Source organism: Diabrotica virgifera, chromosome 4, assembly GCF_917563875.1.
Source record: "Diabrotica virgifera virgifera chromosome 4, PGI_DIABVI_V3a".
Classification (NCBI taxonomy): domain Eukaryota; kingdom Metazoa; phylum Arthropoda; class Insecta; order Coleoptera; family Chrysomelidae; genus Diabrotica; species Diabrotica virgifera.
The window spans coordinates 185,094,687-185,166,775 of record NC_065446.1 but is presented as its reverse complement, the minus strand read 5'-3'; positions in this window follow the sequence as shown (position 1 = coordinate 185,166,775).

Here is a 72,089-nt window from a genome sequence, read left to right as displayed (position 1 = left end):
CCTGAGAAAATAGTTGCTATCAAAAATTTTCCTATACCAAAGACCACCACCCAAGTCCGTAGGATATTGGGAATGTGTGGCTATTATCGGCGATTTGTACCGTCCTACTCTACTTTGTTGTCACCTCTTACTGATCTTTTGAAGAACAGGAAAAAGGGACAGACCATTACTTGGACTCCTGAGGCTGACGAAGCTTTTAGGCGCGTTAAAGATGCTTTAACGAGCGCTCCGGTTATGATGTCACCTAATTTTGATGAGCATTTTTATCTAATGACAGATTGCTCTAATACAGCTTCTGGAGGCGTATTATTTCAGTTGAAAGATGGCTCCGAACACCCCATAGCGTACACTAGTAAGAAGTTGAACAAGGCCCAGAAAAACTATTCAACTACGGAGAAAGAACTCTTAGCTATCATCCATGGGTTAGAAGCTTTTCGTTATTATCTGGAAGGTCGTAATTTCACTATAATTACTGATCATAGTTCCTTAGTATGGCTTCATAGTATGAAAAACCCTTCACAGAGGCTTTCTCGATGGATATGCAAACTGGCTGCCTATTCATATAAGATTGTCCATAGAAAGGCAAACGGGGTAGTGGTCGCAGATGCTCTTTCACGTGTCCATGATATTAATGTCCTAGATCTGTCCTCTTTAAGTCCTGATATGTGGTATCAGAATATGATTGATAGGGTCACTCAAGACCCACAAAAATATCCTGATTTTAAGGTAGAGAATAATATTCTGTACAAACACATCTTAAGTCCGATAGAGTCCTTATCCAATATGTCGGAGTGGAAAATAGTTGTACCTACGCCAAATAGGGAAAATATTCTGCATATGTTTCATGATGAAGTTACGGCGGGTCATTTTGGTTTTTATAAGACTTATCACCGTATTGCCGAATTATATTATTGGCCTGGTATGCGGAAGTCTATAAAAAGGTACATTTCTAAATGCATGGTTTGTGCTACTTGTAAACCAAGTAACCTACCACAGGCTGGACTTATGGGTTCCTTCAGGAACATAAATTTTCCTTGGCAGATGATCTCAATGGATCTCATTGGACCTTATCCTCGGAGTTACAAGGGTAATACCTATTGCCTGGTAGTTGTGGATTATTTCACTAAATTTCCTTTAGTTTGTCCCCTTCGCCAGGCCACAACTCCAGCAATTTTAAAATATTTGGAGGAACAAGTCTTTTTGGTGTATGGTGTTCCTCAAATTGTGTCATGTGACAACGGTCCTCAGTTTGTATCGAAGGCCTTTAAAGATCTTCTAGCTAAATATAAGGTTCAAAAGACCTTTTATAATGCTGCCTACCATCCACAAGCAAATCATACTGAGAGAGTAAATCGCAGTATTGTCACAGCTCTAAGGTCCTATACTTACCCTGATCACAGAGCTTGGGATCAATATATTCATTCCATAGCTCAAGCCATAAGGACTTCTGTCCATGAAGTTACCCAGTGCTCTCCAGCATATTTGAATTTTGGTAGGAATGTGGCTTTATCAGGTGATTATTTTGGTGTAATTTCAGACAATTCCGAAAATCTTCCTCAAATATCTGAGAAACTTCATCGCTTAGATGATCTCCAGACGTTACCTCATATTTTCGCAGACATTAGGAAGAAGTTAAAAACTTCTTACCTAAGGAACCAGCAGCACTATAATTTGAGGAAACGAGATCTGCGATTCTTTGTTGGTGATCGAGTCTTAAAGCGCAATTTTGTCAAATCCAATAAGGGTGATGCCATTTCTGCAAAGTTTTGCCAGAAATATGTCCCATGTACTGTCTCAAGGGTAATATCTCCTTTGATTTATGAATTAAAGGACAATTCGACTAATAAGCGAATTGGTCAATTTCATGTAAAGGATTTACTGCCTGACAACACCATGGACGATGTGGATTCTTCAACTTCATCGGAAGAAGATTAGCTTAACAGGGTTGTTTAAGCTAATATCTTCCTGTGTTTGCCTTTAATTAGTTTTATTATGGTATAGTATTTTAGTTTAAATTGTTAATCACCAGATAATGCCTGACCATAGCAATTTTTATCCTTCGGCATGGCTTGATGATTTCTCACGTATTAGTTATTAGGTACCGAATTCTTGTGTAATACCGCTTGTATGAGTTTATTATTATTTTTTTTGTATTATAGATTGCATTTGAGTCATTATCGACAAATATTCTCAAATACTAATCCAGCCAGTAGTATTACCAAGTTAATAACCTCCACTTGTACTCTTAGTTTTGTACTCAACCTCTCAGAATAAAAGGGCTGTTGATTATTATATATTAAGATATTTGGATGTGTGGGCTCATACAAGTATTCTTGCTTAATATAGATGGAGCTATGTTACACTACCATATCTTAGATTATGTGTTATATCTTGGATATTTGATTACATACCTATTATTTTTTTTTATTGTTTTTATATCATGTCATTGGATTTGCCATATTGGAAAGAAGTTGTGGTTGTTAATTTGTTATTGGGTTACTTTATTGATATTTGTCACAGGTACCTTAAATACTTTATATTAATTCGGATTCTTACTTCCTCCACAGGATGATTCTGGAATGAATTTGGAATTTTGATTTATAAATGAATTCTTGAGTCCTTCATATTTCTTCTTATGAACTAGTCTGTTAATGCTCAAAGTTGGTGAATACGTGGGTTCGAAGTTCAGCAACTGATCACTGCTATCCGATTTCGTAATCCATGTCTTTCTTGTCAGAGTAGGCAGATGTTTATCCATGATAATATTTCTGGTTGGGAAATGGTGTACAACACTTCCTAACCATTCTTGTGCAATTGTTCCAAATATTCCAGGCACATTTTCACACGATAATAGGGAAGTCTAGTTTGCTTATTTTATGTCTCTTAGTTCATAGTATATTGATGCTTGACTTTCCATAGGCATAGAGTCGTAATGTTAGTGATTAACCCACTGGGACAAATTATTGATTTTCTTTTTAGTAGATTCCCTCTTCTTTCCTTAGGCATTAATTGTTGCTTAGATTCAGGAATATCTCCTGGATAATCCTATGTATGTTCACATGAATATACAGTCTTATGAAAGATTGGGAGCTCGTTCCCGTCATATTTTGTATTTACCATGGAGTCATAGAACTTATAAGTTCATCCTTTATTTTTACTATTTAGTTTCGATAGGCTCATATTACCGGATGAGGGTAGATCTAGAGCTAATTTAGTTAGTTATTTAGTATTAGTGAGAATTGGTCCATAAATCTTCCTGATCGTTCTTCTTTGGATATGCTCCTATAAATCTGGTGTCCATTGCTAGTCCGATTTTGGATTAAGTGTCCGATTCTTCACTTATTTTGTTTATTTGGTTGTATAGGTTCGTATTACCGGATGTGGGTGTACGTAGACCTAATTTATTTATATGATTTAGTATGGATGTGAATTGGTCCATAAATCTTCCTGGTCGTTCTTCATTGGATATGCTTTTGTGAATCTGTTGTCCATTGATAGTCTGACTTTGGATTGAGTGTCTGATTCCACATTTATTTTGGTTAATGTGTTTGCATTCCTTTGGTATGTTCACTATTTATATTAGTTGGTATTGGTGAAAATTATTCTATAAATATTCCTAGTTGTTCTTCTCTGGATATGCTATTACGAATCTGGTGTCCATTGCTAGTCCAATTTAGGATTGAGTGTTTGATTCTTCACTTATTATAGTTATTGATTTCATTGGTGACTTTAGTATATGTACTTGCGTTATGGTATGAATTGGCTCTCACCTTTGCCTGGTTGTTCGTCCTTGGATATACTCCTTATAAATCTGATGTCCATGGATAGTTCAACTTTGGATTTACTGCCAATTCGACACTTATTTGTCATTATAAATTATGTCTCATCTTTAGCACTTTTACTAGGACTTCGGGTCATATTTTGCAATTTCCGTTATTTGCTGCAGTGACCATCCTACTTTCCCTTGATTATTAGTGGTGATTATTTGTAATCTTGCGAATCAACGGGGAATGATACACTAAGCACTACTACTCTAGTTTAATATTTTGAAAAAAAAAAAAAAAAAAAAAAAATTTTTTTAAATAAAATTTTTTTTCTGGTGGTTGAAAGGGAATGTGACGTTCCGCCCCTTATAGAATCGATTATTGATGGGAAGATATTATTTAACTATCCAAAATATTATTTAATTATTTTCAGAATTATTTTCTTTCAATGTTTATTCAAATAGAACTTAAACCCATCTCAGAATTTTTAAATGCTTGATGACGTCACATTTAAAACGTGGCAACATTGGTTTCCCCACTTTGACAGCCAATGCTTAGTAGAGGGGTACGAAGGATTCAGCTGTGAACGTGAGCCTTGGATTGCCATTGTTTCTCGAGTGTTCGGTCTGAATCGTAGTGTGCGGGGTCATTAGACTCAATTATTCACCTCTAATTCTCAGTTCCAAATTGATTAAATATTACAATAAAAGTATAGTGAAGTTATCCAGCAGCAGTGGATTTGAAGAATTTTAGAGCATACTATATCCAATGAGTTCTACCCCGGTAAATACACATTTTATTAAGTATTTTATTCAGCCATTTTGGAAGTCCTTGACATTTGCTAACTAAGTTTCACATAGTCTATTTTCATGGTTTTTATGTTTTATTTTCATGGATCAAACTCATCTAGAGATAATTCAATATTCGTTGTTAATTTGTGCTTCCAGTTGGAAAATAGAGCTAATTTAAACTCCATTTTTTATATTCCTTTCAAGTCTACAGAACTCCTATCTTTTGAACGATGATCAAATAAGTATCCATCGCTTAGTCTTACTATATTTCATCCTTGTATAATATATCTATATACCGGTGTATATATTATAATAAAATATTCTTTCACAGTAATTATATTTTGTATTTCAATTGGAAATTACTTGTGTTATTTGACCAAGGTCATCTGATAGCAACCTGATAAAAGGTCAAGCTGTCTAGTCATTCAAGTTTTTGGACTTAATGACCTATTTCTTCTTATTCCCATAGGAATAAAAACACCTCCTCGTATCTCTTGCTTCTTTTTTTTGACATTGGTAGATTGGTAGTAACACCACACTGTGTTTTTTTTTAGCACCTACCATGAAATCTTAAAGCCACCCTACAACAACACCAAGGCCAGACCACACAGAGAGAAACAATCAATAGGCGACCAGCCTGGATTATTTCCACATTTTCTTTTTTTGAGTACCTCCAGCTGCTTTCCAACAGTTTTGAGTACCTTCAGCTGCTTTCTACCAGTCTTCCTCTCCTGTACCTCCAGCAGGACAGCTGCTAGCGAGAGTTAGCACCCTTGGGTGCTCATTACATCAACTTCAAGATTAGGAAAGAGTGGTTTGTTTGGGAACATTTACTGTGCTCTTATTAAAGACAGACTGGTTTTGTGATATTTAGTACATTTTTTTTTATAGTTCAATTGCACACACATTTTTCCTGCTTTATATTTTTTATAGGTTTTTTTTTCTTTACAACATAATATTTAATTGATAGCGTTCCCCAACACTCTGCAATCTATAAAGGTATAAATTTCTGAGCTCAGATATTTTCCCTGATAATAGTAGTCGGTACTCTTATCTTGATTATTTTTAGGCTGTGTTCCACTTTTGTATAATTATTTAAACTCATTCCATTATTTTAGTATATGTTTAATTAAATTTTTAAAAATTAACTTCACATATTAGTCAAAATTGTAATTATTAACTTTATTTAACTCGAACTTATTAACTTTACTTAACTTTAACTTATTAACTTTATTTAACTTTAACTTTAATTTATTAAATTCATATGAACTTCTGGATTCTAATCCCTCAGATTAGTTTTTGGTTTCACTTGTTATTATTACTATTATAAACCACGAGTTAGGAAAAGGATCTGTGTATCCACTCGTAGGTTTATTTATTCAATAAGGCTTGTGCCTGTCCCACTCACAGTGAGGTATTTATATGTTATATATAGTATCAGGTAGTATTTAATTAAGGTGTACGTATTATAAACGTACAATTATCATTTGGTGAGGGTTCTACTAACCTAGTTGTAAGTTGTACTTCCTGTATTAGAGGTACCCGTAGTCAGTTTTTCTAACCTTATAAAGAGTATTCTTAGATCATAGTTGTATGATGATTTTGTAATTGACTTTCACTAGTATCACTTTTTCCTGTCATGTTAGAGTTACACACTAGTTACTTGTCCTAACTCAGAGATTGTTAAAAAGATCTAGTAGTTACATTCAATAAATATACATTTATTGTGATTTTTTTTTTCTTATTACTCCTTTATTTTTAGTAGTATATTTTATAATTTAATAATCTTTAATAACTTTTCACATACTTGTACTACAAATTTAACATACTCTATAGCAGCGTAGAATACCTGGAAGAGCGTTAACCTAGTTATCCTTCTTCTGGCGCCCAAAAATTCATTCTATTTTCAGTATATTATTATATTTACTCTATCTATTTTCTGAACATTATCTTCATATCTTCTTTTCGAGCCATCATTGTCACTTCCTTTAATCTATTGTCTGGCCAAAAATAGCCGTGCAAATTGGCCGAATCCTTCCTTGAGTGTCAAGTGGCCCTTCTCATACATATTTAGCTAGCCATTCAAGTTATATCTATCTATTAATGATTTCTCATCTCTAGTCCTGTATCAATTCGATATTCTTTGTCTTGGCATCCTTCCATACAAATACTACTACAAAGTTGTATTTTAGTTACTCCAGCTTCTTCAACGGAGAAGCCACACATTTTTGTCCTTTGGCTACATTAAGTAGATCTTCTTCTTTTTACTACTTCTGTTGGAGTTTACCACTCCCTTTTCATTCACTCCAACAGAAAATCATCAGCTAGTTGTTACAAACGGTCAGACCACGAAAACGGCACATTTATTTTGTCCGACAGAATAGACTTAAACTCTCCGAATAGAGATTACACTCTCATGCAAAAATCAGACTGCTATTTATCACCTGTCATAATTCCTGTCATTTGACATGTTCTATATGTTCCACTCATTAAAACGCCCATTTGGGGATAGATAGCAGTCTGATTTTTGCATGAGAGTTTAATCTCTGTTCGGAGAGTTAAAGTCTTTTCTGTCGGACAAAATACATGTGCCGTTTTCGTGGTCTGACCGTTCCAAATTTTTAACCTGTTCAACAATTAAAACTGCCCCTGTTCCAGTGTTCCCATGTATCAAAGTTTGTCCGATTAGACACCCTTAAGCTATTAACAAATTTTCAGCTTGCTATTAATCAACTTTTTTTCATACGCGGGATCCAGACCTACCCGTTTTATATGTAATTGGACTGAGATTGATGTTGGTGGCATATCTTTCAAACTGTGTTTGAAAGTCTATTAATTAAGCTTTAAAATGAGACCATGAAAAGCTCATTTTCATGCGTAGAAGACGAGTTACGATCGATAAAGCGATCGAAAAATACTTACTTGATTGTGGGCCGATCTTGCGCCTCAGAGCGCTCCATTAAAATATCGACATCTTGGCCAAAAATAAACCTACGAACATTTTCATTAGGTCAAATTGTTCCTTTTGAGTTCTTCTATCATTATTATTAATTAAATTATAAATGTTTATAGCTCAAATTTGCTTGAAACCCTTATAAACCAATTAATGTACAATTTTTTTAAGAAAATTATAAATTCAAACGGGTATAACTTTAAAACAAATAAATATCAAGTAATTTGGCAAACTTTGTTGGGAATCCTATTAATTATGCTTTAAAATGAGATCTTCTTCATCTCTTTAAAATGAGATGAGAAGCCGAGTTACGATCGATAAAGCTTCGAAAAATACTTATTTTGCAATTTTCATTTTGCATTGTGCACTAGTTTTACAATATCTTAAGTTCTAATTGTTGGATTTAAGTTCAGTAAACGTTTTTTTCTTCGTTTTATATTAAGGAACAAATTTTATTGGAAACTTTTTTATCTCTTTCAGTTTATAAGCCAGAGCCTTATAAACAATTGATAAACAATTAAATTGTTTATAACAATTTTTTGACCACTCGGATCGAAATCCACCCTCGCAATTCGTAATCAGCAGCCAAAAATCCATAAGAAACCGTTGAGTTTGTCCATCAGAATTGAAAAGGACACGGTGACCCCTCTGGCGCCTAGACTATTAGGTTTATAACTGTTTGACTTTTTCCATATTTAATGGTTAGGTACCTATATGTGTTCTACAAAAGTAAACTAACAGCAATTCAATTGAGTCTTCTTTATTGTAAAATTCTATTGTTTAAAATAATACTCTAGTATTGGTTCGTCCTTTATATTTAATCAGATGTAATCCTTACAAATAGGGTTGAATGCAAAATTGAACTCCACCTCTATCTAACTATCGGAAACCCCATTCAGACGTTTCTGACAAATAGCCATTGATATAGATCATCCTACAAACATTAATCTTCAGCTCATAGCGGTATTATATTATAATAAAGGTCATCCAATATATTCATTGACAAAATATGCGGTTCCAAATTTACATAATAATGAAAGTTGAGCGGTCAAGTTGGTATGAGTGTTTTTTATACTGTCAAGATAATTCACTAGTTTAGAAATTTTTACAGAATGCAATTTTTTACACGATTTTTACACGATATCATAATAAATGATAATAAATTTTTAGAATATACCAACAAAATCGTGTAAAAAATTGCATTCTGTGTAAATTTATATTTATAACAATATCCGACACCTGAAAGGGTATAAGGAAGGGGAGAAAGAATATTTATAACCATCTATCCATAATTCGAAAAAATGTTTCGAAAAAACTTATTTATTTTTAAGTAAGGAATCCAAATCTGCAATAAAAAATTGGGGCTGCTATTTAAGATTTTAAAGTAACTCCACCCCACCTCTGTGGGGGGTTGTGTTTGGTGCCACTCGATAGATTTTTCAAAAATATTGAATAAGTGTATTTTACAGTTGTTCGATCTGATGTTCATTTCGCGAAATATCGCGGGATTTGTATTTAAAATAATAAATTTGCCCCCACTCCTCTCCGTGGGAAGTGTTTGGTATCATTCGATAGATTTTTAAAAAATATTAAGCAAATATTTTTTAGTTTTTCGTTCTGTCATTCACTTTGCGAAATATTTGCTTTATTCTTGTGAAACTTTGGGACTCTCCCATTTCCTTACGTCCTGCTCAAATCGTCAAATTTTTTAAATATACACTCTTTTGCATGTACCTAAATTACCTTAGCTTAATCTGACAATTTTGAGTTTTTTTAAGGATAGATTTTTTGCGGGCCCCCCTTAACGAAGTCCCCTGTGTTAAGAGCCAATATATGGTAGAGATACATCTGCAGGGTACCAGGTTTCTCCCCATATGATAATCTGACGCGCTCGAGTAACTGCAAAAATCCCCTCTTGGGCTCCCCTACCATGATAAATGTTACGTCTAAAACGGTTCAAGTGCCGATTTTAACTATTACTAATCATTTTTATACCAGCTGTTATCTACAGTGTAAATACATCTGGCACGCTGAATAATACTTTTGCATAATTAGTTTTCAAAATTCGGTACAAATCTAATATTTATTTACTTGAAATTAATTCTGTGTTATAATGAGGTTTTTACAGAACACTAAAAATGGTTTTGTGGTAAAATGATTCAAGCGCACTTAACCCCGTTTACTACTACTTTTTTTACAAACTACTAAAAATATTTTTGTGGTAAAATTGTTCAAGCGCACTTAAACCCGTTTACTCATCACCATCGTCACTGGCTCGACAACCCTTTCTGGGTCTTGGCCTGTTCCAGGGTTCTTCTCCATTCTGATCTGTTTCGTGCTTTTTTTTCTCCAGTTTTTATTTTTAAGGTTAATATATCATTTTCAATTTGTTCTAAATATCTCAGCTTCGGTCTTTCTCTTGTTCTTTTTTCTACTGGCATCTCTTTAAATATTTTGATTTGTATTTCGCCTTCTTCCATTCTTTCTACATTTCCCATCCAACGCAGCCGTCCTATTTTAATGAATGTTATCCGGATCCTGGTATATTTTGTATAGTTCAAAGAAACCCGTTTATTACCAATGCAAAATGCAATTGTTTTCATTAAAATAAATGTAATGGCGATAGATGGCAACTGTAAGGCGAAATATGTTGGATCCTTTTACCACCAAGTTAAAATAACATTTAACTATGCCAATCTGTATTTCGGGCATATTTTTAGAAAAGTGTACTTAAACTCTTTTACTTCTAACCCCCTCAAATAAAATTTTACAAATGTTGAATGGGTTGCATATGTGAGTTCATAATTTACTTCGACGACCGGTTTCGATCTCTACAATATACAGATCATCTTCAGGTCGGCGTTACAAGTGACTAAATGCTACAATTAAAGAAAGCCAGAGTTAGAACATTGTCTGATTGTATCAAAATGCTAATAGAAAGCCAAAATTTTAAATGGTATGTAAATGTTGACATTTCAGAACAAAAAACAAATACATACGTATGCATACATATGAGCAAACAGGTACTCATAAGCACCCACACGCACACAGATGTATGCGGTTTATGACTATTTGTTAAATTAAATTCTAAAATTTTTTTAAAATTTGATCTACTTACATGCCGTTACAAGGGATGATTTTGTAAGTTCATCAGTAACATGTTTAAAAGTACTTTTAATGAGTAAGCGGGGTTTCGCGCTATATCTCGTAAACTACCAACCCTACGGAAAATCTAATAAAACATAAAATGTAGCAAATTAAATTTTCTACAATTTTGTTTTTGTTAATTTTTATCGTCAAGTGACCAACAAAAAAGATTTAAACAAAAATAAGTAAACAATTTTTAGCAAGTATAATTTTGGAGGTTATAACTTTTTGTCACTTCATTGTACAATAAAATTACATTATAGTAATTGCCACTATAAAGTTGTTTAATTCTATTTATTTATCTATGTTTTACAGCACTCCAAACTTCACCATATTCTCGAATGCTCATCGGGATACAATAAAAATAAAACGTTAGGGTTACTTTTTATCTATATACTTTTTATTCATACAATGTATTATGATTTTAGCAATGATATGCTATTATTGATCTATTTCTGACCTTTATGACTTTATTACCTCTAAATGACTTTATTCATGGAATAAACTACTATAATTTGTCGTTGGTGGTCTCACTATTTTTTATTTGAGCTGTCTACCTAACGATATGTATTATTTACATTATATTTATGTATACAGTGATGAGCTTGCTAATAACCGGCAAAATAGCGCAAAAGATGGAAAACGTATTAAGTGGTGAGATCAAAAGAAATGGAACTAGTCGAGCTGGGAGATTTAGAGATATTAACATATAAATTCACATTATATTGATCGTTTCCCACCTTTACACTTATCAGAGGAATATGTCAACTAAAACCGTCACTGTGACAGCGGCAGTTGCTAAACTCGTCCGATAGGTCTAAAGGTGGGAACAATCAGTATAACGTAAATTTGTTATTGTTCTTGTTATTGTTATTGTACCGGGTGTCCCAATAAGAATGGCTCTCGGCCATATCTCAGGAACCGTTTATACTACAGCTTTGGGAAAAAAAAATTTTATAACAAAAGTTGCCCCGAGAAAATCCTGGAAATTATTTTCATAATTGTAAGTCCACCGCTAGAGGGCGTAATTAAACATCAAAAATTAAAAAATGGAAATTTTACAAAATTTGCCTAATGAAAGGGCACTGGAAATCCAATCATCGTATTCTTCATACAATTCTGTGCATATTTTATTTCAAAAGTTTAAGTCTACCTGTACAAATAAGAGGTGGGGGTGAGTGGGAACCTTGTTATGAAAAAATCGCTGTAAGTCCGGTTCTGCTTAGTCGATTTTAAAAACTTGGTCTTGTTGTAAACAGCTCTTTTTCGTCAATGTAACGGTTATAATTTGGAAACGACCTATTACGTAATATGGCTGCTAGAAGGCGCTATTTATTTTTTTTTTGAAATCTAGTTTTCTTTGGAAAATATTAAATAGAAGCATGTATTTTTTTCCTGTATTACAAAATTAGACCAAATTAGCAACAGAATACCGAAAACCGCATGTCGATACCTTTTTTTACCTCGAGATATCTTAAGAAACGTGTAAATTTTAAACATAACTGTTGCTGTCATATAAGTGAAAATATATAGAAGCACGTAGTGTGCTATGGAAGAAAACAGAGAAACATTGTCCAGATGTCACCGTATATAATGAATCAAAACAACAATAAGACAAATAACACTATAAAATATAACAAAAAAAGCGTGTGTGTACTTTGTACGCGAGTAAGAAGTTATACTTCTATTATTATGATTTTAACAAAATAAAAAATATATATTAAACAGTTTAATTTTATTTTTATTTAAATATTACACTAATTTTAATACTTAAAATAATACCAAAAAAACAGCGTTAATATGTAAATTTTTACGAATTGTTGTCTCCGCGCATTTGTTTTTCTCTCGATGAATCGTAGAAAATGTAAAAACTTCAGATTTTCTACACAAATTTTTAATTTTTATTTCATTATATTTTAATATCAATTATCCTATTCCCAACTATGATAAATACATAACTGTTATTGTCACCGGTAAACTAAGTTAAGGAAGTCAAAGTGGAAACAAGTAGTGTGCTATGGAAAAATAGAACTATTAGAAGTATTAACTTCAAAAAGTCATCATGTGTCAAATCAATAAAACATGAAAATTTGTTCATTGATGGTTTGTTGCGGTTTTCTTCTATTAAATTTTATATAAAATATATACAGAGTGAAATTCATGATGATTCTTACAAACTAAGAAGCACTTGACATTATAGCCACATTATTTGAATGCATAAGAAATGCAACTGTTGCGGCTATAATATATGCAATGAATTATCTCCAAAGACGTCACCCCAGTAGTAGACTTGTTTATATTTTGTTTTGATTTATTATATACGGTGACATCTAGAAAATATTTCTTTGTTTTTTTCCATAGCACACTACCTGCTTCTATATATTTCCACTTATATGACAGCAACAGTTATCTTTAAAATTTACACGTGTCTTAAGATATCTCGAGATAGAAAAAAGGTATAGACATGCGGTTTTCGGTATTTTGTTGCTAATTTGGCCAAATTTTGTAATACAGGAAAAAAATACATACTTGTATTTAATATTTTCCACAGAAAACTAGATTTCTGAAAAGAAAATAAATAGCGCCTCCTAGCCGGCATATTACGTAATAGGCTGTTTCCAGATTATAACTATTACATTGACGAAAAAGAGCTGTTTTCAACAAGACTAAGTTTGCAAAAATCGATTAAGCAGAACCGGACTTACAGTGAGTTTCTCATAACAAGGTTCCCACTCACCCCCACCTCTTATTTGCACAGGTAGACTTAAACTTGTGAAATAAAATATGCGCAGAATTTTATGAAGAATACGATAATCGGATCTCCAGTGCCCTTTTATTAGGCAAATTTTGTAAAATTTTGATTTTTTAATTTTTGATATTCAATTACGCCCTCTAGCGGTGGACTTACAATTATGAAAATAATTTCCAGGCTTTTCTCGAGGCAACTTTTGTTATAATTTTTTTTTCCAAAGCTGTATGATAAACGGTTCCAGAGATATGGCCGAGCGCCATTCTTATTGGGACACCCGGTACATAAGCAAGGGCAGAGGGACAAGTCCCTATTATGCCCAAAAACAAAGAAATTACATAACTAACCTACTAGTAGATACAATATAAAACAAAAAAAAGATATAATTTTTGTTTACATAAAAAAAATAAAATAGTTCAGCTATAATAAAAAACTTCAAGTCTGTTTTTAAACGTGTTGGTAGAGGGGGCCGAGACAATGTTATCACTAATGTTATTCCAACTTTCGAACACTCTATTTGGTAGGATGTTCTGCCTTGATCTCGTAGAAAAGTTCTCTTTTTTAAGTTTGAACTGGTGACCTCTGAGCCGTTCATCTTGGTTTATAGTAAACATTTCGTCGAGATTTTCGAAACTGAATTTTAATATTTTAAAAGTGTTATTAAGTCTCCACGTTTTCGGCGAAGATCTAAGGAAGTTAGGTTGGCCATACTAAGTCTCTCTGCATAGGAGGGTCTTCTCAGTCCCAATGGAATTCGAGTGGCTTTTCTTTGGACGTTTTCAAACAATGTTTTGTCTCGAACCAAATCAGGAAGCCACGTTGGACCAGCATATTCAAGAATCGGTCTTACGTAAATAGTGTAAAGTTTACAGAATGACTGCATTAAAACTCTCGAAAAACCCCTCCAAATAAGATATAGTCTGGGGTTCGCACGTTTATAAATAGATGTAATATGGCCGGACCACGTTAGACTGCTGTTTACGATAACACCGAAGTCGTTATATGAGAACACTGAATCTAATGGTCGCCCGTTAACAAAATACGGCACAAGTGGGCTATTTTTACCAATTCTAAGCACTACACATTTTTCCGCATTTATGGGTAGTGACCACTGGGAACACCAAGTAAAGATAGAGTCCAAGTCCCTTTGGAGGGTTAACTGGTTTGTCATAGGATTGGCATATATTTTTGTGTCATAAGCATAGAACGATATTTTACTGGAAACATAATAAGGAACATCGCTGGTATAAACCGTAAAAAGTAGAGATCCGAGGACAGAACCCTGAGGCACTCCATTTTCCACTAACCTGTCCTGTGAGAAAGACTCGCCAACTCTAACTTTGTAATGTCGATCTGTCAGGAAATCATCTATCCAACGAAATAAATTACCACGAACTCCGAAATGTTCTAGCTTATGTAGAAGTCTGCGCCTAGAAACACGGTCAAAGGCTTTAGATAAGTCTAGATAAACAAGGTCGACTGGCTGCGAACTGTTAAGGGATAGCGTCCAGTCGTTAACACAATGTAGGAGATTGGTTAGAGTAGAGCGGCCAGACACAAATATATGTTGTGTTGGAATGACATGTTCCTGGAGAAGGAATTTAGTCATTTCCTTGGAAATAATGGCTTCCATGACCTTACCAACTACTGACAGCAAGCTAATCGGACGTTAATTGTTGGGATCGAGTTTGTTGCCTTTTTTAAAAATAGGGGTGACGGATGTTTATTTCCAATTAGGGGGTAAGGAATTCTGGATAAAAGAAGTCTGCATAATTAACTTTAAAGGTATTGCAAGCGTGTCTGCGCATTTTTTTAACATTTTTGGTGTTAAACCATCTAAACCAGGTGAAGCGACTGTGCGAATTTTCATTAAATGTTGTTTGACATGATCCACTGTAAATTCCACTTGCTCTAAGGATGCGCCGACACGGTTATACCTAATAGGAAGTTGATTGCCATCATTCGATTCTTTAGTAAAAACCTGTGAAAATGCTAAGGAGAGAGTTTCGGAAGAATCTGTGTCAGAAGAGCATAAAGTCTGATTAGGTTTTTCTAGTAAAGGTATGGACACTTTAGATGTCAATGAGTATCTTATGTATTTGTAAACTTTTTAAATGTTACCGTTTTCAATAACACTTGTTTCCAAAATTACGTCTTAAAGTTTTTAGAAATGTTTGTAAGTTATTTGAAAATCTGCGGTGGTTTTGAAAATCACTGAAAAGCCCGATCTGTTTAAATTTCCGCCAGAGATGTCGTTTGTGATTAATTTTTTCTGTTGCCGTTCGATTAATCGACGGTTTAAGATTGTTTTTATAAGTCTTACGGATGGTAGTATTTTTAGAAATTATATTGTGGACGGGCGGCATCGGGAAATGCAGTCCACATTGATGAAGGGTCGTTTAAGTCAGCAAAAAACAAATTCCAGTTGATTTGAGAGAATTCAGCGTCGACTTCAGAAAAATCGGTTGTGGTGTATGTTACAAAATATGAATTTCGGTAAATAGTAGTGTAGCTTTATTTATTTCACAATATTGAAAATTGTTATTATGAAATGTTGTTTGGAATAGAAAATTATATTCTATATGCAATTACATCCTTTTAACAAAGAAATATTTGAAGATTTTTCTAAAATTACGGATACCAACATAATGTTCATTTAAAACTCTTTTATTTTTAACTTTACGAAGAAAATATATTCTTCATAAAAAGCTCTTCATGGTCTAATATTTGATACACAACCCTTATATGTACACTGAACCAAAAAAAGTACGTAAATATAATGAAAAAAACATTGATTCACAAACGGGGAGCATTAATTTTCGTCCAAAGATCAGTATCATTGGTCCAATGTAACTAGATACATTAAATAACGCCCAAAAACATTAATTTTTACAAATTAGTACGTTCATTCAATGTACTTTTTATTAGAAATAGTAGATAATAAAAGGTACAAACAATAGTAAACAAACTATTTATTTTAACCGAAAAACCGTAATATTACAATATACAAAGAAATTAACATACGTGTTTCTACAACGAGATATTCTTCTAGACTACTGTATCGAACGCAGAACTAACACTAACATACAGTTCTGACATTCACATCCCTTGTAACATGTGCAACCTTAGGTAAGAGTTTATCGCCCTAATGCATTCGGAGAATTGGCCCACCCATGAAGGAAGACCCCACATGTGTATTATAACACTTAACAAAAATAATAAAGTTGAATTCCAACATCCCCTCGCAACTAAAATTATTTTTGAATTAGTCAAACAGACCCCCTTTACTACTTAAGTACTCTAACTTAACCCTATTCAGCGGCTTAGTCAACATATCAGCTATCATATCCTCGGTAGGACAATACTTAAAGTTAACAACCCCTTTTTCATGCAATTCTTTTACGAAATGGTACTTTGTATCGATATGTTTTGTCCGATTACTGAATTTGTGATTTCCTAAAAGTTTTAGACAGCTTTGATTGTCTTCGTATATAACTATTTCCGGCTCTAAACCCACAAATTCCTTTATAACCTGTTTTAACCAAATTGCTTCCTGACAGCCTTCAGCCAATGCTATGTACTCTGCTTCAGTTGATGATAGAGACACGCAATTCTGTTTTCTACATCCCCAATTTATAGGCGAACCCCGTAATAAAAATATATACCCGCTATTGGATTTTCTGTTCCCCTTGTCTTCTGCCCAGTCAGCGTCTGCATAGCCGTATAATGCATTATCTGTTCCTTCTTGTCCTAAAATAAGCTTTTTATATTTAGTTTTCTTTAAATATCTTAACACCCTCTTTGCTTCGTTCCAATCTACTTCTTTTGGATTTTTATTCTGTTGACTTAGTATGGTGACGCTTGCCAATATATCCGGTCTAGTATTTACCGCAATATATAATAAACCACCAATCAGTTGTTGGTATATTTCACTGTTTTTCATCGGCTTCTCTCTGCTAAGCTTATAGTATCCAACATCCAGCGGTATATTGGACTCTTTTGCATCTTTCATCTTAAACTTGTTCAGCAATTTGTCAATATAACTGGCTTGATTTAAACTATATATCCCTTGATCGCACCTTTCAATCTTCATACCTAGATAATTTTGTAATAATCCCAAACTCGTTATTTCAAAATTACATTTTAGATTCTCTTCAAATGTATCAATTACCTGTGTATCCTTTGCTGCTATTAAAATGTCATCCACGTATATAAGTACGTAAGCCCTTTCATTATTTATTACCTTGATATATAAACATGTATCAATATTGCATTTACAAAAATTCTCTTTAGATAAAACTTCATCAAGCTTTTTGTTCCAAGTTCTGGCAGATTGTTTCAAACCATATAAACTTTTATTTAATTTGCAAACACAACTTGTATCCTTTTCTTCAAATCCCTCAGGCTGTTTCATAAAAATTTCTTCTGACAGTTCTCCATTTAGAAAGGCTGTTTTTGCATCTATATGCCTTACTATGAGATTTTTTCTCCATGCCTCTGTCAATAAAATTCGAAGAGTAGCTTGCCGCGCAACCGGAGCGAACACTTCATCGTAGTCTACGCCGAACTTTTGGCTAAAACCCCTTGCTACCAGCCGTGCTTTGTACTTCTTCGAGCTTTGATCTTCGCCTGTTTTTAACTTGAATACCCATTTACATGAGACTATATTCTTTCCCTTTGGTGCTTGTATTAAATCCCAAGTTTTATTTTTCCTTAATGACGTGATTTCCTCTTCCATAGCTTGCTTCCATTTTTCACTACCACTTCTTTTAAGCGCTTCTTTAAAGTTTATAGGTTCTACTTCTTCGAGTTCTGTCAACTTTGCTATGTAGCGCTCAGGTGGAATACCTTTATTTATTCTGCTAGATCTACGATCACCTGAATTCTCTATATCTAGATCTGTATCTAATTTATAGTTAGAATCACCGTCATCGTCATGGGATTCTTCCCAACTTAAGCTCTCATAGGTGTTAGATGTGTCCGTAGAATTTTCTATTTCCTCCGTGTTTTCAAAATTTGCAACCTCTCTGTCTTCTACGTCGTTTGGCTCTATTTTTTCCCGTTCCATCATGGACCCAATGGATATTTCCTCACTTTTTGCCTCCTTTTTCTCGACGCATATATTTCTCTTGGAAAACACCACACTACGGCTAATTGTAATACGTTCTGTATCTACATTTAACAATCTATACGCTTTTGATTCATCAGAGTAACCTACAAATATCAGTGACTCACCTTTTGGATAAAATTTTTCCTTCATTTTTTCTTTGGGAATGTGGCTATAAACCGTAGACCCAAATATTTGCAAATTCGACACATTCGGTGTTACTTTATGCCACAATTCATAGGGCGTTTTTTCTTTCGACTTAGTAGGTAATCGATTTTGCAAATAATTGGCTGTCACTATCGCTTCCCCCCAAAATTTCTTTGCTAAACCCGCATCGATTAACATGCACCTAGCCATTTCAACTAGAGATCGATTCTTTCTTTCTGCAACCCCGTTTTGTTCTGGAGAGTACCCCGCTGTATATTGAATTTTTATACCTTTACCCTTTAAAAATTCCCTTAAATTATTATTTACGTACTCGTCACCCCTATCCGACCTAATTACTTTTGGAACCCTACCTAACTGATTACTCGCAAATTCTATAAACTCTTTTATACATTTTACCGCTTCATTTTTATGATTTAATAAATATATAGTTGTATATCTAGAAAAATCATCAATTAAAGTCAAAATATAACGTTTACCCCCTGGAGTAACAGTCTTCATGGGCCCGCAAATATCCGAATGTAATAAGTCAAGAATATTAAATGTATTGCTATGAGAAAATTTTGGAAAACTCTTACGTAAAATTTTACCTTTCATACAGCATTCACAAGTTTCCCTAATCCTACAGTCTGTCATATCAATCCCGACTGCCATTTTCTTTTCCATTAAGTGTTTGACTGCATCCATGTCCCTGTGTCCAAACCGTCTATGCCATGCATGTTGACAGTTGCTGGAGTGCTCCACAGCACTCAATCCATGGTCCACCGTTGAAAGTTTGTATAAGTCCGGTGAAGGCACCGCACTCGCGACGACTTTTCCGTGTAAAGCGATTTTACACTCGTTTTTATCGAATTGCACATTATGTCCCGCACTTGTTAGCTTTTTCACCGAAAGCAGATTTGAGTCTAATCCCGGCACATACAACACTTCGTCGATTTTTAAATTTTCCACTCCCGATCCAGTCACGCACTCAATAAGTCCTGTCCCTATACCCTGAACCTCGGAGTATTGCCCTTTCTCCGCCAAACTTACAACGCCTTTTCTGCTACCGTCAAATTGGGTATAGAATCCTTTGTAATTAACCATGTGGCTCGAAGCTCCTGAGTCCACATACCACGAAGCAGAATCCCTTTTTCCGTCCCTTGAGCTATAATTGACCATAAAACATGCATCATCAGTACCTTCAGTGACTTTATTGGCCTTTTCCTTCTTAAACGCTTTGTACTTAAAGCAATCTCGTTTAAAATGGCCCTTCCGGTTACAAAAATAACACTGCCTTGTTTCTGCCCTTGCAGTACCATTATTTTTGTTACCCTCGTATACTGACTTCATCACCGACTCCTCCTGATTTCTTCCCAAAGCTCCCTGACGTCTCCTGTACTCATCTATTAATTTACTCGTAACAAATTCTAGAGTAAATTCACTCGATGGCCTACTTTCCAGCGCTGTAATCCAAAAACTGTATGAGTCTGGAAGACTTCCCAGCAAAATTCCTGCTGAGAACCTGTCCTTAATTTCTTCCCCTAAGGCGGCCAGTTTATTCAACGATTCTAGGAATAAACTAATGTGTGCTTCCATATCACCATTCTCCTCTAGCGATAGCCTACAGATTTGCTTTAACAAAAACACCATACTAGACAAACTTGATTTCTGATGATACTCCCTTAGCGCTATCCACGCATCGCGCGCGAATTCCCTGTTCCGGATATGCACTAATTGATTAACGTCAACAAGTAAGGCTATAGTTGACAAATCCTTATCATTTTGTTTTTCCAAGAACTGCTTCGATCTGCTTCTAATGGTAACTCACTCGAAACTATTTCCCATAGATCAGCATTGATGAGTAACATTTTCACTAAATAACTCCAAGATTGATAGTTCTTGCCGTTCAACTTTTCGACGTTATATTTCGCACTCTCCGCCATTATGTATTCGGTTAACACGAAAATTTCGCGACTGTACACTTTTAATTATTATCTTAATACAGGTGACCTAACAACGTAACTGAGCCCAGAACCTATTAGAAATAGTAGATAATAAAAGGTACAAACAATAGTAAACAAACTATTTATTTTAACCGAAAAACCGTAATATTACAATATACAAAGAAATTAACATACGTGTTTCTACAACGAGATATTCTTCTAGACTACTGTATCGAACGCAGAACTAACACTAACATACAGTTCTGACATTCACATCCCTTGTAACATGTGCAACCTTAGGTAAGAGTTTATCGCCCTAATGCATTCGGAGAATTGGCCCACCCATGAAGGAAGACCCCACATGTGTATTATAACACTTAACAAAAATAATAAAGTTGAATTCCAACACTTTTTAGTTGAGAATCAATGTATCGGTACATTAAATCAATCTATCGGTACATTGAATCAATGCATCGGTACATTGAATCAATGTATCGGTACATTAATTCTTAACTAGAAAGAACATTGAATGAATGTACTAATTCATATAAGTTAATGTTTTTGAGCTAATTTAGTTAATGTATCTACTTACATTGGACCAATGACACTGATCTTTGGACGAAAATTAATGCTCCCCGTTTTTGAATCAATGTTTTTTTCATTATATTTACGTACTTTTTTGGTTCAGTGAATGTCATCTTCATGTATATTTGTATATAACATACAAATAGTTAATAAGTAAACAAAATGACGACTTAATATTTACATAAATGTTACAAATATAGGTTGAAGCAACGATTTTTTGCCGATTATCAAAGTAATATTAAGTATCAATAAGTTTAAAGAAAAAAAAACATATATTTTTAATTAATACAAACAACTTTTTATAATGTAATTTGGAAAAAACTGAATCAATGAATATAACAGAAATTTATTCTTCTTATAAAATATATAAAAATATACAGGGTGATCAACTTCTGTGACAAAGTCCGATATATCTGTTATTATACAATATATGAAAAAAATTTGTTAATAAAAGTTATAGACACCTTTAATGTACATATTTTAAAATTAGTGAAAAATATACAGGGTCCTCCATAACAAGGTTCCAAACCAAAGTTATGTTTTTTAAATGGAACACCCTGTATTTTATTCAAAATCTGGTTTCTCTACATTTTTCTGATTCTATGGAGATATAACACTTGTCTAGGTTTATACTGAGTGTTCAAAGTTACGAGCATTTTTATTAAAAAATCATACTGATTTGATCGCCCTGTATGTTTCCAACGGTGTAATATAAACTTATTTTTTTAATGCTTTTTTCTGTCAATATTAAAGTAGTTTTGCAACAACGTACAATTTTTTTATAACTACACAAATTGTATACAGGGTAAGTCAAAATGTAAATACAAGATTTTCTTCATAATTTTAAATGGAACACCCTGTATTTTATATTATTATCAAAAAGTTCTTTCACTATACTTACATATCTTTTAAATATTCCCTATACCTAAAGTTATTAGTTTTCGAGATATTTTAGTTTTATTGTTTATAACAACATGTATTACTTAGTTATTAATAACAATACTTTAATTTATCCAAATTTAAAAAAAAATTAAATAAAAAAATGTTCAACGTACTTCTTATATTATAAAAGGTGTTCAAAATGTCCTCCAATAACGTCTACACAAGACTGGAGACGAGTTTCGAAAGACCTGCTGATGTTTGTAAGCATTTGTTGTGCGACACTTTGAAAGGCGTTTTGAATCATTATTTTCATATCGTCAACTATTGTTGGAGGTGTCCTATACACTACATCTTTAATATAACCCCAGAAAAAGAAGTCAAATTCGTTTAATTCTGGTGATCTGGGTGACCAGTGAACTGGCCCATCTCTTCCTATCCATCTTTCAGGAAATAATTCATCGAGTTCACCGTTGACAAGTGCGTTGTGGTGAGCAGGGGCTCCGGCGTGAAGGCACCACATATGTTGGCGGATGTTTAGTGCTGCATTTTCAAGTAGAATAGGCAAATGATTCACTAGAAAATTTAAATAAACCTCACCATTTACCGATTCCTCAAAGAAAAAAGGACCTATAACGTAATTGCCTATGATTCCACCCCAAACATTTAAGGACCATCTCGTTTGACTATGTGTCTGAGCACAGTACGGATTGGTTGTGAAATAATAATGAAAATTGTGTCTCTTTACTCTACCATTTTGTGGAATGTTGCCTCGTCCCCCCCCCAAAAAAAAAACAAAAAATCTCTCTGTATAACTCTTTGTTGTTGTGATCATTGACAAAATTGTACTCTTCGTTCGAAATCATCCCCAACAAGTTCCTGATGTAATTGTATATGATATAGGTGCATGTTGTTTTTCTTGAGTATGTTTTGGATAGATCCACCTATATCTTATATCTTGCTCTCTTGTAATATTTTGAATACTTGCATGAGGATTTTCTGTAACAGGCAGTAAAATCTTGAATTCATTTTCATCCGTAATAATGATTTTTGTTTTTTCCTTTGCTTCATAAACAGAACCAGTACGATTAAGCCTGTCTAATAAGTTATCAAATGCTCTCTTATTTGGTTGTTGACGCTATGGACACCGTTCCTTATAAATTCTTGTGGCAACTAATGAGTTTTTGAAATACTTTTCTAAAATCCATATCATGTCTGTCATTTCTTCACGACTAAAATTCATTGTTAGGTAACACTTATAAAAATATGGCGAACAATTATAATCAATAACAAAAATAAAAACGTACATATAATTAAAATCTTACATCTGACAGTTCTTGTGTCAATTATTTCAAAGTAACCTTAAACAAGAACTTGCAACAATTTATAGTTCCCATTTCTTTGCGGAAAATTAATATCATTTTGTTAGTAAATATAAAATTGTCGCTATTGTATAGAATTTACCATAAACTTAGAGAAAAAATGAAATGCAGTATAATTTTAATTATCATTAACAAACTCATTGGGGGTTTCTAATATTAAGGGTAATTAATTTACTGTAGTAAACGTATCTATGAGTTATCAACAATTAAAATAAAATATCTCGAAAACTAATAACTTTAGGTATAGGGAATATTTAAAAGATATGCAAGTATAATAAAAGAACTTTTCGATGGTAATATAAAATACAGGGTGTTCCATTTAAAATATGAAAAAAATCTTTTATTTGCATTTTGACTTACCCTGTATACAATTTGTGTAGTGATAAAAAATTGTACGTTGTTGCAAAACTACTTTAATATAGAGCAGTAAAAAAATAAGTTTATATTATACTGTTAGAATCATACAGGGCGATCAAGTCAGTATGATTTTTAGATAAAAGTGCTCATAACTTTGAAACACTCAGTATAACCCTAGACAAGTGTTATATCTTTTTAACCATAAAAATGTAGAGAAACTAGATTTTGAATTAAATACAGGGTGTTCCATTTAAAAAAACAAAACTTTGGTTTGGCACCGTGTTATGGAGGACCCTGTATATTTCTCACTAATTTTAAAATCTGTACATTAAAGGTGTCTATAACTTTTATTAACACCTTTTTTTATATATTTTATAATAACAGATATATTGGACTTTGTCACAGAAGTTGATCACCTTGTATATGTATATATTTATATTATATAAAAAATGTATACCTACCTGATATCGTGAAAATAAATACATACCTCTCTGGGATTAATTATATCACCACCCTTACAAAAAACAAATAATTGAGTGGCATTTTTCTTTGATTTCAAAAATCTAATATGATCTTCGACTTCTTGATGGGTCTTCCCGATGTAAGAATGATTACTGGAAATCTCTGATGGTATATTTTATTATACATTTGGTTGTCCATTAAGATCTTTTTTAACCATTTTATTAGTTTGTACAAAATATCGATGTAGAACCCAAAGAAGAACTGCATGTTAGCCATCTACAATTTATATTAATAATTATTACATATAAAAAAATTAATCTACCTAATGAACATAGTTGTATTTTTGGGTATCACTTTTTTTTATAGAAATATTTTAGTTTATCCTGAAAAAAATTGTTAGATGTTGAGATGTTTATTTTTATTTTGATAGATACTACCGACTGCAAAGTTTTTATTTATTTTTTTTTTTTTATTTACAGTTTAATCACCTAACGATTTAATTTACTAATCTTTTATAAGATTATACCATTTAGAAATATTTTCAAATGTTTCCTATTTTCTTTTACCTATTTGAATCGCTGATATATGAAAGGCCTCATGTCACTTTTTTTCAAATTTTAATTTAACTTAGAAAATGATAACCCATATGTTCGCACATCGTTTGCTTATGAAAAGCCTCATATCGATGACAAGGGGCTTTTCATAAATAAAAGCACTGTCGGCAACATACTGTTTCAGAAGAAAATAAAATTGAGGAAAACAAAAAAAAAAAGGAAATGTTTACTTTTTCTTCCTACCATGAATTTACTTGCGAAAGATTTAAAAAAGGAGTGGTTATTGTACCTGATTTTATAGGTGGATTTCTTAGAAAAACCTTCAAATTATTATCTAATCCAATGTCTATTGCTGAGCCATCTTCCCCTTCCTCATTAGCAAGAAAAACGCATGAATCAAAGGTACCAATTCATCAAGAAAAAATTAATGACCTGAAGAAACTTTTGCAATACGTCCCTCAAGAACACAAGTGGTTTTACAATGAGCTTGCCCTATGACCTACAGTTGCAACCAAAAAATGAGCAAAAATTTATAAAATGGCAATTAATTTTAGCTAATTGTATTGTCTTAGAACTGTTTTAATAAAGTAATATTAATTATAAATAAACACGGTGTAAATTCATCCACCAATCAAAACTTTCCCCGTAAAACAACACTTTTGTTTATGAAAGGCTTTTGTCAGCTATTTTCAATATTAAAAAAATACAGTATTGATTTTAAAAAGTGATGTCTAACATGATTTATTTTGCGTTTTAAGGTCCTTAAAATGATTCGAAAAATCAGAAAAGTATAAAATCATTTTTTATAAAACTAAACAGTTTTTTCTTGTTTCCCAAAATTTACATTTTGTGACAAGACACCTTTCATAAATAAGCGATTCATTTTTGTCGAATTAGCTTTTCAAAAAGCTACAGAGAACAAAAATTAATTAATTCTAGATAATATGTAGGGTTGAATAATGAAATAGGTACTTACATTCCGCAATGTCTTCATGGATAGGTAATATTTTCAAATGTAAAATTATTTGTTTTATCCTTGATATGAATTTCAGGCTGAAGAAAGGAGATAATTCTTTCGAAATTGCTGTCTCATCCATCAATAAGTCCATTTCCATTTCCAAATGCCACTCCAAAGTCCATATCAATCAGCAAAAGTAAAAATAGAAGTTCAACTTTTTTATAGAAATCCAACAAAATAATTTATAAATAGTTAAAAATATATGTAAATACATACCTTAGAAAAATCAACCAAATCACTAGTGCCAAACACCGCTCTTCAGAGTCTGCAGCTGCAGGGTGACTGTCTGCTAGGAGGCTGCAACTGTTGTCACATGATTTTTTTACGCCAATAAAAACACTTATAGAGTTTTAAGAAATGTATCGGTTTATGTACAAGATTATTGCTACAATGTATTGATCATTGATTCAGGTATATTACTTTAAAACAATGATTGCATTACATCAAAACCATGTATCGAGTTATTAATCAAAGTCGAAAACATTGATTTAATGTTACGGAAACATTGATTCAAAAACGAGTTCGTAATTTAATGAACACTGTACATTAGTGCAACGTTTTATATTCATTCATTTGACCGCATAATTCTGATTTATAGTTTCATATATACAATGAACAAATTATTAGTATTATAAAAAAAGTCATTGGATAGATAAAACGATTCATTGAATTAATGATTCTATTCATTATTTTGTAATGAATAGAATTACATCGTAATAATGAATATGGTCATTACTTAATGACTACGTGTTTATAGTATTAACGAAATTTTCATTGAATCAATGTAAAAAAAGTCAATGATTGGCGTTCATTGGTACTATGCACAATATTTTTTTCAGTGTATATCAAATTTTATCAATTTTATACGAGGTATGTCAAAAAATATTAATTTCGCTCAAGAGTAAAGTACCTTTATACTTCAAAGTATTTAAATTAGAATGATATAATTGCACATTAAATCATAGTTTCTAATTCTGAACAACTCTTCATAATATCAATTTCCCATATTACGAATTTGAATACGTAAATAAACAAAGTAACAAAATGTAACATTATGGGGTTCTGAATATTTTAGTACAATAAATATACTATTTATTAAAAGTTTTTGCACGAAAAGCCTATCTTTATAAACTGTAACGTCTACTTTTTCTCTGTAAATTTTTCATATTTTTATGTATATATTTTTTGCTTCTCATTTTAAAGGACATCGCACACATCTTATGGAAAATATAATGTCATTCAAATTCAATAAAACTTACATGAATAGATTCGTTTCAATATAACGGTCACTTATTATCATTGCGCCAACTCTGAATTTTCAGTAGTAAGAGCAGGAATTGATATAAATTAATCTGAAATCAAATGGGTAGGTACATAAGTTAGAGAGGGAAAAATATTTTAAGAAATCCAAATTATCGGGACTTCATAAATCTTTTAAGATTATTAAGCCTCTTACCTTGTAAATCATAAATGACAACGCACTTCCAGTGACGCACCGTAAAACAAGGGTATTTAACGCACTAATGAGAATTTAACAGAATTTTTTTTTAATTAACACTATTGAATTACGACTTAAATTGCATTCTACTGTGTTTTAACATTATCGATCAATTAAAAGAAAATTAGGCAAATCGTTTGCTTTAGAAAGAATCAAAAGTTTTTGTCACTAGTCAACTTTATCTGGTAATTATTGTAAACTAGTAATTATTATAAAGGGTCGTTACGTTCCGCCAAATGGTTAGTTTTTGTCGAACTGTTGTTCTAGTATTAACTATTTTAATTAGTGAAAATGCAGTGTTATATTTGTGATGTTCGAGTTCGTGCTAGAGGTTTTCGTCGAGTTGAGAACTTAGATAATCTTCCACCAAGATTTCAGGAGATTGCATTGTGTCGCCGCATGAACAACAATCTACCGGAAGCCAATTTTGATATTGGGATTGTGATTCACATAAACTGATACTGATACATCATTGAAGAAATTGAACAAGGTGATGATGATAATGTGAATGCTTGTAGATTCAAGTGTGTATTACAAAGAAATAATTTATGTTTTGTATGTGATAGAGCTAGAAATCTTGAACGTTTGTCATTAGAAGCTAGAGTAGATATCTACATGAAACGAGAGATTTTTGTAGGAAAGGCTGCTTCATGTTGCAGTGATCACATAAATGATGACAGTATGTTAGATCATAATATAATAGAGAATTTGCGTGGTAATATGCGTAATGTTAACTTAAGTCCGAAAGAAGAGTGGTTTCAAGCGTTACGTCTGACAGTAATTGAAAATACTAGTAATCGTTTCGAGACAGACACGGGTATTCAAGAGGACGACTTCAAAGCATTGACAAATTTAAGCAAAAATAATTTTCAAGATCTTTATACTTATTGCGATGAGGTCGTAGTTTATGATAGAACTAGAGTTATTACTAAAAAGGATTTAATTACATTTCTTATGAAATTAAAATACAATTTAAATGACGATTTATTAAAAATTTTGTGCTCATATTCTAGCAGATCCAACGTTAGTCTGACAATAATTGCAGTACGTACAAGTCTTTGTCAACGATTTGTTAGAGAAAATCTGGGTTTAGAAGCAATTGGTGGCCAAGAATTTATTAGAACCCATGTTACAGATTTTGCTAACTCTTTGTACAATCCGAATCCTGACAATCCTCAAGCCGTTATTTATATAGATGGAACCTATCTCAAAATTCCCAAATCGTCTAATTTTCGAAGTATTCGCCAAACTTACTGTCTACATAAATGTTATCATTTAATCAAACCTGTTTTAATAGTCGGACCTGACGGATATATTTTGGACGTACAAGGCCCCTATTTTTCTGATTCAAGAAATAACGATGCTGCAATTTTACAACATCATCTTGAAGATGAGGAACAAGACGGAGTAAATAACTTGCGTAACTGGCTGCAACCAAATGATATTGTAATTGTAGATAGAGGCTATCGTGATTCTATTCATTTATTAAATTATTTAGGCTTAGAATGTCATATGCCACCACTTCTACCAAGAGGAAAAAGACAGTTGTCTACTGAAGATGCTAATAAAGCGCGATTAATTACTAAAACAAGATGGATAGTTGAAGCTCGGAATGGACATTTAAAAAGTATTTTTAAATTGTTTTGTGGATTAATACCGGTCCATCATGTGCCTAATATTAAAATGTTTTTAAAAATTGGGTGCAGTTTAATTAATAAATATTTTCCACCTATTCAAATGCAAGGTGCACCTGCAGAATTGGCAGAAACAATGCAGGAATTGGCTGCATATGAAAATGTCGTAAAAGCTCGTGTTAAAGTTGACCGTTTGGACTTAAAACGTATTCAAGACGATGCATGGGTGAATTTAGATGAACTTATTTTACCAGAATTTCCCATTTTGTCGTTACAACAGATTAGAGATTTGACAATTGGAATCTACCAAGTAAAACTTGCACCCAGTTACATTCAAGATAAATTACAGAGAGAACACATTGAACATTTTACATTTCAAGCACTTTTAGAAGAACAGGGTCTTCTTAGAGCTCGTATTTACTCTAGATTTCGTCAGGCGACTAAACATCAATTATGGATAGCTTTTAAACCACTCCATCTAGAAAATGACGGTGACAATATACCAATCGACGGCTACTACTGCACTTGCAAAACTGGTGCACGAACTGTTGGATGCTGTGCTCATGTTGCAAGTGTATTATGGTATCTAGGGTATGCAAGGCATGACGCAAATGTAAGGTATCCATCAACACAGTTATTACATTCTGTCTTAGACGCTCCTAATAGAGACGTGCATTTGAATCAGTAATTGTTGGCTTTGTGAATACCAAAACTTGGTTTTTAATTTTTTTATATATATTTTTAATAATTAATGACAACATGGATTAGGCTTAATGGGGAAACCATGCAAAAAAAACGCGCCTTGCATTTTACCTCAATGGTGGTGGGGAAATGAATGCATTATTTAATCGAAATTAGTTACAGATTTTATGTATACTTACCATACATAAATAATAAAAAATTGATTAGTATTCCACAACATTTAAACAGGCGAACCACTCACCATTGATAATTTTTAACGAACGCCTATGTAATAATTAAATATTTGGTGAGAAGTAGGAAAGTATAAATAGTTTCACTAATCCGCTTTTAGGACCCGCTGGGTTTAAGCTGCTTTGAATAGCACTCTGAGTAATAGTAATTGTAACTGACATTTTTATGAACTCCCAAAATATGATTTCGATAAACTTTAATTGCAATTTGCGCCGTAATTAATCATAATTAAGAGTTGGTGCAATGATAAGATTTGACCGTTAATTTAAAACGAATCTATTCGTATAAATTTTATTGAATTTGAGTGACATTATATTTTCCATAGGATGTGTGCGATGTCCTTTAGGAGTAATTCTGCTAATACCCTAATATTTTGTAAAACCAGAAACAGTGTACATACTTGAAATGCGCTTCTCAGTGTTTTCAAAATAATCTCCCTTGTGAAGATTACACATCAACAAGAGACTAGGCTGGAATAAACCCTGAAACATTTCATCGTGCTTTAATTTATTGCATATAAATGTATAAATAATTTATATGAAATGGCAGGTGTGTATTTACATACAGTGGTGCATATCGGTACATAAATATTTACTGGCACATGCTTAGTTTATATGAATACTGGACATGCAGATATTAACAATACATGCATTGTGCATTGGACACAATTTAAAATAAAGCGAAAAATGAATATTGTGTTATTTGAAAATCATATTTTTACAAAAAGGTAAAAGGGATGGAATAGGTTGGATACTGTTGGGACAAACGCTCTAATAATATAACAAAAATGTTGCTATTTATGAATAACAATAACTTGGAAGCTGTAGAAATTCTTTATTTTTCGCGTTATGAGTCCTAAAACCATAAATAAACATATTGGCTTGAACTATTTCATGCCACTTTTAAAAAGTAAATAGTAGTGGAATAACCGGGTGGACCAAAAGTCAGTTAAGGCTATCAAAAAAAGTCACGCGCAAGTTTACGGCGTCTCCAAGAAATATATCATGCTCTGTGAAGGGCCTTGCCAATAATCCACAGTTACAAGGTATTCCATATTTTCAGCAAGACGGCGCACCGCCTCATTACGGATTGCAAGTTCGTGAGTTTCTAAATGACCAGTTTAGTAATTGCATAGGGAGGAGAGACACAATATTATGATTATTGTGTCTCTTCTCCCTATCCAATTACTAAACTGGTCATTTAGAAACTCACGAACTTGCAATCCGTGATGAGGCGGTGTACCGTCTTGCTAAAAATACCGAATACCTTGTATTTGAATCCCCCGCGCGTTCGCCAGATTTGACGCCCTGTGATTTTGTCTTGTGAGGAGTACTTAAAGATAAAGTTTTTGCCAATTTGAAGTTCTACGTGCCAACTTGGAAGTCTGTAGAAAGACTTGTTTCACTGTAGATAAGCGTTGCCAAAAATGTATTGATGAAGGTGGTTTACATTTTGAACATAAAATGTAAAGCATGCTCTTCTTTGTACTTACTTATTTATAATAAACAATAAAAAATAAACGTTTTTTTAGTTCAGTGATTTTTGCTTTTATTAATATACAAAACGGTTAACTGACTTTTGGTCCACCTGGTATATAAACTATCTAGAACAGTCTAGAACAGTTAAAAAGAATAATTATTAACATATTAAATATTCCAATAGAATATGCAAACTTGTTCAAATATATTATTATATATTTAACATAGGGCTCCTCAAGAGAATACCATCAATTTCTGCATCTCTCTTATCCAATCGAGGTTGTCGGATCATCGTGTTGGGAGTCTTACTCGGCTTCATTTGTCTGCTCGTAGCCACTACTCAAGCAATTTTTCTGTCCACCTGCCGTCATTCATTCTTACGACTTGTCCCACCCACCTCCGTTTTTGCCCTGTTATATGTTTGATCGTACCTTTGACTCTGGTTAGTCTACGAATTTACTCGTTTCTAAGTCTATTTCTCAAGCTTACTTCAAGCATTGATTTCTCTATTTTAGGATGTGTTCTGAATTCTTTGTTGCTGATATTTTTGTGAGAGTTAAGTTTTTTTTTATTTTATTGTTGACAGCATCAACCACTTTTAGTCCAGGGTAATAAGGTTTTTCCCATGACACTCGAGCAGCCAAGGTACCAAAGCGTTTTTTCGACAGGTAATACCTATAAGAGCAAATTGTAACTATTTCCTGCGTAGGATCTGGCGGCCATTTTTGTTTATAAACAATTAAGTGTCAAAAAATGGCATTTTTCCTTTTTTTTTCAAATCAATGGAAAACAGTGAAACATATGGTTTTTTTAGTACAAATATCTTTGAGATTATGGAAAAAGCTTTAAAATGACGTATTACAAAGTTTGATATACTCATTTATTGTTAATATAATTGCGAAAAAAGGTCGGAATTGCAAAAAAAAATTATTTCGCAATATCTATTGTAAAAATTAGTGTACAGCTTTTAAATTTTTGTCGTATAAGGGTTCTTTGGTGCTTAATATGTGATAAAAATTTCAAAGCGATTCATTCAATTGTTTAATTTTTATTAAAATTGTTTATCCCAGAGAGCATTTTTTTTTAAAAACATAAGTCGTAAAAACATGACGTTAGAACCATTCCACAGGTGTTAAATGAAAGAGCATGAGCTATGTTTTCAACTTGGTTTAAAAAAAGCGAATAAAAAATGTATTTATTAGTAATAAATAATTATGCAAAAGTATCGTAAATCTTTCCTTATAAACTTTTTATTTTGTTATATAAGAGATTATATATATATTTACTACAATTTTTTATCAATTATGATATAAATAACATTACTTGGTAGTTGTGCACTTGAAACAGGGTAAAAAAGATAATTTTTTTGGAAAAAGTTATCCAAAAAGTTTGGAAGGAAAGATTTACGATACTTTTGCATAATTATTTATTACTAATAAGTGCATTTTTTATTCGATTTTTTTAAACCAAGTTGAAAATATAGCTCATGCTCTTCCATTTGACACCTGTGGAATGGTTCTAACGTTATTTTTTTCTGACTTATGTTATTGCAAAAAAATGCTCTCTGAGATAAAAAATTCAAATAAAATTTAAACAATTGAATGAATCGCTTTGAAATTTTTATCACATATTAAGCATCAAAAAACCCTCATTTGACAAAAATTTCAAACCTGTACACTAATTTTTACAACAGTTATTGCGAAAATATTTTTTTTTGCAATTCCGACCTTTTTTCGCAATTATATTAACAATAAATGAGTATATCAAACTCTGTAATATGTCATTTTAAAGCTTTTTCCATAATCTCAAAGATATTTGTACTAAAAAATCATAAGTTTCACTGTTGTCCATTGATTTGAAAAAAAAAAAAGGAAAAATGCCATTTTTTGACAGTTAATTGTTTATAAATAAAAATGGCCGCCAGATCCTACGCAGGAAATAGTTACAATTTGTTCCTATTAGTCGGAGAGATAGAAGCGGATTTTGTGCGTGATAAGTAATATGGAAAAACTATACGGGGATATGTTAAATTAGTTGTGTACATGACTTTCACCAACGGCCGGAAATCAGAGTTGGGGCCGAGGGTAGTTATAAGGGGTCAAAGTCGCGGATTTTATTTTTTTTATGACGCCCATGATCGAGATAGTGCACCAAAATTTGGGAATAAGTAAGTCATGACGTAACTAAGTAAAATCTCTAGGGGCGGAACGCTGCGTGGCCTACAAAGGGGTGGGGGTAGGGGTGAATATAAAAAATATAAAGGGTTTTTTGCGACGTTCGTGATTGAGATAGTGGACCAAAATTTGGTAATAAGTAGATCATGACATTACTAAGTAAAAACCTCATAGCCGGAAACCAGAGTTGGGCATGAGGGTAGTTATAAGGGGTCAAAATCGCCGTTTTTATTATTTTTTTTTGTGACGCTCATGATCGAGATAGTGCACCAAAATTTGGGAATAAGTAGATCATGAGGTAAATAAGTACAATCTCCAGGGGTGGAACGCTGCGTGGCCGATAAAGGGTTGGGGGTAGGTGTGAATATAAAAAACATAAGGGGTTTTCTGCGACGTGCTAGATTGAGATAGTGCACCAAAATTTGGGAATAAGTAGACCATAACTTAGCTAAGTAAAATCCCCAGAGCCGGAAACCAGAGATGGGGATGAGGCTAGTTTTAAGGGGTCAAATTCGCAGTGTGTATTATTGTTTTTGTGACCCGGCACAATATTTGTCCCCCAAGCAGCGTTCCGCCCCTGGAGATTTTACTTAGTAATGTCATGATCTAGTTATTCCCAAATTTTGGTGCACTATCCCGATCACGGACGGCAAAAGAAACCCCATATATTTTTAGACTCACCCCTGCCTACCTCCCCTTTGTACCCCAAGCAGCGTTCCGCCCTGAAGATTTTACTTTGTTACGTCATAACCTACTTACTTCCAAATTTTGGTGCACTATCTCCATCATGAGCGCCACAAAAAAAAATAATAAAACCGCGACTTTTACCCCATATAACTACCCTCTTCCGCCACTCTGGTTTCCGCCTCTGGGGATATTACTTAGTTATGTCATGGTCTACTTATTCCCAAATTTTGGTGCACTCTCTCAATCACGAACGTCGCAAAAAAAACCCTTATATTTTTTGTATTCACCGCTGCCCCACCCCTTTGTCGGCCACGCAGCATGCCACCCCTGGAGATTTTACTTAGTTACGTCATGACCTACTTATTTCCAAATTTTGGTTCACTCTCTCGATCATGAGCGTCACAAAAAAAAAATAATAAAAACGTCGAATTTGACCCCTTATAATTACCCTCATCCCCAACTCTGGTTTCCGGCTCTGGGGATTTTACTTAGTAATGTCATGATCTACTTATTAAAAAATTTTGGTCCACTATCTCAATCACGAACGTCGCAAAAAACCCTTTATATTTTCTATATTCACCCCTGCCCCTACCCCTTTTTCGGCCACGCAGCGTTCTGCCCCTAGAGATTTTACTTAGTTACGCCATGACCTACTTATTCCCAAATTTTGGTGCACTATCTCGATCATGGGCGTCATAAAAAAAATAATAAAGTCCGCGACTTTGACCCCTTATAACTACCCTCGGCCCCAACTCTGGTTTCCGGCCGTTGGTGAAAGTCATGTACACAAGTAGTTCAAGATATCCCCGTATAGTTTTTCCATATTACTTATCACGCACAAAATCGGCTCCCAGCTCTTAGACTATATATGTATTACTGGTCGAAAAAACGCTTCAGTATCCTGGCTGCTGAAGTGTCACGAACAGGGTATATTTTTGTCTTATTAGCCTGGCCTATTTGGGCTATTAACTGTACTATCATAGATACATGGTTAGTTAAATCTAATAGCATTTTGATTATTACATAAGTTCACATTTAGGTAACAATAACATAATTTACAAATTAAGAATGAGGTTTACAAAATATTAACAGTGGTTATAGTTTGTTTAAAACATTAATGTCTTTCAAATAATTAAACAAATGTGTAAGCTTACAGTGTGGTCCTAAGACTGCTTTTATACTGATAGGTATTAAGTGTTTTTGTCTTTCACTAATGTATTTGAGACACTCTATTAATATATGTGTTACATTGATGTCGCAATTACACAGGTCACAAATAGGGCGATTTGATTTAGAGATTAGGTAGTTGTGAGTAAGTCTGCTATGCCCTATGCGCAAATGGCTTAGCTTTACAAATAGTTGGCGATTCAAGTCTATTTCACACCAAGGTTCAATTGAAGGCTTTAGTGTGCGTAGAGTTGATTGCGAAAGATTCCATTCGTTTTCCCATTTTTTTTCCACTTTTTCTTTAAGAAATGGTTTGTAATCGGAAACAGGCACTAAGTTCACTAACACTGAAGACGCACTGTATTGCTTCCCTGGCATGAAAATCTGCTTTTTCGTTTCCTTGAAATCCAATGTGTAATGGAACCCATATAAAGCCTACTTGCTGCATCGTGTTCTTTAGTACATTTAATGTAATTGTTCTTGTATTAAAATACTTATAGGATTACTTGTATATAACTGTTCTATCGTATGTAACGCACTGAGAGAGTCGGTAATTATGACAGATTTTGTAATTTTTTGAGTACGAATGTGAATGAGGGCTTGCAGAATTGAATATAGTTCTCTAGAGTAAATACTGCCAGTGTAAGATAATTTGAATTGTAATTTAGTGTTTGAATCTACAACTGCCGATCCCATACCATCAGCAGCAAGTATGTTGAGAAAAGATTAAATAATTGTTGCATGGGGGGGGTGTCAAGCTTATTGTATTAGAAAGAGTTAGATCACATATTGCAGGAGGAAAGGTCCAGGGGGGAGGAGTAACTGTATTTGTCTGATCAAAAAATTTTGGGGATTGAATATTATAGAGAGAGGGATATCTTCTGATTCTCTTGTAAAAGGGAGGGTCCGTTCTTTTTTTATTTACATAAGTTTCTTTGAAACGTTCTGCAATAGTGTGATGGAAAGTGGGATAACATTTTATTGCACATATGGATAATGCGTAGGTTAATGACAAGTATATTCTTTGGAAATTTAAAGGTGGTTCTCCGGCTAACCATTGTAAACTATTGATGGGGCTAGTACAGAATACTCCTGTGGCTATTCTTAATGCTGTATTTTGTATGACTTCTAGTAAAGCAAGAAGTGCTTTCTTTGCAGATGAATATACAACTGATCCATAATCGAGTTTGGATCGTACTAGAGATTTGTAAATAAGAATCAAACTTTTACAATCTGAGCCCCAATTACGATTGTACAGTGTACGCATTAAATTGAGACCAGATTGACAAGATTGTTTAACGTGCATAATGTGGTACTTCCAAAATAGTTTTTTATCACAGATCATTCCTAGAAATTTTAAGTGTTCCACATAAGTTAAGTTGTTTCCATGTAACTGAAGATCTGGAGTTATAGATAGCCGTTTTTTTGAAAATAAATTACATTTAGTTTTGGTTGTAGAGAGTTGCAATCCCACAGCTGTCGACCAGTTTTCAAGGTGATTTAATGCACATTGTAAGTTTTTCTGTATAGAAAGGATATTTTTTCTCTTGAATATATAACCTCGTCAGCGTATATTCTTGCTTTAACAATTTTTGGAAAGTTTTCTAAGATTTTGTAAAATTATGAATCTAATATAGCATGTTACCTTTGACGCCCCAATCACTTAGTGTGTTAAGAATGTCGTATCTCCAAGCCATGTCAACCGCTTTTGTTATATCAAAAAAACCGCAAGACATTCCTGTCCAATTGCAAACGATTCCTTTATCTCGGATTCTAGGTCAATTAAATGATCTATGGTGGATCTGTTCCTACGAAAGCCGCTTTGTTCATTGATTATTAATTTATTATTTTCCAAAAACCACCTTAGTCTATTCTTCACCATTTTTTCCAAGATTTTACACATTGTATTGGTAAGCGAGATTGGCCTATAGGATTCGGGATCAGTTCGCGGTTTATTTGGTTTTAGTAATGGAACTATTATCGCCTGCGTCCATTTTGTGGGAAATTCATTATTGGTCCAAATTCTGTTGTATGGGTTAAGTAGATATTGTTTTCCATTATCTGGTAGATTTTGTAAGAAACTAACAGGAATATCGTCTGGTCCTGGCGCCGATTTTTTGCCGGTACTTAAAGAGTTATTAAGCTCTTCCATAGTAAATGTTATATTAAGAGGATTATCTTCAATGCAATTACAATCTACTAATTTATTTTCCGAAATCATCTTGGTATTGATAAATTCTTTAGAAAAGTTGTTATTGCCTGAGTCCGTTTCAAATTGTTTTGCTAATAAATCTGCTATTTCGTTATTAGATGATACTATCTGTTTGTTATTGCATAGAAATGGAATTTTTTTATAGGTATTACTTCCAGATATTTTTCTAACTTTTCCCATACGGTGCTTATAGGCATAGTGGAATTAATAAAAGACATAAATTCTTGCCAAGATTTTTTTCTGTTCTTTTTAGTTATATATCTAGCTTAAGCCCGTAATTTCTTACATTCTATAGTATTTTCAAGTGTTTTGTGACGTTTCAATTTGTTAAAGGATCTTTTATATTTCTTTATTATGTCAGTACACTCTGCGTTCAACCATGGTAATGAATTTCTATTATATAGAGTTTGTGTTTTACCTATACGATTTTCACCGGCAAGATGGATTAATGATATGAACGAATTCAAAAGTTCATCTATATGATGATTTTCGGTGACTTCTTTTAAAGTATGGCAGTATATTCTGTTGAATATACTTTTTGAATAAATACCAATTGGCTTTCTTTAGATTCCATTTTGGAATTGGGGTTGTATTAGTATCTTCATAATTACTGTTAAAATAGACACTTTGATATGATAATGATCACTTCCAAATAAAAACGAAATTAGATCCCATGATAAATTTGCTGACAGTACAGGATAACATAATGACAGGTCGATGGCGGATGAAGTACCTGTATGAATATTATATCTTGTTAATTGTCCATCATTCAGCAAGTTTAGGTTTTTTGAGGTAATTATTTTTCTAAAATTTTCCCTTGGAATTTATTCCAAGAGATCCCCATATTGGAGTATGGCTGTTAAAATCACCAACGATTATCCTGGGAGTGGGAATCTGATCTAATACATCTGAAATATCTGCTCCTGTGATAGGTAAGTCAGGTGGAATATAAATATTACAGATATTCATTTTTTGGGGAAAAGACACTGATACTCCTACTACTTCTAAATTACTATTGATTACTAATGCTTCTGATTCATATTTTTTGTTAACATACGTAACAACTCCTCCACTAGCGATATTTGCGTTGTCTCGGTTTTTATAAAAACAAGAATAATTCTTGATGTCATCACTATGGTGTTCTTTAAAGTTTGTTTCTTGTAAAAATATTATTGATGGTGAGATGACTGAACATAAATGTTTAAGCTTTTCTAAACGGGGATAAAACCCGTTAACATTTCATTGTAGTATCGGATCGAAGATTTTAGTTTATTTCTGAAGCTGAATTTGTCGAACAATCATTATCTTAATAAGCGGGATCGTCTAGCATTTTTTGGATTTTGTTTAATAATTTAGTGCATTTGGTTTTCATGCTTTTTTCTGTAAAATACGGCTTAATTGTTTTTATCAGGCTCATAAAGTTGGCTATATCCGTTGTGTATGTTTGTAGTAAACTCAAGGGATCAGTCGAACTAGTCTAATTTTCAAAATGTCAAGAGTTTGTTCATATTATATTAAGTTAAAATTATTTGACGTATCGTGAAATACTGTTTTTGTTGGCAACATTATTTTCTGAATTGATGTGGTAGATTCAGTTTGCTTTTTTTGTTTCTTTTTGGTTTGTGTTGGTATTTTAAATTATTTAATTAATTCTTCAGTGGGAGATGAACTAGTGTTAATTTCCGAAATTGTTCTCTTATTGGTCGTTGACTGATTCTTAGATATATGTATAATTAGTTTCCATAAATAATACGAGAGGTGTTAAATTAGTATCTGTTTGTTGGTTAAATGAAGGTTCGGCACTAGAATTACTGACTGGATGATCTGGTTCCATTGCTAAGGGTGATGGATTAGACTGGGGGGATTCTTGTGGTTGTATTTGTATTGGTTGTTGTGGTTAAAAATTAAAAAAACTAGATGTACCATAAAATATTATTCCAATATAATAGAAAACACTCATTCCAAGTTTCGACTAACCCTGTATACTAAAATTAAACATTTGGCATTATTAATAATTTTTAACAATAGTGGATTATTTTATTATAAATCCTTTTATATATAAGAGTTTTTGATGTCAAATCACTACAATTTTATAGGATGTGAATATTGGTACGATATTAATAAAAACAAACATAATTCTCTTTTGAGCTACCGCGTATACGATTACAAAGTCTTATATTTTTGAAGAGGAATACATCCGGGAGGAATCAAAGATGTAAAAATTGACAGGGTGTCCTATTTAAAAAAAAACTAAGTAATAAGCAACTTCCGGTATAACCGTAAGTAGCAAATAGATGAAAATATTTTTAATAATTAGTTTACTCTTTAAAATCCCTTTATTCAAATTTTCATGATTCAGTTACCCTTAGTTCACGAAATATTTCTAATTGGCCGTTTGTCTGCCTCACCATGTATACTAATTTTTTGAGTAGTATGGGCATCTATATTAATAACCTTTATATTTCCTGCAGCCGATTTTGATGACATACATAGTTATAAACAAATGAAAATCAAAAAACGGTAAATTTTTGCTTTTTTCGTCTATAACCAAAAAGTTAAGCATTTTAAACAAATTTGACAGTAAGAAACTCATAAATCGTCTAAAAAATTTCAACATGGCTTTCACTGAATATGTCTATCCTTATTGGTTGCTTATAAAATTGCCGAATAAACCAAAAATTTTGAGTTTTTATAAATATTCATAACTTATGTAAAAATTAACTTAGAACTTTCTTATTACACGAATTGCTGAGACTTCTGGTGCTTAAATTACATTTTAAATTTCAAGGCAATTGGTCGAACAGTTTAAAAGTTATTTAATTTGTTTATCCCAAATTCATTTTTTTTGCGACACTATAAGTCAGAAAATTATGAGGTTACAGTAAGACTTCTGACAGTTTATGGAAGAAGAACATTTATACTATTGACTTGATTAAAAAAATGACAAAAAGTAATTTTAAACAGTTTACATTTTGCATACACGACGATTTTTTTCTTACTTAAAATCAATTAGAATATATTTTTTCATATTTAGAAAGACTGAATTTTTATACACATTTAAAAATTAAAACAATTGTCCTAGGGCAATTAGCGACGAATTTAGCCCCCCTTTTTTAATTCACATGTTTTTGAAAAATAATTTTGCAGTATTTACAATTATTTTTTGTCATCTCTTTTTAATTAAATTAATAGTATAAATCTTCTTCTTTCATAAACTATCCAAAGTATTAGTGTAACTTCATCATTTTCTGACTTACAGCGTTGCAAAAAAATTAATTTTTGAAAAACAAATTAAATACCTTTTAAACTATTTGACCAATTGCTTTGAAATTTGGAGTATGATTAGAGCACCAAAAGTCTCAGCATTCTGTGTAATACGAACGTTCTAAGTTAATTTTTACTTAAGTTATGAATATCTATAAAAACTCAAAATTTATGATTTATTTTGCAATTTTTTAAGCAACCAATAAGGATTGACATATTCAGCGAACGCCATATTTAAGTTTCTTATACGATTTATGAGTTTCTCACTCTCAAGTTTGTTTAAAATACTCAACTTTTTGGTTATAGACGAAAAAAACAAAAATTTACCGTTTTTTCATCTTCATTTGTTTATAACTATGTATATCATCAAAATCGTCCACACCATGTAAAACTTTAGAGCCCAGAAACCCCAACGGGCGACCATGGCCCTCCATGGGCTGTCAGCGGTCACCGATGATAATGATGATATCATCAAAATCGGCTGCAGGAAACATATAGGTTATTAATATAGATGTCCATACTACTTAAAAAATTTGGTTTCGGCCTGGAGGGGGTTGTGTCACCAACAGGATATTTTTCCCTTATTTCTCTGAAATATACGTCCGGCGAATTCCTATCTGACACACTTAAGAGCATAGGCCCAAATATTTTACGGTTATCCCTACTTTTTCTTACTTTACACGGCAAATTACGTGTAGTAAAATTCTAACTGGTATGGAGATGTAAACATTATTTGACAACGACATTTTCATTACTAACTTAGAGATGGCTTTTGAATACTCTTGGATAACCATTACTTGTATAATCGCTTAAATTATTAATTCAGTTAATTAATATGAATATTTTTCAGTAACTATGTATTAAGTGAATGCAATAATATGTTATATACTATTCTATAAAAACTAATACTTAATCTAGAAAAGAGAAAAAGTGATTTTTTTGATAATATATTGTTACTATGGAACGCTTAGATACATTTTGGACACCTTTAATAACAAAATAACTGGATCGCAGAATATATCCTGGTGTATTCTCTGCTAGGATCTTCCATAAATAATAAACAATAAATAACTCTTTATTAATTTGACGTCTTAAATGAATTATTTATTAAATATTCTATCAATATTATTTAATAAACGACTAAAAATATTCCTGAAGCCGTGTCAAATATTTAGTAGCTTTGTTTGTCACTGTCTTGTCAACACCATTCTGTTTGACTGAGTTCGTTGATTGACAAAGATAGCGAATGTTCGATTTTCAGCCCTCGGTATTAATGTAATCTTTCACTCTGGATTCAAGATTTTTAAAAATACTCCTTAGTTTTCTCAGGATTCGAAAAAAATTAATGCATTTGAATAGCATTAGTCAAAAATTTTGCGCCTGTCCCCTTAAGAATCTTTTCTAAGGAAATGTCCCATTTATGACCAAATTCGAACCCTTTATATTGATATAAAACAGACATTTCCTTAAAAATCCTTTCGTACGCATGAACGTTCTATAGTCTATTTTAAATATAAATGAATAATTTAGATGATCTTTAAAGCCTCTTCGCAATATTTTTTCCACGGCTCACTATTAACCTCTTCTTTTGGTAATGGCTTAATAGAACATGGCAGGCTCGCAAATCACTTAATCAATCCAATTTATGGAAGAAGGCGTGCCGGGTGCCGGCAAAGCAGCAGAACTAAATCTGAAACCCTTTTGACCCTGTTAGAATTGTCGATCCAGTTGATCCTCACCCTTCGCTAGCCCTTCTTGTTCAGTGGCGTAGACTGATAAAGCTGTATATGACCAACAGTTTTTGTTAATAGTTTACATAAATTACATGTTGTGTAGGAAATAGATGTTGAATCTCGCAAAATGGACACAAGTCCGGTTTTATTTTTTTTTGGTATATCAAGGGGTGCTTATTATGAGACTAACTTTTTCTTAAAAAATTTCGCCCCGCAGCCCCCTTTTCATTCCTTTTAAATGGGGCAATTTGTGGTTTTTTTGCGAAACATAGCCCTCCTGTACGTTTTGCACAAAATTTACTTTATAGTAAAATGAAGAGGACTATATATCACCCACCGTTTAGCGGGGCGGGGTGGCATGGGGCCCCAAAGTTGACAAGTTTTTAAAAAAGATGTTTTTAAAAAAAATTATGTTTCCCTAACTGTACTGGAAATCAACAACAAACCCTGGGGAAATTAATCACAAATAAGCGGCTGATTCTTTAGTATAGGTTTTATTTTAGGGTTAATGCCCATTTTTTAATAATTACAGGTTGTTACATTCTAAAAAACCCCTTTTTATACAATCTCAATCGCCTATGCTAGAGTAGAGTAAACAAACTTTCAGCGATTATCCATATACTGATGTTATTTACAAATTTGTATAATGCACCCTCATTTTCCCCGGTACCGCCTCAAAAAAAGGAGAATTAATAAAGAAAGTGATTTTCTTGGAATCCTTCACACTCCATTCCCTTTATTAAAAGGCTTCATATTTATATCATTTTGTGCACGTTCTTATTAGAGTTTCACGATATTCGATAAAAATATCGATATTGTATTGATATCGTATCGAAAATCGATACGATACCGATACAATACACACCTTAGCAATATTAATATCGATAATATCGATACGATACTCATTATCTCAAATCAATACAATACTCTTGTATTGTCGATACGATTGCCTCGATATTATTGAAAATATCGATATCGAGAAAAAAAAATAAAACGCCACAGTTGTTTAATTATATTTCGTGGAATAGGCATTTAGATAAGTGATCTGCAACCCAAGCATCAGCTGTTATAATATTTTACACTTGAGTGCTTGAAATTGAAGCTCTTGAGAGTGACTAAATGACTGTTATGTTTACACTGTTTATATCATGTGGCATTCGTGGCAATATTATGGAAGTAAATGATGATGACGCAAAAATAATTTTCAACAAAAATAACGAATTGCGATTTATTCAGAATCTCCGGGATTTCCCTATCTTTTTAAAAGTAGTTTTTGAACAATAGATACAGAATTAGTAAATATTAGTCGTTTCAAAGAGGCATTCGGCCATATTCAATTTTTGTAAGAATCTATAAGTTATAAGAAATATTTGTAATATTTTTAGAATAATGCCCATTTGTCAAGCATGTAAAAGTGGGCATAAAGAGCCTACACAGCTAAGTTGTATAATTATCCTTTTTAATGTCGATATTTTATCGAGTATTGTATCGATCTCGTATCGAAATCAATATCAATACGATATTTTTATAAGAAAGTATTGCCGATATCGATACTCGATACGATACTTCATTTACATAACCAATACAATACTCAATACTTAAAAAGTATCGATATTGTATCGTATCGTGAAGCTCTAGTTCTTATTACCCATGCATGGACATTAAAAGCGATTTCTTGATGCAACCCCTGTAGCAAAAAAAAATAAAATAAGAAGTGGACAATATATTTCTTTTTTGCTGTTTGACCCATATGAGCACCAATAGGGTTTTTCATAAGTACACATGGTTATTGCAACACCTTGCGGAAACTACCCCTATCCTTGAAAATAAACTGCAGAAACTTGGCGAGCATATTTTTACGATTTTCTCATTACCTATGCATTTTTGTGAAACAAAACTTATATAGAATTAAATATAGTCGGTTCGCTAGACTCAAACATAACTGGCTAGTGATTTTAGTCAGTTATTTTGCCAATTTGGTAAAATTCGCAAAAAATATAATTACTAAATAATTAATAATTACTAAATAGTTGGTAATTTTGCCAATTTTGGCAAAATTGACAAAAAACAAAAAAAAAATTACCTACTAAAATCACTAGCCAGTTGTGTCTGAGTTTAGCGAACCGACTATACCACTATTTTCTCTACAAATAAGCTCGTATACATTTTTTCCGTATAAGCAACAGTTACGGCACAGTGGCGCCGTAAACCTCAGAAATGCTTTGGCGGGCTTTAATTTGTGTTTTTTTTTTTCGTCACTTATTCATTTTATTGATAACGTACTTATGGAAGATAAAAGAACACACTGTCTGCTACGCATTACGACCTATGCATATTTTACTTTCTTGGCACCCTAAAGCCGCAGTGGTGTCTCAAAATCAATTTTTGATTATTCTTCTTATTAATTTTATTCTCATTTTCGCTTTGGGTGGTTCCGGGGAAAAATGGGGGTGCATTATACAAATTTGTAAATAATACTTGTACTTGGGTAATCGCTGAAAGTTTTTTTACGTGGGTAATCGGTTCAGATGGTATTAAAAGGGGTTTTTAAAATGTAACACCATGTGTATAAAAAATGGGCAATTTCCCTTAAATGAAACGTAGATAAAAAAATTAGCAATTTATTTGTGATTAATTGCCGCAGAGTTTCCTCTTCTTCTTCTTCTTCTTCTTAACTCAGGCGAGACTCGTTAGTCTCTGGCACTTGGTCATAAGACCTTTGTACCAAACCCTGTTTTTCTCCTTAAACTTTAATAAGTCCTGTGGCCTCAACGAAGGCCAACAGTTTTCTTATTGGTAGTTTTAAGATCTCTTCTGGTTCAAACCTCATTTGACCAGTGAAGTTCTGCCTTACACCACCTAGCACACTGCAATAGCATAGTATGTGTATGGCAGTTTCTTCTTCCATTTCTCACTTTCTGCACCATGGTTCATTCACCTTACCTAGTTTGTACAGGTGATTTCTTAAACGACAATGTCCAGTCACCATTTCAGTGACCGTTTTGATCTCTCGTTTATTGAGGTTCATCAAACTGTTCGAGAGTTTTTTATCAATATTCTTGATTATTTTTTTAGTCTGGATTTGCCCTTGAGTGGTTCTCCATTTATTTTGATGATTCTTTATCAGCCATTTCTGAACCTCGTTTTTCATAGCATCTTTAGTGATGCCACAGAAAGGTTCTGGGCCTTCAAAAGTTTTTCTCGAGCCTTGTTTCGCTAACATATCTGCTCGTTCGTTCCCATGCACCCCTTCATAACCCGGCACCCATATTAAAGACACTTTGTTGTCTTTTGCCAGGTTATTGAGGAGATCTTTGCAGTTTCTCACCAGTTTTAATTTGGTGAGAAGGTTCTTTACAGCCAGAATAGCCGATTGCTATCTGTGTAAATGTTGATTCTCTTAGCTTTAGGGTCCTCATCAATTATTTCATCAATGCAGGCCACCAAAGCAAAAACTTCAGCCTGGAACACCGTTGTATGTTGACCTAGGCTGTAAGATTTATTATAGTTACATGTTTGCCCAAAGACTCCTGATCCAGTACCTTGGGCAAATTTAGATCCATCAGTGAACCATACTAAGTCTCCATTAATGTTTGGGACTTTTTGTTCTCTAGATGGTATAATTGTGTTAATCTTCTCAGTGAAGATTAGTTCTGGTGTCATCATATCTAAGTTCATCATGATTTCCTCGTGATGAAGTTTCCTCTTGATTTCCATTACTAATTTTTTTAAAATCATCTTTTTTAAAAACTTGTCAACTTTGGGGCGCAACCCCCGCTAAACGGTGGGTGATAGACATATGCTGCCAGAAAATAAATAGTAGGAAATACAGTCCTTTTCATTTTAGTTTCAAGTAAATTTTTTGCAAAACGTACAGGAAGGGCTACGTTTCGCAAAAACCAAAAATTACCCCCTTTAAAGGGATGAAAGGGAGGGTTCCGGGGCGAATTTTTTTAAGAAAAAGTTAGTCTCATAATGAGCACCCCTTGACATACCAGAAAAAAAAAATAAAACTGGACTTGTGTCCATTTTGCGAGGTTCAACCTCTGTTTCCTTCATTATGGAGATAAGTATACAGTGATGAGTACGTTAATACCCGGCAAATTATCGCAAACACACGAAAAACATAATATGTTGTGAAATTAAACGTTATGAAAGTAGTATAGGTGAGAACTTGTGAATACAAACCTATAAATTTATATAATATTGATAGTTCCCACCTTTAGACGTATCGGGGAAGTTTGGCAACTGCCACTGAGATAGGAGAATTTTATAAAATTTAAATTTTACGTCAAAAGGTCGTAAACTATCGATATATTGTAAAATTTATAGCTTTCTATTAATAATTTCCACCTTTACTAGTTTCATCTTTTTTTATTTTACAACGTATTATGTTTTGCGTCTTTTTCGTTATTTTGCAGGTTATTAGGGCACTCATCACTGTATAAAATTGTAAATGAGAACCTTTCTAAAGCATTTTGTAAAAACGTCGTAAACTATCGATATAATGTAAAATTTATAGGTTTGTATTAATAATTTCCCCACCTTCCCTAGTTTCATCTCGTTTTATATTACAACGTATTATGTTTTCCGTCTTTTCCGTTATTTTGCATGTTATTTGCGCACTCATCACTGTATAAAATTTTAAATCAGAACCATCTAAAGAAGCGTTTTGTAAATGTCGATATGTTTTTATATATCTATAAGTAGGCGAAGCAAAGAAGCACTAAAAAGCCAAAAACCTAGGAGTTTTGTGCAGCAAGATTAGTCGTCATGTAGCTTTTGCATTCGATTCAGGAGAGTGCCAGGAAAGTTTCTGGACTATATTGATCTCCGGCAGATGAAAATTGCCATACATGCAAAATGCATCTCGAAGCGATGGAAAATGAAAAAATGTATAACTCAGGAAATATAACACGAATTCTATCTCAACTATGTACTCCAAGGTACCTGGTGCCCAGGGTGGAACTCGTCGTTATAATCAAAATCAATTAATAGTTAATAACCATTACTCGGGGGTTTTGGTGGTCGCTGCGCACGAATTTCATGACGGCGATGGTCTCCATGGTACCTGGTGCTTATGGTGAAACTCGTAGCCTGCAGTTCTATGTTATACAGTGCACTCTCCCTTGAACGGACATTAGGCGTTCCGCATAAAATGTCCGTTTAAAGAAGGTGTCCGTTGAAGAGAACAAAATATGTTAACTTATTTTTTTTTTGAAGTTATATTTCTTTACGATCGAGGGTGAAATTTTATAAATGCTGGGCGCATGCGCAGACAGACAATATGTAGTTCGTTGCTAATCTTTAAAATTATGTATGTATCAGCGCAAATAAGTCATTAAAAGAATATATTAGTGTTTTTAGTAAATGTACCATTTATTATAATTTTTGTGTCTGGATTTGTCTTCCACGGGAATAAAATATTTTATAATAATAGTAAGTATATTTACTTTAAATTTTAAAGTATCTTGATAACTCACTTTTGGTCTATTAAATTTATCAGTATGTATGAGATATCTTGTAAGCTGTCAAAGCAAAGGAAGTTTAGCTCGGTGGTAGTGCGTTCGACCGGAGATCGAGAGGTCCCCGGTTCAATTCCGTGTGTTATCTAACTTTTTTTTATTTAAGGAATTGTTTAAATAAAAATGTTTGGAAAGTAATAAGTAAAAATTAGTTTAATCTTTAAATACAAATAACCTGTAGTATATTTATTTCATTGAAATCATAAAACAGAAGTATAACTTCTTAAGTGCATACAAAGTACACACACATTCTTTTTTTAATTAAGTGCATGTATGTATGTATATATAAAAAGAGATACTACTTTAATATTACATAACATAAGTTGTGGATGACCACGCAGCATTGTATATGAACATTGATTATTGAACTCTTCGATTTTTTCTATGCAATCTTCTATCAAAATATCATATTGGTACAAAATAGAATTGTGATCCTAGCTTTAGAAGCTTTGCCTCCAATGCACCTTTCTCCTTTCACGGCATAATTTTCTTGGGTAATGCTCTAAATTCTAAAAAATATTCCCGTCTCATCTGCGTTAATAATGTATCGCGGAGAGTGCCTACCTATACTGTCATTAAAATGAGCAGTTTTTCCTTCCAGTTAAATACTACTAATAAATATACAGCAGCTGCTTCGCCACATACAGATTTGAAGGAAACATTGTGTCGCTTACAAAATGTCTCGAGCTTTCTCTTGAGATTTCTCCACAAGCTTTCATATCAACGCTTAGTTCCCTTGCAACTTCTAATACCTTTTCTTGAATAATTTTACCAGAAACAGGAATATTTTTAGACCGCACTTCCCAAAACTAATCGAAAACAATTATTTATAGGTCTAATGCAGTACCATCGGTTTTCAAATATTTTCCTTTCGCTTCCAGATTTCTGTTCTCAGAAAACTGATTGATTAATTCACTTTTATGTTTCAAAATTTCACTGGCTTGAGGTTTTCCAATTCCAAATTTTTCAGCAAACTGTCTAACACTTTTCTCTCCATAATGAACCACATCGACTTTTTCTTTCAAACTTAAAAAATCTTAGAAAAAATTTATTGTGAAATTTAATCCGAAAATATTTGTTTTAAGAAAACACTCATAAAAATACATCGACGTCTAATTGCATATTATGCTTAATTAGACATTCGGCCTAAAATTGTTAAATCCTTGTTCCAGTCAAAACACAAGTAACAATTTATTGGTGTCTCATTTCTTTCACGACCAACAAAAACATTAAATTTTTATTACTTGTGTAGTGTTGATAACGTGAACAGTATCAAATATCAGGGCGTAGATATCTGTATTGATTTGAAATAATAAATGTATTATACAGGGTGATTGATTAGTAGGGTAAAGCTCAATTACTCCGCTATAGTAATAGATAGCAATAAAAGTTAATAACAAAAATTTTAGCCACCTTTGAGCTTCACATTACAAAATTAGTTAGAATGTTACTGGGTGTTCGATAACACAGTGGCAGACCAAACTTTTGTTTTTTTAGATGGAACACCCTATATTTTATTTTAAATTCGAAATCCTGTTAACTTCTCCATCACAAAAATATAAAGGTTTGTTATGTTATACAGGATATTTACAAAGTTATAACCAATTTTATATGAAAATCGTAACAAGTTCAACTCCCTGAATAAATAAAAGTAAGCAAAACAACAAGGTTTATTAATACCATATTTTTTAACGTATTGTCAAAATTTTCAAGAATGGTCGATATTGCTAATTTTCTTTATATCAAATACAGGGTGAGTCAAAACCCAAGTACATTATTTTCTCAGTAATTTTAAATGGAACACCCTGTATTTTTTATCACTATTGAAAAGTACCATTACCGTACTTTAATTTTTAGATAACATTCCCTATGTCTAAATCTATTAGTTTTCGAGATATTTTGGGGAGCGTGGCCACCCAAATCACCAGAATTTAATAAACTGGACTGATTTTTTGGGGTTACGTTAATAATGAAGTTTATAAAATACCTCCAACAACAAGGGATGAGATGAAAAATAGAATACAAAGTGTATTTCGATGTGTTAATTTACAAATGCTCCGTAGAGTAAGTAGCTCATTCAATGATCGTTTTTAGGCGTACATAAATGTGTTAGGATATAATTTTGAACACCTTATGTATGTAATTAAATATTAAAAATATTTTATTAAAAGTAGCTTCTAATTTTTTCAAACATGTTTTTTTGTAAAATGTATTACTGATAAATTATGTTTTGTTCTTTATTTGTTACATTGTTACATTCACATACAAAAGTAGTGTTTAATTGTCTTCACAAAATATTGATAGATAGTTTTTGAAAAGATAGATAGATTGAAAAGATAGTTTTTAATTGTTTCAAAAATGTTGCATGTAGTGGTTGTGTTTTTGTTTGTTAAATGTATTAGTAATAAATTATTTTTATTTCTTTATTTGCTACAGTGTTACATTGATTACTGGATTGATAATCGGTAATCTTTAATTGTCAATTCAGTCATGGCTTATTTAAAATTTAGATAAATTTATACACCTAAAATAATTTGCTCTGAAAAATGAAAATATCCCGAAAACTAATTAATTTAAGGCATGGGGAATGTTATATAAAAATTAAAGTACATTAATCTTACTTTTCAATAATGATATAAACTCTAGGGTGTTCCATTTAACATTACTGAGAAAATAATGTACTTGCGTTTTGACTCACCCTATATTTGATATAAAGAAAATTAGCCATATCAATAATTCTTAAAAATTTTTACAACAAATAAAAAAATATGGCATTAACAAACCATTGCTGTTGTGCTTATTTTTATTTATACAGGGAGTTGAACTTGTTACGATTTTCATACAAAATTGGTTATAACTTTGTAAATACCCCGTATTACATTACAAACCTTTATATTTTTGTGATGGAGAAGTCAACAGGATTTCGAGTGTAAAATAAAATATAGGGTGTTCCATTTAAAAAAACAAAAGTTAGGTCTGCCACTGTGTCATCGAACACCCTGTAATATTCTAACTAATTTTGTAATGTGAAGCTCAAAGGTGGCTAAAATTTTTGTTATTAACTTTTATTCAATCTATATATATACTAATCAATCACCCTGTATACATATAGTTTTATATTGTAAAATATTTGGAAAAAATGGTTAATTTGTTTCATATTTACTGTCCGCATTTATACATTATTTACTGTCCGCGTCCGTTGTTGAGAGTGTCCGTCGAAGGGAGTTAAAGGGTACAGGTTTATATATGATCGAATAATTTTTGTTTTAAAAATCGTCCGTAGAGAGAAGGTGTCCGGCGAAGAGAGGTGTCCGTTAAGAGAGAGTTTGCTGTAGTCATTCAAAATCAGTCAGCAATCGTTACTTGTGGGGTTTTGGTGGTCGCTGAGCACGAATTCCATGACGGCGATAGTCTCCGAGGTACCTGGTGCCCATGGTGGATCTCGACGCCTGGAGTTTTCTGTTATAATCATTCAAAATCGGGATCGCTGATTACGAATTTCATGACGACGATAGTCTGCGAGGTACCTGATCCCCAGGGTAAAAGCCATTGCCTGGAGTTTTATGTTATAATCATTCAAAATTAGTCAATATCCCTTACTAGGGTGGTTTTAGGGGTCGCTGAGCATGAATTTTATGTCGGCATGGTTTTTAAATTACTTAAAGCCCAGGGTGGAACTCGTCGCCTAGAGTTTTATGCTATAATCGTTAAAATCGGCCAATAACCATTACTTGGTGGGTTTTGGTGGTCGCTGAGCACTAATTTTATGACGGCGATGGTTTCCGGGGTACCTTATGCCCAGTGTGGAACTCGTCGCCTGGAATTGTATGTTATAATCATTCAAAATCGGTCAATAACCGTTACTTGGGGGGTTTTGCTCGTCGCTGAGCACGAATTTCATGACGACGATGGTCTCCGAGGTACATAATTTACTAATGAAAAATTCATATTCAAAGTATAGGAAAGTATATTATAATAGGAACCTTTGTAAACTGCAAATAAAATTTAACCATTGGTCATCTTCTAGTATTTCGGGAAATGTCACAGGTGGCATCCACTTTGTACAAATTGTCCATACTGCAATCCTGTTTGATTTTTGTATTAAATAAGAAGAATCAATTTCTGTTATATTTAGTTATTCAGTTTTTCCAAATTAAATATAAAATGTTTCGTATTAATTAAAAATCTATGTTTTTTTTTGAGACTCCTAGATATTTAATTATAATTTGAGAATCTGCAAAAAATCGTTGATTAAATGCAAACTATTCAAATTATTTGTAATACTTATGTAGTATTAAGTCGTCACTTTGATTACTTATTAAGAATTGAATATACGTACTAATTCATTAAATTAAAAAAAATGTTTATAGAATTAACGAACTAATTCGTTAATTTAACGAACATCATTCTTTGGGTTAATGTATCCAATTTCGTAATATTAACGAACTTTTCATTGGTTAATGTTTTTGAGAATTAGTTAATGTATCTACATACATTGGACCAATGATACTGATCTTTGGACGAAAATTAATGCTCTCCGTTTTTGAATCAATGTTTTTTTCATTATATTTGCGTACTTTTTTGGTTTAGTGAACCCTGTATAGCAGTGTTTAACCAATATACTACTCTGTATAGCAAAATAGTCCCTCTAACATCTTTTTAGGCTACACATAACAAAAAACGAAATATTTAAGCAGAGTTTAATTATACAAGAAATTTCGTATAATAAAACATATTTCTTTGAAAATTTTTTATTTAAGTAAGTATAGAGTTAAAAGTAAAATAACATTATTTTTAAAAGGCCCTAAAGGGACCATTTTTCACCATGGTTAGGGTAAAATGAACCCATCCATGAGGTAAAATGGCCCCTATAGTTCTTTTTTAAAGGAAACGTAATTTCTACATTTTTATTTACAAAAATCGCAACTATACAATTTCTGCTTTCCAGTTAAACCCGCCCACAATAAATGACACAATTTATTGAACACTCCACTTGATCCAAACCTCCTTCCCCTGCGATTTACTGAATAATTCTGAGCAAAATATACAGGCAACGTCATCTGCATCATCATCAAATCTCTTATTTTCTTTGTTTTTTCCAAACACCTTTTTGCTTACAGCTTTTCTAGCTGATAGTGAAGTTGGCTTGGGTGTTTTCTGGTTTGCTTTCATCAAAAATAATTAGGTGTGGAGGTGAAAACAGTCGATCCTTTCGAAGGCCTTGAACTCCTTGTCTGAGGAGGTGCCTGAGGTAGTGGATATATCGCCTGGTGAGAACAATAGTGACGAAACTTCAAAATGAACATTTAGAGATAATCGTATTTGAAGTTTTGATGAAACTGCTAAACAGTATAATTGACTTATAGGTAATCATTTTGCAAAATTTTTCTAATAATGTGCTTTCTAGATATGTAAACCAATTAGTAGAAGTAATTTTATTTGAAGAAAAGATGGATATTGTATTTATTTTTGATTTTTTTTCTGCGTTACGCCATTATTGCATTATCGAAGATGTTTAATTTGATGTTTCGCCACTATACTTTAATACTACTATACTACAACAGTTTAGTTTCTGTTTTAAATAATTAAAAAATTTACTTTTAAAAATAAATTAAACGCATCAAATAAAATATTTTATTGTACACACCAGTTATGCGCAAAATGAAACTAAAGTACAATAGAAAAATAACAAAATAAGATCTTAAGTAATAATTATGAAGACAATAAATATGATAAAAGATAAAAAGTAAGCAAAAGAACTATAAATAGTAAAATTAAATTCATCATTTCACTCACATATGTTTCGTATTTCAAACTACTAAAGAAATTATTGTGGGTAGAAGGAATTGATTTATTTTGTAAGACTTCTTTTTAGAAATGAATATTGGTTCTCAATGGAAACAATACTGATCAAAAGTGGATAGACACTTTCTTGATTTGCTATTTCTAAGTACCTAAGAACGATTGAAACTGAGTTTCTTTGTAAGAAGTTTTATAAAAAAAAAACACAAGCAAAAACGACCACACAGACAAAAGTGCTCATTCGCCACTATTGCACATTGTACTACTATCTTTAATAAAATATCTCATATTTCAAATACATGTAGGCACGGCGTAATTACAGATTCGCCAGTATTGATATAAAGTTTGGTGTGCTTTCGTCGTTAATGCATCAAAATATTTGACAAATTCACAATACCATAAAGACTTGTAGGCGCCCTCTAGTAATAAGGAAATTAGATAATTGTTAGCCGATATTGCACATAAAAGAGGGCATATTTAGATGTCGATTGATGGACTTAACTCAAAAACGTTAATTTTTGAGTTTCGCCACTATTGTTCTCACTAGGCGATATATCATATGGAGTTACAAAATTATCGTCCAGCGATGTTCATTTTGTTTTGAAGTGCTAATTTCGGAAATTGGGATTGAATTACCGACTACGGAGCTTGTAACGTCAACTTTATGATTTGAAGCAACAACTTCCGGATTTGAAGCTGCAGTGACTATAGTTTCATTGTCCGATAATTCCTCCGGATTGTCCGGATTGATGGAAAGTGTTCCAAGTGGGGTACCTTGAAATAATAATTCATTCCTTTGTTTGCGTGGGAATATTATTGCTGGAGGGATGAATTGACCTGCAGCATTTACACAGAGAACAACGGTGACATTTTGTCCTCTTTCAGGGCTTATTAGGAAATCAACCTGTTTTCGTCCTTTATGTATAAAATTTTGGGTAACTTGTCAGGGACCGTTTGGATGCCAGACTCATCCATATTATATATCCTCATAGAGTTTATGTTATTTTTATTTTGTATTTCATCTAAGAGAGAAGAAAACTTAGCGACTGCCTCTTTATTAAAGCCTCTCGCCCTGGCAGCTGAGGTAGCCTCAGGAGTTCTAAAAGAAATCTCTGGGTGTCTCTTTAGAAAATCTCTAAACCAAGCCGTTTCAGCTGACTTTTTGTTTTTAGAAAACCTGTGTTTATTACCATTCCTCTCCGCAAGGGAGTACTCCATTTCACAAATATTTTTCTTCGTCATGCCAAATAGTCGGTCTTCCATCTCTAAAACATACTCCTTTAAGGAAGTCTCCAATATTTCGGGAAATGTTATAGTGAATCGACCAAGTATTTTCGAATAACCTGTTGCCTAAAAGAAAGTAACGATAATTTTCTGACATCTCCTTTATAAATAAACTAGTCTACTTTTAGTTCCCTTACCAATACATTTTGATTTTTGGCCCTTCTTTTTAAAGTACTTAAAGGCATATTATAAAGCCTAGCAGCTCTTTTAAAAGGCATACCGTTAGAAATATTTTCCAAGGCAAGTTTCATTGAATTTGAATCTCATTGCTGTCTTGTCTTCTTCCGAACATAAGTTATAACCCTTATTTCTGTAAAGATAATATAACTACATTTGATTGTTACAAAAAATATTTCTGTATAATTCAAAACTTTATTTGATAGGGTAAGCAAGGGTAAAATGTTCCCCGGGGTCATTTTGCCTTAACATGGAGTGACTTCTGACAATTAGAGAAATTGTAACATATCTGATATAAACAGAAAGATTACTTTTTAAACTCCATTAAAAAAAATTCTACTTACTTTAATTAAAACGCCTAAAAACACAATTTTTGCGAGCACGAAATTAACAATATCACGTGTGTTTTTATATATTATATTATAGGTTATATTAAAACTAGCCTAATATGCTTCGCACATCTTCACAGTTTCGTACATAGGTGGCGCTAGTAGTACTGAATATAATAAAGAAAGCTAAACGATGGTTTTATGAAAATTATGAGAAATATGTTGGGGGACCATTTTACCCAGGGGGACCATTTTATCCGACTTTCCCCACCTATTGCTTAAACTCAAATAATCTAATCAGATTTTCATGTCACCAGCGTTAAATTTATTTTGTCCCCCATACTGTCTACTCCTCGTATTTCACAGCAATTCAGTTTGCCTTTGTAATTATCTAATCGCAGAAAAGATAATCGGTGTTTCCTTCCATATTCTTCCTTAGTATCGGTTCTAAAGTTTTCCTTTATGGCTTTCGCACTCTTATGAACATCATATCTTGCGTGTTAAGAGAACCTTGGGAGCGTTTAATTTGAAACCCGAAAATAACGTGAACTTTAGTGTGGCGACGCGACGCACGAGGAAATGGCGTTGACAAGAATGAAAATCGGTAGACGTCGTATTATTTAGAACAGTAAGTTTTGCTATAAATTCTTGCTTCTATCTCACCTAGTAGAAATTTGGTAGATATATTATTTGCTTATAGGTAGGGAAGCAGTGGGTTAGTTGTAACCATTTTCATAAAATCAAATATATCTTGACAGCGACTTTCCCAATTATCACTAATTAAACACTAAACGCAAATTTAACTATCTTTGAATAAAACTGAACTGAATAAAAGTTAAAAAGACTGATATTTATAAAGCAACTAGCCTTTTGCCAAAAAAAGTGCATTGTTATAGCTTACCCTCAGCTTGGGGCTAGTTGTAAAATCTATCGGGGCAGGTTGTAACAGTCCGAAAATTAGAAAGTTTTGGTATATTTCGAAAAAAACACCAACGTTGGTCCTGTTGAAAGATGTTGCTCGAGTCAATAACGTGGCTTCCGGTGTTCTTTGTACATTTGTACTTTGTAGAAAAAATGTAGATTTCCACGCATAAAATTGGACCCAATCTGGACCAACTGTATAATGTTAATTCCAATAAGAAGGAAGTGGCTTAGCACTGAATTTCATGGCACATTGGAGTTCATTTTCGCATCTCTATGGGAATTAGTCAAAAATATACATATTTTGACGCAATTCAGAATATACGAAGCCATTTTACTGTCTTTTTCGACTTTAAAAAATATCCGTAATTTAGCATAGCCCACTTCTAGACTCTTATTGTTTTTTTATATATCGGTATACAGGGTGATTGATTAGTTGGGTAAAGCTCAATAGATCCGCTATAGTAATAGATAGCAATAAAAGTTAATAACAAAAATTGTAGCCAACTTTGAGCTTCACATTACAAAATTAGTTAGAATGTTACAGGTTGTTGGATAACACAGTGGCAGACCAAACTTATGTTTTTTTTAATGGAACACCCTATATTTTATTTTATATTCGAAATCTTCTTACTCCTCCGTCACAAAAGTATAAAGGTTTGTTATGTTAGTAGAAGGGGTATGCCGGCACGACTATAGGTATAGGGAAATCAATGTGTTAGAGAGAGAAGTACCTTCCCAATGAGTAAGAGTGAGATAGATGCTGACGTCACAAGTAATCTTCCATAATGGAATCTACCATAGTTATTTTCCGCTAGATGACACCAATCCGCCATTTTTATTCCATTTCAGTATTTTTAGATGGCGGCATAGCCAAAACGGCACTAAAGCATATCTCCGTTGTTATTGGTCCGATCGTGACATGTGAGGTATCATAGGAAAGGGGAGGGGCTAACGAATACGTTAACATAAAAACAAAGATGGCGGCATAGCTAAAACGGCACTAAAGCATATCTCCGTTGTTATTGGTCCGACGTGTGAGGTATTGGAAAGGGGTGTGTTGGATCGTGACGTACAAATGGATCGGTGGAAAGGGGCACGTTGCACATACTATATTTTATCTACGACCATAACATAATATGTTATTTAAACCAATCACGTGCAGAAATCTAAGCATTACGAGTTGTATACTATATTTTATCTACGACCGTAACATATTCGGCATTTTTATTCAAATTCGCCATTTTTATTCAAATTCACCATTTTTAACCCAATTTTCCTTGACATTACGTCGAAGAAATCTACCATAGTTTACCTATTAGCCGCTGAATGACGCCATTTTTAGTCAATTTTTATTCAAATTCGCCATTTTTATCCAATTTTCCTTGACATTACGTCGAAGAAATCTACCATAATTCAGCTATTATCCGATAGTTGGCGCTATACATCTCGTTAGCATTGGTCTGATTGGAGATTGTGGTACGTTAAAGGTGTGGGTAGTAACGAATATATTCATCGATATGAAAAAGAACTTCGACTGAGTTGACAAAGACAAAAAAAAATCTAGAAGGAAGATATTTAATAGAAAAAGATTGCAAATTTTCAAAGCAAAAGTCTTTTAGAGTAATTCGATTGAGAAAATTATATATACACAAGTAAAAAGAGAGGCATAGACAATAAAAGTTGTAGGTATGTAGTACCTAATGACAAAGACAAAAAAAATCTAGAAGGAAGATATGTAATAGAAAAAGATTGCAATTTTTCAAAGCAAAAGTCTTTTAGAGTAATTCGATTGAGAAAATTATATATACACAAGTAAAAAGAGAGGCATAGACAATAAAAGTTGTAGGTATGTAGTACCTAAACGGCTTAACGTAGAGAGACATATATTTTATCTACGACCGTAACATAATTTATGTGTAAGCGATGGTGACATCTCATTAGCATTGGTCTGATTGGAGATTGTGGTACGTTAAAGGTGTGGGGAGTATCGAATATGTTATTTAATCCATAAACTAACCGTTACGAGCTGCATACTATATTTTATCTACGGCCATAACATTTGGTGCCACCAATTCGCCATTTTTATTCCAATTCACCATTTTTATTCCATTTCAGTATTTTTAGTTAAACTCGCTATTTTTATTCCAATTTGTCCTGATACAGATATTACGTTGAAGGAATCTACCATAATTCGTTCTAAATGTGATCTCAAAATCCCATACATAAAACAAATTGAATTCATCGATATGAAAAAGAACTTCGACTGAGTGCATTATAAATGACAAAGACAAAAAAAAATCTAGAAGGAAGATATTTAATAGAAAAAGATAGCAAATTTTCAAAGCAAAAGTCTTTTAGAGTAATTCGATTGAGAAAATTATATATACACAAGTAAAAAGAGAGGTATAGACAATAAAAGTTGTAGGCATGTAGTACCTAAACGGATTAACGTAGAGAGGCATAGACGTAAGGAGAGACGTGGACAATAAAAGTTGTAGACATGCCTAAATGGCGTAACGTAGAGAGGCATAGACAATAAAAGTTGTAGGTATGTAGTGCCCAACGGTATGGGCGCACAAAAAAATTTCCTAGATCTACTGACAAACTGGGCATTTCGCAACATCTAGCAACAGCGCCTCCCATAAGAGTCTGTGTATTAGAGTTAGATAGAAAATCAATTTTTCCCCAGATGCTGGGGGAAATTAAAAAAAAATTTAAGGTCCATTCTGCTCATTTTTGTCTCGTTTTGTGGTGGAGGCCCGACTTTTACGTCACGATTGGACCAATAAAACAGAAGATATAACTAATGCCCTTTTGGCTGTATCCTGAAAATACGTAACTAATGCCCCTGATAACGTATAAGATATAATAGAAGCAGTATTTTGATATGTCCAATCCATCCCTCTCTGAGAGATATGCGAGGTATCATGTGATTTAACAAATTGAATAATATAGAAAAATTAAACATAACATCATGCCATAAAGACATTAGATACAAATGATTTAACCACCAGACACAGAAAAATCAAATAGAGCAGAATGTTAAAAAGGAGTTCTGTATCTTCGGTCCTCTTGGTGCAATAGGGACATACGAATTCTCAAATGATACGATTTAACCAATAGAGTTCAGTGACAGAAAAATAAAATACATCATGTCAAAAGGGTCTTAGATACGTATTTTCCGTCCAATCGCAACTTACAGTACCTCAACCAATAAAATACAATGGCATAAAAATCAAATACATCAGCATGTCAAAAAGGCTTTAGTATTTTCTTTTCTACTGAGAAACATCCAAATCTTTCGTAAAATATTATACACGGGCGTTCTTTCTATATGTCCAAACTAGTAAACCTCTTATTTTTAACACGCAACTCTCAATATTTACATTATTTCTTCCTAGAAAATATCAGTGTATCAAAATGGAATACAAATATATGCAAACCACCAATTGCTAAATCTATCATTATATCGCTAATACCTAAAATACATATCAGATAAATTCTTTCGCTAAGTCCAAACCACCGATATTTCTCACATTATTTTCAAACCAGATTTAGAGTTCTAGTCAAGCATAAAAATCAAATACATCAGCATGTCAAAAGGGTTTTAGTATTTTCGTTTCTACTAAGAAACATCCAAACTTTTCGTATACTATCGTGTTGTATACTTTTGTACACTATTGGTTTTTATAATTTGTTTAAATTTTTTTAATAAATGTAGCAATAACTTCGAAATTATGGCATTTAGTTGTAGGGAAAATAACATGAAAAATAATCAGTATTTCTTTAGGACTTCAAAACTCAAATAACGACTTCTTGTCCTATTAGAAATACGGAATTGGATTTCCAGAAAAACGGAAAATCTGACAACAATGTAATTGTCACTATAATATAGACCGCCTCAGAAAATTCATACCCATCAAAATCTATAAAAATCTTGTAAGCCGTTTCCGAGATAATTGAGTGTTTCCATACATAAAACTCACTCTGTATGCAAACCAGATTTAGAGTTCTAGTCAGACATAAAAATCAAATACATCAGCATGTCAAAAGGGCTTTAGTATTTTCGTTTTTACTGAGAAACATCCAAATCTTTCGTACTCTATTATACACAGGCGTTCTTTCATTATGTCCAAACTAGTAAACCTCTTATTTTTACCATGCAACTCTCAATATTTACATTATCTCTCCCTAGGTGCAAAATGTCAGTATATGAAGCATAAATATATGCAAGCCACTAATTGCTAAATCTATCATTATATCGATAATACCTACAATACATATCAGATAAATTCTTTCGCTAAGTCCAAACCACCGATATTTCTCATATTATTTTCAAACCAGATTTAGAGTTCTAATCAGTTGGAGAATACAAATTTTTGTTATAAAGTACGTTTTAAATGTGATCTCAAATAAAATCCCATGCATAAAACAAATTGAATTCATCGATATGAAAAAGAACTTCGACTTAGTGCAATATAAATGACAAAGACAAAAAATATATCTAAAAGGAAGATATCTAATAGAAATAGGTCGCAAATTTTCAAAGCAAAAGTCTTTTAGTATAATTAGAGTAATCCGATTGAGAAAATTACTTATTATGGGTATACACAAGTTAATAATAAGCAAAAAATCGAACTTCTATTGATCCAATCAAAAAAAATCAAATACATTTGTACTATGAGAATGATCTCCGAAAGGGAAATCGATAGGTCAAAATAAACTAATTTTAAAGTAAAAATGTGGCTTATTCACAATAAAAATAATAAATAATAAATTTTCTTGCGCTCCTTATTGTTTTACGAAAGATACAAAAAAAAACACGAAAAATACACGATACGTAGGTAGAAAATAATGTCATTATTAATTATGACTTAATCATTCTTTCGAATGTTTTTAGTACGCATGACTCTAAGAATTTACCCTGGTATGATTCTGGTTTCGAAGGATCTTTGGACGGTTTTAAAATAATTCGAACTAGGTTTCGAAGGATCTTTGGACGGTTTTAAAATAATTCGAACTAAATATATTCTTACCAACCATCTGGAAACTTAAGGTGTGTGTCGATATAATTCTTTATTTGCACTAACGCCATTACTACAATCGGAAATTTTCTTAATCATTCTATAAGTACAGTATTTTAATTGCATTTTAAACAGGTTTCTAATTCACTTATGGAAAAATTAGAATTAGAATCAGAATCAGATTAGAACTTTCATATTGTGATACATTTGTCTATGGAAGAAAATAATACGGTATGTATAAGATACAAAATTCAAGCATTGGAAAAGCCATACAAGAGGCACACCAAATTCAAAAATCTTGACTATTTAGTCTAAACATGAATTAAAATTTCTAGTTCTATCTTCTAGCTTCTCATCCAGCTTGAAATAGGATATTAGTATTCATATTTATTATTTCAAAAATTTTAAGATATCGTGTCTTTTGTTGTAGGTATACTGTCACATTTTCAATACATATTACCCAATTTTTACTTACCCATCATCGAGTTAATTTATAAATGCAATAAGTAACTCCTTAAGATATTATGCTTTCAAAAAACGCTACCAACCAATCTCCTTCATATTGGCTAGTTTCAAATGTATTTCTACAATTACACCATTATTTGCCGAAATATTTTAAAGCAGTGTTGACAACGTCTAAAAAACTGTACATAATTTGGTACATAAATATCAAAAATGATGATCAAAATTGCTTTTATTAGATGATTATTAGCTCTCTTTATCCAGCTAAAATAAAATAAATAAAGAACTTACATCGTCATATCCATATACTGTTTTGAAAACCGAGGACTTGGAAGCTCCAATAAGTCATAACTCGAAGTTTGAAATAGTAAATAGTATATCAGTGAATGTTTATGCTTTGGAATTAAATCAAGTTAAGGAAAAATAATTTTACGAATTAGTGCCTGCTTGCCTAAACAAAACAAACTTGATAGACATGTAAATTTGAATCTTATTCAGGATAAATATTTTCTAAAATTAAATGATTACCTACGACTCTCATCGTAGTGACGATGGAAATATTGAAATAAAATATCATTACTGCTGGAAAAAAAGGTGTCTAGGTTGTTACACTATATAACCAAAAAAGAAAACTAATTCACCCAGATTTATTGGAAAAATTTACTGTTTCACCGTATCATTAAAATCTTACAAAAAAAGAAATATCGAATTAAATAAACAATACATAATAGAACTAAGAAGTAAATTACGAATATCAGAGTGCATGAGATACGAAATAAACATCTTACAAGCAAAACTATCGATACAACAAATACATATTATATACATTATTCACTTGAAAATTTTAAAGTAATGTTGACTGAATGTCCAAGAAACTGAGTATATTTAGCCTCTTTTACAATATTTCTGAAAAACTTCAACGAATTTGTCTATTTAGCGAAAAAAAAATCTAATTCACGCAGTTTTATCGGAAAACTTTGCTATTTACCATTTTTATTCACTGTCTTTTTAATCTGTTGAGTAACATCTTTAATTTATTTTGATTTTTAAGAAGTTTTCTAACCTCCTCTAATTACGATTTTTTGTAGAATTTGGACTGGTTGTATTGAATTATGATAGGTATGTGTATCTGATTACGCAATAATTTCAAAGAGACATTCTTTGTAGCTTAGTATAAATTGGTCTTCTAATACTAAAATATTATAAAAAAATAATAGAGTAAAGCAATACAGGAGACTTAAAAAAGGTTTAAAATCTCATGAAATCTTGTTTATTTAGTCTAAACATGAATTAAAATTTATATTGTTCATACTTATTATTTCAAGATTTTTAAGAACGTTTCTAATTATCCATCATCCAGTTAATTTATAAATTATGAAATAGGTATCACTATGATATATTATGCAGCAATAACTATGTTTTCAAAAACTATACCAACCAATCTCTTTCATTCTGACGATGTATTTATACAATTACAACATTATTTACTTAAAAAGTTTAAAGCAATGTTGGCTGAATGTCCAAAAAACTGAGTATATTTAGCCTATTTTACAATATTTCTGAAAAACTTCAACGAATTTGTCTATTTACCGAAAAAAAAATCTAATTCACACAGTTTTATTGGAAAAATTTACTATTTCACCATTTTATTCACTGTCTTTTTAATCTGTTGAGTAACATCTTTAATTTATTTTGATTTTTATGAAGTTGTCTAACCTCGTGTAATTACGATTTTTTGTAGAATTTGGATTGGTTTTATAGGATTATGATAGGTATGTGTATCTGATAACACAATAATTCCAAAGAGACATTCGTTGTAGCTTAGTGTAAATTGGTCTTCTAATACTAAAACATTATAAAACATAATAGATTAAAGTAATACAGGAGACTTAAAAAAGTGTTAAAATCTCATGGTACAAAAAAGAAAATGTCTCGAGTGTGAATTTAAAAATGGAGTTACTACAAAAAAGAAGATGGTACATACCTTTGAATATTAAAAAATATTTGAAAAATTTTAATTTTTTTTTTTTGTAGATTGTGTAGTTAATACTAAAAATTAGTAAGGAAATAAAAATGATTATAAATTAAAAAAATCTTCGACGTTTGTTCTTAGAGCATGTGAAACATTAATAATTACCAAAAAATTTCAGTAGGTACCTTTAAATATTAAAAGTATTTGAAAAATTTTAATTTTTGTAGATTGTGTAGTTAATACTAAAAAATTAGTATGGAAATAAAAATACATATCAATTAAAAAAAATCTTCAGCGTTTGTTCTTAGAGCGTAGTTCGAGTATGCCCGAACTTTCCCGATCCCCAATATATCTACTTCTTCTTGTAGTGCTCATCCATTTTGGATGTTGACGATTATCCTAGAAATATATACTTTGCATACTAATGTACTGAAAAGATTTGTAGTTGTTGTGCTGCACCACATATATAGATTTTTTAGCCAGAAAATCCTTCACCTTCCTGGTTTTCTTCTACTTTTCTCTGTAAAATTAGTTGCAGCAGTTCATATCTTCGCTCTTTCTTACAATGTGTCGGATGTATTCGATTTTAACTGTTTTATTGTGGGTACCAGCTCTTTTTCTTTTTTAATTCTTAATAAAATAATCTAATTAGTTACGTGATCTGAGTAAGATATATACAAAAATAAGAAAAAAATGTTTTATTTCTTTGGAATAAAATAAAAAAGCCAAGTTGGTTGACTGGTTTAAAGTATTGCAGTGCAGGGGATTTGAACCTATGATCCAACACTTACTTATTTTCAATGCAATGTAACAAAGTCTTAAATCGCTCGACCAACGTGGCTTTGGAACTTTGCTCTAAAAAACAACGATGATATTCACATGTTATGACATTCCTATTGACAATAAAAAGAAATAAAATGTTTTTCAAATAATATTTTATTCAAAATACTGTTATTTAGAGTGTGAGCTTTATGATTATAAATAAAAAAATCTTTGACGTTTGTTCTTAGAGCATGTGAAACATTAATAATTACCAAAAAATTACGGTACCTTTAAATATTAAAAGTATTTGAAAAATTTTAATTTTTGTAGATTGTGTGTGTAGTTAATACCAAAAATTAGTGTGGAAATAAAAATAAATATCAACTAAAAAAAAATTTTCAGCGTTTGTTCTTAGAGCGTAGTTCGAGTATGCCCGAACTTTCCCGATTTCCCAATATTAGCTGTGAGTTTTGGCTTAGGATACCCATATAAAAAGCATGGAAAACGAAAAGTTTCAGCGTTTGTTCTTAGAGCGTAGTTCGAGTATGCCCGAACTTTCCCGATTTCCCAATATTAGCTGTGAGTTTTGGCATAGGATACCCATATAAAAAGCATGGAAAACGGAAAGTTTACCTTGGACACGTGACGGCGTCACTTGTCCAAGGTAAACTTTCCGTTTTCCATGCTTTTTATATGGGTATCCTATGCCAAAACTCACAGCTAATATTGGGAAATCGGGAAAGTTCGGGCATACTCGAACTACGCTCTAAGAACAAACGCTGAAACTTTTCGTTTTCCATGCTTTTTATATGGGTATCCTAAGCCAAAACTCACAGCTAATATTGGGAAATCGGGAAAGTTCGGGCATACTCGAACTACGCTCTAAGAACAAACGCTGAAAAATTTTTTTTAGTTGATATTTATTTTTATTTCCACACTAATTTTTGGTATTAACTACACACACAATCTACAAAAATTAAAATTTTTCAAATACTTTTAATATTTAAAGGTACCGTAATTTTTTGGTAATTATTAATGTTTCACATGCTCTAAGAACAAACGTCAAAGATTTTTTTATTTATAATCATAAAGCTCACACTATAAATAACAGTATTTTGAATAAAATATTATTTGAAAAACATTTTATTTCTTTTTATTGTCAATAGGAATGTCATAACATGTGAATATCATCGTTGTTTTTTAGAGCAAAGTTCCAAAGCCACGTTGGTCGAGCGATTTAAGACTTTGTTACATTGCATTGAAAATAAGTAAGTGTTGGATCATAGGTTCAAATCCCCTGCACTGCAATACTTTAAACCAGTCAACCAACTTGGCTTTTTTATTTTATTCCAAAGAAATAAAACATTTTTTTCTTATTTTTGTATATATCTTACTCAGATCACGTAACTAATTAGATTATTTTATTAAGAATTAAAAAAGAAAAAGAGCTGGTACCCACAATAAAACAGTTAAAATCGAATACATCCGACACATTGTAAGAAAGAGCGAAGATATGAACTGCTGCAACTAATTTTACAGAGAAAAGTAGAAGAAAACCAGGAAGGTGAAGGATTTTCTGGCTAAAAAATCTATATATGTGGTGCAGCACAACAACTACAAATCTTTTCAGTACATTAGTATGCAAAGTATATATTTCTAGGATAATCGTCAACATCCAAAATGGATGAGCACTACAAGAAGAAGTAGATATATTGGGGATCGGGAAAGTTCGGGCATACTCGAACTACGCTCTAAGAACAAACGCTGAAGATTTTTTTTAATTGATATGTATTTTTATTTCCATACTAATTTTTTAGTATTAACTACACAATCTACAAAAATTAAAATTTTTCAAATACTTTTAATATTTAAAGGTACCTACTGAAATTTTTTGGTAATTATTAATGTTTCACATGCTCTAAGAACAAACGTCGAAGATTTTTTTAATTTATAATCATTTTTATTTCCTTACTAATTTTTAGTATTAACTACACAATCTACAAAAAAAAAAAATTAAAATTTTTCAAATATTTTTTAATATTCAAAGGTATGTACCATCTTCTTTTTTGTAGTAACTCCATTTTTAAATTCACACTCGAGACATTTTCTTTTTTGTACCATGAGATTTTAACACTTTTTTAAGTCTCCTGTATTACTTTAATCTATTATGTTTTATAATGTTTTAGTATTAGAAGACCAATTTACACTAAGCTACAACGAATGTCTCTTTGGAATTATTGTGTTATCAGATACACATACCTATCATAATCCTATAAAACCAATCCAAATTCTACAAAAAATCGTAATTACACGAGGTTAGACAACTTCATAAAAATCAAAATAAATTAAAGATGTTACTCAACAGATTAAAAAGACAGTGAATAAAATGGTGAAATAGTAAATTTTTCCAATAAAACTGTGTGAATTAGATTTTTTTTTCGGTAAATAGACAAATTCGTTGAAGTTTTTCAGAAATATTGTAAAATAGGCTAAATATACTCAGTTTTTTGGACATTCAGCCAACATTGCTTTAAACTTTTTAAGTAAATAATGTTGTAATTGTATAAATACATCGTCAGAATGAAAGAGATTGGTTGGTATAGTTTTTGAAAACATAGTTATTGCTGCATAATATATCATAGTGATACCTATTTCATAATTTATAAATTAACTGGATGATGGATAATTAGAAACGTTCTTAAAAATCTTGAAATAATAAGTATGAACAATATAAATTTTAATTCATGTTTAGACTAAATAAACAAGATTTCATGAGATTTTAAACCTTTTTTAAGTCTCCTGTATTGCTTTACTCTATTATTTTTTTATAATATTTTAGTATTAGAAGACCAATTTATACTAAGCTACAAAGAATGTCTCTTTGAAATTATTGCGTAATCAGATACACATACCTATCATAATTCAATACAACCAGTCCAAATTCTACAAAAAATCGTAATTAGAGGAGGTTAGAAAACTTCTTAAAAATCAAAATAAATTAAAGATGTTACTCAACAGATTAAAAAGACAGTGAATAAAAATGGTAAATAGCAAAGTTTTCCGATAAAACTGCGTGAATTAGATTTTTTTTTCGCTAAATAGACAAATTCGTTGAAGTTTTTCAGAAATATTGTAAAAGAGGCTAAATATACTCAGTTTCTTGGACATTCAGCCAACATTACTTTAAAATTTTCAAGTGAATAATGTATATAATATGTATTTGTTGTATCGATAGTTTTGCTTGTAAGATGTTTATTTCGTATCTCATGCACTCTGATATTCGTAATTTACTTCTTAGTTCTATTATGTATTGTTTATTTAATTCGATATTTCTTTTTTTGTAAGATTTTAATGATACGGTGAAACAGTAAATTTTTCCAATAAATCTGGGTGAATTAGTTTTCTTTTTTGGTTATATAGTGTAACAACCTAGACACCTTTTTTTCCAGCAGTAATGATATTTTATTTCAATATTTCCATCGTCACTACGATGAGAGTCGTAGGTAATCATTTAATTTTAGAAAATATTTATCCTGAATAAGATTCAAATTTACATGTCTATCAAGTTTGTTTTGTTTAGGCAAGCAGGCACTAATTCGTAAAATTATTTTTCCTTAACTTGATTTAATTCCAAAGCATAAACATTCACTGATATACTATTTACTATTTCAAACTTCGAGTTATGACTTATTGGAGCTTCCAAGTCCTCGGTTTTCAAAACAGTATATGGATATGACGATGTAAGTTCTTTATTTATTTTATTTTAGCTGGATAAAGAGAGCTAATAATCATCTAATAAAAGCAATTTTGATCATCATTTTTGATATTTATGTACCAAATTATGTACAGTTTTTTAGACGTTGTCAACACTGCTTTAAAATATTTCGGCAAATAATGGTGTAATTGTAGAAATACATTTGAAACTAGCCAATATGAAGGAGATTGGTTGGTAGCGTTTTTTGAAAGCATAATATCTTAAGGAGTTACTTATTGCATTTATAAATTAACTCGATGATGGGTAAGTAAAAATTGGGTAATATGTATTGAAAATGTGACAGTATACCTACAACAAAAGACACGATATCTTAAAATTTTTGAAATAATAAATATGAATACTAATATCCTATTTCAAGCTGGATGAGAAGCTAGAAGATAGAACTAGAAATTTTAATTCATGTTTAGACTAAATAGTCAAGATTTTTGAATTTGGTGTGCCTCTTGTATGGCTTTTCCAATGCTTGAATTTTGTATCTTATACATACCGTATTATTTTCTTCCATAGACAAATGTATCACAATATGAAAGTTCTAATCTGATTCTGATTCTAATTCTAATTTTTCCATAAGTGAATTAGAAACCTGTTTAAAATGCAATTAAAATACTGTACTTATAGAATGATTAAGAAAATTTCCGATTGTAGTAATGGCGTTAGTGCAAATAAAGAATTATATCGACACACACCTTAAGTTTCCAGATGGTTGGTAAGAATATATTTAGTTCGAATTATTTTAAAACCGTCCAAAGATCCTTCGAAACCTAGTTCGAATTATTTTAAAACCGTCCAAAGATCCTTCGAAACCAGAATCATACCAGGGTAAATTCTTAGAGTCATGCGTACTAAAAACATTCGAAAGAATGATTAAGTCATAATTAATAATGACATTATTTTCTACCTACGTATCGTGTATTTTTCGTGTTTTTTTTTGTATCTTTCGTAAAACAATAAGGAGCGCAAGAAAATTTATTATTTATTATTTTTATTGTGAATAAGCCACATTTTTACTTTAAAATTAGTTTATTTTGACCTATCGATTTCCCTTTCGGAGATCATTCTCATAGTACAAATGTATTTGATTTTTTTTGATTGGATCAATAGAAGTTCGATTTTTTGCTTATTATTAACTTGTGTATACCCATAATAAGTAATTTTCTCAATCGGATTACTCTAATTATACTAAAAGACTTTTGCTTTGAAAATTTGCGACCTATTTCTATTAGATATCTTCCTTTTAGATATATTTTTTGTCTTTGTCATTTATATTGCACTAAGTCGAAGTTCTTTTTCATATCGATGAATTCAATTTGTTTTATGCATGGGATTTTATTTGAGATCACATTTAAAACGTACTTTATAACAAAAATTTGTATTCTCCAACTGATTAGAACTCTAAATCTGGTTTGAAAATAATATGAGAAATATCGGTGGTTTGGACTTAGCGAAAGAATTTATCTGATATGTATTGTAGGTATTATCGATATAATGATAGATTTAGCAATTAGTGGCTTGCATATATTTATGCTTCATATACTGACATTTTGCACCTAGGGAGAGATAATGTAAATATTGAGAGTTGCATGGTAAAAATAAGAGGTTTACTAGTTTGGACATAATGAAAGAACGCCTGTGTATAATAGAGTACGAAAGATTTGGATGTTTCTCAGTAAAAACGAAAATACTAAAGCCCTTTTGACATGCTGATGTATTTGATTTTTATGTCTGACTAGAACTCTAAATCTGGTTTGCATACAGAGTGAGTTTTATGTATGGAAACACTCAATTATCTCGGAAACGGCTTGCAAGATTTTTATAGATTTTGATGGGTATGAATTTTCTGAGGCGGTCTATATTATAGTGACAATTACATTGTTGTCAGATTTTCCGTTTTTCTGGAAATCCAATTCCGTATTTCTAATAGGACAAGAAGTCGTTATTTGAGTTTTGAAGTCCTAAAGAAATACTGATTATTTTTCATGTTATTTTCCCTACAACTAAATGCCATAATTTCGAAGTTATTGCTACATTTATTAAAAAAATTTAAACAAATTATAAAAACCAATAGTGTACAAAAGTATACAACACGATAGTATACGAAAAGTTTGGATGTTTCTTAGTAGAAACGAAAATACTAAAACCCTTTTGACATGCTGATGTATTTGATTTTTATGCTTGACTAGAACTCTAAATCTGGTTTGAAAATAATGTGAGAAATATCGGTGGTTTGGACTTAGCGAAAGAATTTATCTGATATGTATTTTAGGTATTAGCGATATAATGATAGATTTAGCAATTGGTGGTTTGCATATATTTGTATTCCATTTTGATACACTGATATTTTCTAGGAAGAAATAATGTAAATATTGAGAGTTGCGTGTTAAAAATAAGAGGTTTACTAGTTTGGACATATAGAAAGAACGCCCGTGTATAATATTTTACGAAAGATTTGGATGTTTCTCAGTAGAAAAGAAAATACTAAAGCCTTTTTGACATGCTGATGTATTTGATTTTTATGCCATTGTATTTTATTGGTTGAGGTACTGTAAGTTGCGATTGGACGGAAAATACGTATCTAAGACCCTTTTGACATGATGTATTTTATTTTTCTGTCACTGAACTCTATTGGTTAAATCGTATCATTTGAGAATTCGTATGTCCCTATTGCACCAAGAGGACCGAAGATACAGAACTCCTTTTTAACATTCTGCTCTATTTGATTTTTCTGTGTCTGGTGGTTAAATCATTTGTATCTAATGTCTTTATGGCATGATGTTATGTTTAATTTTTCTATATTATTCAATTTGTTAAATCACATGATACCTCGCATATCTCTCAGAGAGGGATGGATTGGACATATCAAAATACTGCTTCTATTATATCTTATACGTTATCAGGGGCATTAGTTACGTATTTTCAGGATACAGCCAAAAGGGCATTAGTTATATCTTCTGTTTTATTGGTCCAATCGTGACGTAAAAGTCGGGCCTCCACCACAAAACGAGACAAAAATGAGCAGAATGGACCTTAAATTTTTTTTTAATTTCCCCCAGCATCTGGGGAAAAATTGATTTTCTATCTAACTCTAATACACAGACTCTTATGGGAGGCGCTGTTGCTAGATGTTGCGAAATGCCCAGTTTGTCAGTAGATCTAGGAAATTTTTTTGTGCGCCCATACCGTTGGGCACTACATACCTACAACTTTTATTGTCTATGCCTCTCTACGTTACGCCATTTAGGCATGTCTACAACTTTTATTGTCCACGTCTCTCCTTACGTCTATGCCTCTCTACGTTAATCCGTTTAGGTACTACATGCCTACAACTTTTATTGTCTATACCTCTCTTTTTACTTGTGTATATATAATTTTCTCAATCGAATTACTCTAAAAGACTTTTGCTTTGAAAATTTGCTATCTTTTTCTATTAAATATCTT